Consider the following 72089-nt stretch of genomic DNA (forward strand, 5'->3'; position numbering starts at 1 on the left):
ATACGTGTTGTTATGGTGCCCCAGACATGCGCAATAATTGCTTTTTAATTGACAATTGCACAAGCACGAACGCTCAACCTTGAACAACATAGGTGGGTGCGGCGGATGAGGTCGGCCGTTTCAAGTACCCGATGCCGTTAAGAGTGGACAAACTGACAACTGTACAGGCAAACAGACAGACAGACCAAGGTTTTCACGTCGAAGGGCCCCTAGGAAGACTTTCGTCGTTAAAAGACTATCGTCTTTAAAAAATGAATTCTGCCGTGGGAAGCGGCGCTTAGCCGGCAAAAGCGTCGGCTCAATCTCAACACTACGCCGTAGCCACCCTTGGAGCGAATACGAGTTGGAGCCGCCTCCGTAGCGGGCTTTTTCTACTGACAGTATCTAATAACAATGGTGGTAGGCCATCAAACGCGTTCTTCCAAGGTCGAAGGTTGCATCGGCTGCATATTCGATAGAGGCTGTTGTGCTGCAAGACCATGTGCTCAGGTGCACGGTATAGAACCCCAGGTGGTCTAAATTTCTTGAGCCCCCCACTACGGCGTCTTTCATAAGGTGGTTTTGACGTTAAACCCCACATATCATTCAATCAATCAATCCCACATTTAGCATCATTTTATAAAATGTCGCTCAAAAATAATTATAACACGGTCACCTTTTCTCCGCATGCAAATCACAACTTCTTTGATTAATAGATACGTGGGGTTCAACTTCTAAAAACCACCGTATGATCATGCGAAACGCCGTAGTGGAGAGCTGTGGAAAATTTGACCACCTGGGGTTCTTTAACGTGCACTTCGCATAACTTCGATTCCCAAGGTAGGTTGTATCTACCGAATTTTTAAACGTGGTGTAGTGCTTCACACTCTCAACAATGGCAACAGGCGGCGCTGACCGACGCTCTCACGTCACTGACGCTTTCGTGCGCCACCGTGGCTCGGTGATAGACCATATCAGACACGTTCTTGGAAGGTCGCAGTTTCGAATCCTGCCGCTTGCAAGGTATCATTTCATGCACTTTTATTTCTTCATAATCACAATACTATCGCTTGCAATAACATCCCCTATATTTATCTTGTAATCATTGTCCATTTGTTCTCAATGGCCTTGTGTCTAACACAAAAAAAGAAGGCCTAAGAATTTACACTCCTTTCCTTCTTTTTATGTGTCATTCGCCTTCTCCCATCCCGGATGCACTATACGTTCGCATCTTGCGAGGGCAATTTCTGGGCATTCCCAAATAATAATACACCTTATGTTCATTAATGGAAGGTGTGCTACCTTTATTCACAGATAAAGCGAACGAACGGCGCACTTGCAAGCCAGCACATCTACGGTGTACTTGCACGAAAATGAGGGATTCCGCCACCATCATGTTCGGTGCAACTCGTGCTTTTCTGACATTGTATAGCAACTATTGATTAACCTTCGTTAGGCCAATAACAACAGGTGCCCATCTACGCTTGGTGCATGCAAATGCGCTGCAGCCGAAAGCAGCATCCTCAAGTTTTTATTCGGATACAACTAGAGTGTGCACATCTTCCGACAGCGTGCCTGAATATAATATTTGCGTAAATATTAATCACTGCGACACTCATGGCTTGCCCGAGCGTAGGGCCCTCAGGCCGTTGCCGCCTCATTTGCATACACTTTGATCTATCTGGCATCGCGCCCACCGGCTGCTTGAAACACAGTGATATTATATACATACGTACCAACAGGAAATAGAGAGGTATCACCATCGGTTTTTTCTATGACTATGATTCCACAAAACTCGGCTAGGTTCTTCTAGCTACCATTTTTATCGACCACTAAAATACACCTCTGTTCTGTTATTTCAGCGTCCCCATAAAGCCCACATAAAACAGACTGTCTAGGTGGTCGAATAAAGTGTCGTTTTGCGTAACGAGTTTTTGTGCCCGTTTTGTTCTTTGCGTGCCATTTAGGTGTCAACTTTTGAGCAATATTTCTCTAGTCTTGCGTTCGTGGAGATACGTGTAGAGACTTGCTGAGAATGGTCATTGCGGAGAACGGTCATTGCTGAGAACGGCCGTGAACAGAAAACGTGTACATGGATCGGAAAGAGCAAGGAAGTGCATCTTACGTAAACCAACTCTTGGAGGTGTAAATATAACTACATGCATCGTGAAGCCTTCGACACAGTGACCTGTATTCGCCCAGACTGGCGTGCAAAAAATAAGGTTTTATAATATGGTGGCGGGCGTCAGTAGCACGATCATACATGTTGGTTCCAGGTCATCATAATATATTTTAGTACAATTCTTAACCAAAGAGAATGAGCATCAATGGGATAATCTTGTACATCAATATTCGTCAAAAAATTGAGCAATAAATATTACGTGTAGCCTGATTATTTTGCCTCAAACGATGTACCGGTCCTTATCTAGCCTATAGCTCGTCAAAGACTGCGTGCTACGTAAGGTCGGGTGGGAAGGAAACTGTTACACAATTGATTACATGGCAACCAACTTTCTCGTCTAATGGCACTCCCATGGTTTCGCTCATCTTGGGGAGGGCGCAAAAGGAAAAGGAAGAAGGGCAAAAAGTAGATGCACGCTGGTGCTGCTGAGAACAAAAACCTTTATTTTAGTCACCATCCATGCTTACTGACATAGCTATATTCACGTGACCACTTGCAGAATACAAAAAAAAAACGAATAACACCATCGACAATATGGAAGGTCTCCAAACTTTCTAAGATGACATTGAAGGCTCATAAACAGTGGGTAACACGGCAAGCCTTAGCGCGTGCGCAGGTAGGCATAGTCCTGTTTACTCCTAGAGAGTGACAATTTGCTAACACAATGAGCTTTCATTACTAATCTGGTTATTTCAGGCTTACTCATGCGCACTATAACAGCATGATAAAAACTGCGTTGGTACTTGAGTTTATGGCAGTATAGCGCCGAAAACTCGTCAGAGAGCGATTAGCCAGGTGTTTGCTATAATCTTTGAGCCTATCAATGAGCCAGCGGCTGGTCTAACTCCTGTAAAAGCAGACGCAAGACAAAGGCAATTGGTATGCGACGCATGATTTGAAAGAAACAAATGACCTATTGTGATTCTTCGAGCATATAAGACTGCCTTTCTTATAGCGATTCCTTTTTTAGACAAGTTATTCAGTTTATATAGGGTGGTAAACAGAAGATGGGTGCTTTATTTCCTTGAAATTTTTTTCCGATTATGAGAGACGTGGCGAATGTAAGGAACCCATGCAACAAAATCTTTCCCAGAGGAGCACTCACACGAATCGACATGGATTTTTGTGGAGACATACACAACTTACGCGAGATGACAACGGTAAATGTAGCCTATAACGTACTTGAAATCACTTTTAAAGTGCACGCCGAACGACTGAGCAAGATCGGGAGCCCGTCGTGACGCCCACATCAACGCAGGGACAAGATAAAGGAACCTACGTGACGAGATTCTGTTGGCTTCTTGCTGGCCTGCCTTTTGCGTTCGTGCTACGGGCGATTTCCTTTTCCCTGCCAGCGGCTTCGCGAGTACTGGTTGAGCTGACTGTCAGTGCTCTCACTCGAGGCTCCACGTCACAGTGTTGCGTGGTCACTTGGCCAGCTCTGTTTACTTTTCCGTCAGAACTGCTTTTTCCTAGCTCAGTTCCCTTTAAAACCGAAACCGAGACTAGGCAATCTAATAGCGTTTCTAAATAACCATCGCGCGAACAAGCTTTTCGGCCACGATGGGTGAGTCGAGCTAACTATTATCATGCGTTCATTGAGCTTAGCGGAGTAAGTCTAACGCTACAGCAACGACCAGATGGGTGGAGTAGCAGGCAGATTGTTGTCGTTACTCTTCCCTTCGTTCTTCTTTTTTTGAAGCCAATATCCAAGAAGCATGACATAACAACAAGCCCGCATCGCTATCCTTGTCCGTGGTTTTACATTCAAAGTAAAAGCATTGTTCAGCGAGGTTTAAGAATACTTTGTTTATTCGCTCATGCGTTGTATCTGTCCGTGATTGTACCTATATTTATATATATATATATATATATATATATTCTTACACGTGCTGTGTAAGAATTGGAACACAGCCACTTGCGTGCTATACCGATTAGTACATATAAAGTGATCTGGCTTGTTTTTGTTTGTTTTTTCACCTATACAGATAGCTCTTGCAGTTCAACGTGCGTAGGGCACTTGCACACGGTCGGCAGATTTCATTCACTTGCGTTAGTAATTTTGACACGCTCGAGACGGGTGTGGGTGAGAGAATGCCGTTTTATTCCGCAAGGCTATAGAATATATAGCCTCGAGCAAGGGGGCGTATCTTGTTGTGCTTAAGCGCGTGTGCATGGCTTTGCACGACGCTATCGCTACGTTATATGTTCCTTTTTTGTTTATTGAGCCAGTGCCCGCAGTTTATTACTGTTCTGGCTTTGGGTATCGAATCGGTTAACGACACTTTTGTTGGCTTCTCCGCAATGTTTGTTATGTAGCAGACCGAGAAGTCTCGGTGGCTGCTGGGACAGGTGGCACTGCATCTTGCCCAGTGGTTGTGCGAGATGGTCTGAGGTGTTCTCTTGTCCTCTGAAACTGTCGTCCATCTTCTCCTTTCAGTATGTAGGAGCGCGGGCTCTCACCTTTCTGAATGATTGTGGCGGGCGACCATAGTCCTGGAAGCACACTATATACAGTGACCATGGCTCCCAGTGTTAGCTCGGGTGGAGGCCTGGAACCTCTGTTGTAGTAGGTGTGTTGCTTGCGACGGATGCCATGCAGTCTTTGCTGGACGTCCTTTGGTTGCACCGTCCGAGGCTATATAAGTAGGTAGCCGGAACCGGTATGAGCGTCTCGTTCAGCTGACCCATGAGTCGCTGCGAAGGTGACTTCCAAACGTCATCTTGCAGTGTGTTCCGCCACTCAGGCAAGGCAGCACAGTAGTCAACAGGATCCAATGTGATACTTCTCTTGTAATTTTTTGGCCTCCTGCACTGCTCGCTCAGCAATGTCGTTAGAGCGAGGGTGGTATGGACGCGACCGAACGTTGTTTTTTCCTATCTGGCTGATAAAGTCTTGAAACTTGCTACTACTGAATAGTGGTTTACTGTCTGTGATGAGTTTGTTTGGGAAGCCATGCGTAACGAAGATATCTTCCAAGGCAGAGATAACTTTGCTCTCGGATGAAGACTGCACTACTTTGATTTCAAATAACAAGAAGTAAACGTCAACAACTACCAAATATTAAGTTCCTTGGTTGTAGCAGAGGTCTGCTTTAACGACTTCCCACGGTAAACTTGGCGATTCATGGCTGCACAATGACATTCTGGCATTTCTGGGTCTACGACGCTCGCACTATTTACAGAGTGGGGCAGTTTTTTTTTTCTATGTCACTATTCATGCCAGGCCAAGACAGGCAAATACGAGCACGTGCTTTCATTTTTTCTCCTCCCGCGTTTGTAGCATGCAGCAAAGATAGAAAGTCACCAGGCATTTTTTGAAAGATAACGAGCGTGATGCTGCAAAGCACGATGCCAATTTCCGTGGGTAGCTCGTCACGAATGTTCCAGTAGCTGCGCAACTCCGGAATGACGTCATGCTTACTGTCGGGCCAGTTTGCGCTTGTGCAGTCACGAAGCTGACGCATGGTCGGGTCTTGTTTCGTTTCTAGCGGAACCTGGTTCAAGCGTTTGTCTGGAATTGGAAGATAAGCAAATAAAATTACATGAAAGTGCTTATCGTATTCAAAATTAGATTTGGGGAAACGGCATAATGCGTCGGCTATAGAGAGCTCTTTTCCCGGTGCATATTTGACTCACGATATTTCTGCAGGTTGAGGCGCATGCGCTGAAGTCGAAGTGGGCATTGGCACAAAGGTTCCTGAAAGATCTCAAGTAGTTTGTGATCCGACTCCTCTGTGGCCTCAGACTACCCATGCAAGTAGTCTTGAGATCATGCACGGTTGCTAGCATTTCTTTTTCTATCTGCGCGTATGTCTGTTGAGTGTTCGATGGAGAGCGCGATGAGTATGCCAGTGGATGCCCATTTACATAATCACTGCACCGATCCCATTCTGGCTGGCATCCACCGAAAGCGTGACGGGCTTGTTCTTCTGGTAGTATGCGAAAAAGGGTGCATTTGTTAAAGCTTCATGAAGGGCTTCGAAACTAGCCTGGTGTCTGTTTTCCCAGTTCCATGTGGCGTCAATCTTCAGAAGTTCATAAAGAGGAGCTGTGGTTTCAGACACATTTGGAATTTCTTTCTTGCTTTGTGGGGTGGAACATGAAGTATGTCCTCCAGCTGCGCCTTATCGCGGCCGAGTCCTTCCCGAGTCAAAACATGACCGAGGTTCTCGACAGATTTCTAAAGAAAAAAAATGACATTTTGCGTGGTTCAACTTCAAGTTTGGCTCCCGGCACTGGTTTAGCACGTTTACAAGGTTGTGGTCCTGCTCTTCCTTTCACTTGCCCCAAAGGAGAATATTGTTCATTACAACAGCAGTTTCCTCGAGGCCTGCCAATATTCTGTTTATTGCTTGCTGGAAAATTTCTGGCGCTGGCGCTCGAACACATATAAAGCATGATTTAACCTCTCAGAAATCAATTCCACCTACGCTATTTAGGAAGACCCCACAAACGCATGGCTATACACACACGCACACAAAAACGTTCCTCTAAAATTAATGCCACTTCTTTTATTAAAAACATTTCCCCATTATTTGAAGTTTCATTGCAACACGAAATTGACATTTTTGTCGGGAGGTTGTTGCCAGCTAAAAAAATGGCTAGATTCTGCTCTCTGAAACGCTGGGAGCCACGCGAAAATGTTGTCCGGCAGTAGTGCGGAAACTCAATATTCTTTTTAGTGCTCCATATATTTATCTAGATCATATCGTAATTTGGTTGTGAAAGTGTTACGAGTTAAGAGAAAAATTATTTCATTTAACGCATCTCGAAAGAGCGAGATGCCACAAAAAGGCAGTGAAAAAGACAATTTTCTGCAAACGAATGTTATAGTTCCTCTCATTATACAGAGGATATTTGTTATTCAAAAAATACGTGCGTTGAAAATAAAATAGCCTAGAGATTGTTGCCTCAAAGAGACCTAGAAAATGTGCCACAACAAATTAAAAAAACATGAAAACTGATATTTACCCACAAGAATTTATTCTAACTGTCTTTGTCACCCCGAATCAAAATTTATATTTCTAATGTATTGTACATCCGCTCTTTTCTTGGCCAAACGCGCTGAGTGGATATGTGCATATAATATTTCGGTAATCAACATCATCAACCGTTGTTGCTGTGGTGAGGTTGCGCGGTGCCCCAAAAGCGTTCTCCAGAGGGGCGTTAAGAAAAATAAGTAATATTGCAACAAAAGTCTTTACAACAAGATAAGCCGCTCATAGAGCTCAAAGAAAGTCTCGCAGCGCTTAGCCTTTGGAAGTTGTGAAGAACCACAGCTCCAGACTTTCTTGAGATTTATTGGGCACCGTATAGTACATGACGCGTGTTCAAGACTCTGACAGGGGTCACAAAGCAAGTTTTAAGGCTTTTTTTTTTGCAAAAGCAACTATTCGCAATGTTTCACGTTTTTCTGCGTCTCGCGTCGCAAAAGGCTTCATTTTGCTACAATCTGCAGAGTAGGCTAATTTTTGCCATTATTATATTAAATTTGCAAACACTAAAGCAGCCGGAAAATAGCTATTTCTTGTACCACCTGCTTTGTATCCACATTTTATGGCACCCGGTTAAATACAGAAGTATTCACTGCTTGCGAATAAATATTTGGTTGGATTTAGTCCGTCTTCGTCAAGATTTGAAAGTACATGAACAGCAATTTTTTGCGTACGCTGAAAGCACCTGCAGTATGCAAAGAAATGCATCGCATTTAGAAGCTTATCTGGGGAAAGAAATAGAGCTGACAGGTAGGAGTTCGAATATCTTGAAACCACAGACTTAGTAAAATTTATCATAGAAACGGGTGTCAGTGGTCGAAGCTTCCACATTCCATGCGACAGCGTTCAATATGGTGACAAGACCAAAGCTGAGAGACGCCAAGTTGAGGCGGTAAGAATAAATTTTCAATTTAGATTGTTTTTTTTTCATTGTATCCTGACTTTCCCTGATTTATGTACCTGTCTTGAAATACCACTCAAGGAGATATAAAAAAAACTTGGAGGCGACACTAGCTGAAACAAGAAAAGGCTGCTCAGAACCAAGCACGGAAACAGTACAGGAAGCACACGCGAGATATGTGGGGTCTCTTGAGGGACCTGCCACAAATCTTAGTCGCTTCGCGCTCCTACCATTTATATCGGAGATCCAATTCAGCAGGCAGACAGCAACAACGCTGGTGTTCGAAACGAGACCGGGTTCCTCACAACCCAAGCTAAATTATGTCATCCATATTATGGCTTCTGTGAGTGAGTTAGGATTTTGAAAGTAATGAGATAGGGTTTATGGTCATACGTCAAGAACAAATGGGCAACAATTAGTCAAATGAGGTACTCCCATGTTTGTAGCCCGTTCACTTCGCTTGGGATTGTGTGGTTTTCAACAAGCATTTTTTGTTCTAGGCAGGGACTTGGTTGTTTTGTTTTCAAGGCGGCGCTAATGTAAATCATAGAATGCGCAAAACAAATTTATGGTTATGCGGGGGAAATAAGTGATATAGAGACGCCTGCACACAACTCAGCTTGTCATTCATTTTTGAACTGTGCGAACAAACAATTCGGCAAATACTGCTTCTTGTGAGGGTCTACTTTGAAAGAAAAACTGAAGCATTAGAAGCAGGATTGATGTTTTTGCTAAATTGCCTAGTAGTGCGCGTATCATAGGCTTGCCAGTCATTTGGAGTGCAGTCGCGTGAAAGGGCACCTCACAATGCGACTTAACACTGACACACACTTTAAAATAGGTTAGGCTTATCAAAACAACATGCACTCTACTGCACAATTATGTGCATGTCATAACTGTTAGTTGTCGGCATATTCGAGCAACAATCGTTGTAGCCTCAGGAGGCCTTGGTTATTTGGTGTAAAATCAGAACGTGAGCACGGTGAAAATAGAATAGGCGCTTACCCGAGGAGTGTTATGGCTCATTTACAATCTCTGACCAACGGCAGTTGGGTCACACTGTGTACCAAGCTATCGAGACGAATACGACAGCGCCTGAAGTTAGACTTAGACCGTAGATAGATAGATAGATAGATAGATAGATAGATAGATAGATAGATAGATAGATAGATAGATAGATAGATAGATAGATAGATAGATAGATAGATAGATAGAGAGATAGATAGATAGAGTGACAGACAGACAGACAGACAGACAGACGATTTTTTAAAAAAATATCTAAATATAAGCTTTCGTGAAAGATTTCTTTGGTCTGATTTCTTCCGCCCCGCAATATACAATTCTTTAAAAAGACTACTGGAACGGCGTGATTTTCTTACGGATTTATTTCAAGGCGATAGCATCAAAGAGCTCATTTCACAAAAATTTTGATGTTAGCGTCAATAGTTTGAGTAAAAATCCTCACTGTGCATGAATCAAAAATATAAATATAAAAAATCCATAACAAGTGTGTTTGGTCCGAGCCATAAATTGAGTTCAAGCCCTATGCTTGGCAAGCTAATGTCCTACCAACGAGCTACGCGATTGCTTGAGGCTGCATCGAAAACACAAAACGTTCGAATGTCACATAGAGAAAGGATTCGCCTTCACGCATGTGATATTGCGTTGCAGAAGCGTAAAGTCGCTCCAGGCGCCAAAACATCTCCATTTTGCAGTGAGAGGGTGTCTCATGGCCCACCAATTTGAAAGTGTGCAGACCTATTCAATGATTATCAGTGCCAAAAGTATCAACAGAAGAAGCAGCTGCGTAACTTCGCGTGTTGCGTCTCGGGTGTCCAGTAAGTCTTAAGCTGACTGGTAAAAAAAATAACAAGCAGTTGTTCTGTGTATGAATGGAACCGATGAGTGAAGATTCGTTTAAATGGGGTGCAAATGACTAGCGCCCGATCTTGCTGCTCGCATTCACGAAGGCAGTAGGGTGTGGAGCAGAGGGGAAGTGGGGGGGGGCAGCAGTGCGTCAGCAGAGGCAATAAATAGACCACTGGATGGACGACAGGATGAAACATGCAGGAAGGAAAACTGAGGAAAGGCCCTTCCAATGCGAGCTGCAGAGAGAAAAGTGTAGTGGAAGTCAAGTGCCTTTGCACCCTGGAGTTGTGGGACTTGGAGGGCACGCCGGCGTCTCATATCGTCTGCATCACCCCTCGTATGACTGAGTTGTTGATAGCCGGCTGGAATTCGGAATGCTTTCGTTTTTATACTGTTGCACTTCAAAGATGATTCAAAGTGTCAGAAGCGTACAGTGAGAGTTGGTCTTCACGGTTGCGAGTTTATTTTAAATCACTTGAGGTCGAAAGCAGTTGTTTTCGAAGCTCGTGACCACTTCTCCAAAAGTTATTGGCATCCTAACTTCGCTGTTGTCTTTCGGCTCTGCGATCGCCAGCCTTAGCAAACAAAGCCTCTTATTTAAAGACGAGAACAGCAGTGTCAATGGTTTAATGCGAGAGGTGGTGGTGAGCCATTTTTGTGTAGGACGGTCACAACCAGGAGCGTAGCCAGACATTTTTTTTTGGGGGGGGGGGGGGTTCAAACTGTCCCAACTGGGGGGGGGGGGAGGTACAGTCATTAGCTTTTCTCTGTGACGTAATTATCGGTGGTATTTTGAGAATATTGTGTACATGTATATCAAAGTCGTGAGACTCCCCCCTCCTCTACACCCAATCCCCATGCGTATATGCTTGTGAAGGGAGTAAGCAAAAGTAAAGTAATAACACTAAAATATAAAGTAAATGACCGGTACAGTGGTAGTTTCAAGCAACGGCCTCTCATGACACCAGTGAATGAACTAGTCTTCGAAAACGCATCACTGCAACGACGCGCCCAATCGGAGATGACATTGTTAATTGTTAATCTCTGTTAAGCGTAGATGGCGTGGTCCTCGTCGGGGTGAAAAGCATATCACTAGTCAAACGGTTCCGCTTACAACATGAAATGCGAATGACTGCATGTCACAGAATTGATTGTTACGTTTAGCTCCATATGTCATGTAGCCCTGACACAGTGATAACTTTTAGTCAACATTTTTTACTTTACTGCGCACATCCACGCACGCTTGCGATACGCAATAAGTATAAATTTTTGTAAATTCTGCTGCACGTTAGCCAAACAATTTCACACCCGTTATTTTGCAGACAGACTTCCTCGCAACCATGGTTGACATTACAGTTGCACTGTAACTTTCGATATCAATGAAGTACTGAAATCGCTGAAATTTTACTGTGCAATCTGCAAGGGCAAGGTAATCAATGTTGAGAAATCTACACTCAATCAAAATGCGCCTGAGACAGGCAATACTTACTCACATAAAATAAGTTGTCCGCTTTGTATTTGCACTCGGAAACCTAAATATGTGAAAAATTTTGTAATGTTCTCATTTCTTTTTAAATTTTGTAGCTTTCGTCGCTCTGCTCCCTGAAACGATAGCGTTGCATCAAGGTGTATTCCGTTGTTCCCAAGCATGCAGCCGTCATTTATTTTACGTGAACAGATTAAGAACCATACAGAGTGCTTCACTGCGCAGGACGAATATGCAATTGTCATGTATATACTGTTCCATCTAATTTGTGCATTCATGTTTGCAGCACTTACGCGGTCGCGAACAGGAGGAGCCTCGTACCACGCAAAATATCGAGCGATCGGTTCACTAGTGATGAAGGAAAGAACTCCGATCTTCGTCAAAGCATAGTGCACCATAATAAATTTCTCAGAACACGTGAACTCCAACAAGAATTGCCAGTGCACGCAACACAAGTTTATTTACCCTGTACAGTGCACCATCAGTAGCTGTCGGTTGTCGGTTTCAGGTAATCTGATGCGAAGCGCTGGTACTTCACTGCTCGCATGAACACCTTTGCTTTAATTCACGTTTTTTGTATGGCATCACAACGCAACATAGCCCAGCAGCCTTTTCAAAGGGCGATATCACAAACGCGAGACCTTATGCGCGCAGAGTAGGATATCGCGGCGCGTGCGACCTTACCGGCGCCTGAAGGGAAGCGGAGGAAATGTATAGCAGCAAATCTTTCCGTTAGGGGAAAAAGAAGAGCTAGTGTTTAAGGCGGTATATTACCAGCCGACATGTATCGTCAGTTAAGTTCTTGTTTCTCTCATTCAGTGTCACTGCCTGAACTTTGCTGAGCGCGTTGCGTCCTAGCAATGCGAAGTCACCCTATTGAAATACGCTGCAAACACGTATATTGCTGCGTAGTTTGTGTTCTGTGCCAATCAGTGCCCCTCTATGAGACTCGATAGCCGCGTAAGAGTACAATCTAGCCGCGTCAAAACGCCGTGGGTAAAGCTTGATGATTATTTCTCGAAAGGCGACGCTGCTCCCAATGCACACACAACTGGCGTGAAAGTTACAGCAGCTGAGAAAAAGGTTTCCAACTGTAGTTCTGCACTGTCTGAATACGACTCGTGTGCAAAGAAAACTCCTGAAAACCGATCGCAGCATGATGCCGTCACCAACACCACGACTCCTGGCAACATTGATCTTTACATGTTCAAAGCGTCAAGATACCAGAAGTTGCAGCACGACGAGTCTAGAAAACGTTTGCTAATGACGACATGTATGTAAATCAGGCACTCACTACGTACAGCATTACCTCAGTTAGTAAGGATAAACTGAAGTTCCTAGCTCACTGGTAAGAAATCTTTATTTGACTGCTGGTGTATTCCAAGTATGATGAGGGAGCAAGACATGTGTTTTTTTTGGAAAAGAAAGTTGAAGCAAGGGAACTCACCAAGTGTTTGCTGCAAGCATGGTCCCCTCTCTGTTCACACGTCGAAAGAAGGCGCTCGATCATTTCAGAAGCCAAAACAAGCGTGACTACCACAAGACCGCTGCTCTCTGTGCGACGAAATTTCTAGTAGCACTAAAAGTAAATTGCTGAAAAGGTGGATCATCACCGCAATCAAAAAAATGAATTAAACAAAAAAAAACAATACTCATCTTCATTATAGACACTTTGAGCTTCTGTGGGCGACAAGGGGATCATGAGAGACGAATATGAGAACCACAATATCAATATGAGACACGCCGTAGTGGGGCGTTCCGGAAGTTTTACCACTTTGGATCTCTAACGTGCACCTATATCAATGTGCATGGGCCTCGCGCATTTTCGTCAACATTAAAAATACGACAGGGATTTCATTCCACGACCTGCGGGTCAGCAATGTAGCACCATAACCACTCGACCATCATGGTGGCTAGTAAAAATGACGGTTAGAGTAAAGTGGTTATGGGCTACTTTTCACCGAGCTGTCAGAGCACAAGTTCAAGCTATCAAGATATATTGCTGAAAATCTCTAAAACACCGCGCCAGAGTGATTCCGTTGTCTCTCATTGCCTACATCTTGGTTTTCGGTGGCACCTCTCACTTGAAGACGTGGTTCGGGGATACAAAAGGTTCTAACGGCAACTCAACAAGCCAAGTGTTCATGTAATGATTCTCGTAAATTTTAGGTAACATATGTGGCATATAATATGAAATGTAACGCGCAGGATAATCTTCGTCTCAATTGAAGAAGATAACAAACAGTATTCTGTTGTGTCATGTGTCTGTTCTTTGCGTGAAATATCGCTTCCACACAGATTCTTTGATTTCATCTCAAAAAATTATGGCCAGTACGTATATTGTTCTTATTATTGCATAATAGTATATACACGTCCACCCATGTTTCTTCATTCTATGCGTTTCGTGTTGTGTGTTATGTTACTAGTTGCAGAAATCGCTTGGTGTGCCCTAGCTTCCAGTCATGCTGATGCAAAGGGAAGAACCAATGAAGCAAATCAATACAAGTATTTGTAATTATTTGCATAGTTTTTCAGGTTTATGTTCTTTAATCTTGCGCTGTTTACCATTCTGCTGAACAATAAAACTCGTGATCACTAGAACTTCCCAGCCTTCATTTCTCATTATGATGCTTTAGGTTTGTGACCATCATCTTTTTTTTACATCATGGGTATTTAGTAGGCTTTCTAAGGTTGTGATTGGCCTGCACGTTTACCTGTGTTCCACCTTCTTACTAGACAACACTTCAGAGGGACTATTGCAGTCCGGGCATAAGAAAATGGGTATTAATATATTGTACACTTGCATACAACTATATTTCGCTGGATAAACCGAATATTCTGTCGCGCGCGCGCGCTTGTGTGTGCCTTCGTGCGTGCGTCTGTGCGCATGGGGGGGGTTGTTCACGTGTGTGTGTGTATGTGAGTTTAGATGGTACCAGAACGTGCGAAGGTTCAATCGAAATGTAAGTCTCTGATTTAGGTGTATATTGGTAAACGTTCGAAGAGTCACAATGTAAAATATGCTTGAACGTGGCCTATCAGACCTTGAAACTGTGTATGGTTTTTACAATTAAAACAAACCTCTGCCTAGAGAAAATGTTTTGTAGCGATCGACTTCGGCGAGGTCTCTTTCGGTGGGTACAGGTATGACCACTGGTGCAGCATTAATCTCGTACATAAAATGCTCGCGGCCCAGATTCCTGCCTACTATTTTCACAGAGTGTACTAATATCTTACAGACAAACAGATGTATGACGGACGTATTGATATCGCTTTTTCTGTGGTGAAATGCGAATCAGTCCGGCTCGAGTTTGACCGTGGCTTCCTTCTATGTAACAGAAGAGCTATCATTGGATCTATTTATCGGTCCCCATCATCATCTTACGGTAACTTGTGTGTTGAACAGCATGACAATCTAAGTTCGTTTACCTCTAGAAATTACACTGTGATCATTTTAGGAATTAAACATTGACATTACAAACGCTAACGATACCTTTTGCTTTCAATACTCATACTATGGCATGTGGCATGGTTTAGAATGTCTCCTGGATTCGCCAACACGATCTATTTCTCCCAGCTGCAACACGCTTATTGACCATATACCCAGTAACGTAATATTTGTGTAGAAGGTCGATGTGGACAATTTCAATCTGCCAGACCATTATACAACATTTCTACAATTAATTAAACAAGCTAAAAGCACAACTAAAACGGCTCATAGGTGTGCTTTAGATTCAGCAAAGTTCGTTGATATGGTATCGTGCTCCAGCGAGGAGGATTTAACACAATATCCTTGCGTCAACAAAGCGTTCAATGCCTTGACCGAAAAACTTACAGGTTTTATAAATTCGTGGATGTCTGCATTCATCATATCATAATGGTTCTAAGCCCCTAGAAACCCGTGGATTAAGAGAGGACTGCTGTGTAGCATAAAAAAAGACAGTTTTTACAAAAACGTTGGCTGAGGCCATTGAACTTGTCTCTTCGGGCCCGGTTTTAAGTGTATTCACAAACCCTTAGTGTCCTACTTAAAAAAGCGAAACGAACCTATTATGAAAATAAAGTGCTTGAGAAGGGGGATGACTGCTGAAAAAACTGGAACAATGAATCTTCGTTTATTTTCAATTTAAAAAAGAGTTTTTTACATCTAGAGCAGCCAGACACACACCAAACAGTATTTTAGAACAGCACCAGCACTATAACTAACGCCATTGCTATACCAATTCACTTAACGAATCATTTCGTAAATACTTTGTATCGAATTTCACCATCTTGCCTTCATTGCCTCGCTTGTCTAACTTATATTGAAACCCACAGCACCTGGAAGTTCTACGCACTAAAAAAAGTTTCAAGACAACAGCATGTGGCCTAGATTCAATTCATCCTTCCACTATCAAACTTGTTGCCCATGATTTTTCATCTGTGCTTTCAGATCTTATAAACAACGTATTTCGTTGTGTCGTTTTTCCTACTATTCGCAAACAAGAAAACGTAACACCTATAATTAAATAGGGAGACCAAAAAGTTTTCACTAATTATCGTCCAATAACAATTCCCCTACTCTTTAGTAAGGTTATTGAGAAGCTCATTGTTAATCGCCTTACAAACTAACCAACGAAATTCACATTTTTGTCACCTAAGCAGTTTGGTTTTCTTGCTGAGCTGTCGAACTAATTACACTAATAAAAATAACTGATAGCTTAAAACAGTTTATCGATAAAGGTCTATGGGCTGGGGTGGTATTTATTGACTTAACTGAAGCGTTTGACACCATTACCTACTCTACCTAATTGCTAAACTTGAATTCATGGGAATTAGTGAGCCTACTCTAGCACTTCTACGAAGTTACCTTGATAACAGAACCCAAGTTGTGAACTGCTGTGGTGTGTTCTCTTCTCCAGTGACAAAACTAGGGAGTTGCACTAGGCTCAATTTCAGGATATGTGTTATTTCTCATCTACAATAATGACTTACCACCATCGCTTACTTTTTTCTGATTTCATCATTTGCGCTGATGGTACAACAATATTTTCCAGTGACAAGGATCTCACCAATATGCTACAAAAGTGAGCACAGATGTCAGGAATCTTGTTTCACGGTGCAATGACAAATAATTCAAAATTAACCGTATTCAAAAACTTCCATAATATTTCCCTCATGTCGAAACAACGTGACGATATATCCAGAAATACACATAGATAACAGCGCCGTTATACCATCAGTGTTAGTTACTTTTCTAGGTGTAACAATAGATCCTCACCTCAAGTTTAACTTTCATAAAAACTATGTCATCAAGAAGACTGCTTATGGCATCCGCATACTCATTTGCCCAAAACATCGTTTTCAGCAATGCGTTCTCAAATCACTTTACTCTGCATTTATTCACAGTCGCCTTAATTACTGCATTTTATCCGGAGCCAACACGTACACCACTCATCTGGCATCCACAATTCACCTTCAGAAAAGAGCGACCCTTATCATCACTCATAAGTCACATACTGCATCAACAGCACCTCTCTTTAGCACTATCAAAATTCTATACATCAACTCCACTTTTAAAGTCAAACTTGGTGTTTTATCATTCAGACGCAGAACAGGTGACATTCACACTGGCATACTTTTCCTGACACATGTTCACAATAATAATAACACACCGTTTTCTGAAGATAGCAACATTCTGTTTCAAACATAAACAATACCTATGGTAAAATGACAGCATTGTTTACTGTAATTTCATCCTGGAATTCACTTCCACCAACAATTAAATCAAACCCTTCATTTCACTCTTTCCGGCTTAAATTCAAACAATTTTTACTAACCACACACATCACCTGATCGTATGTGTGCATTAATATATGTATTAGTAAAAATATATTTAGATTATTGTGTGTATCCTCGCTATGTATATACATCCCTTGATAAATATTTAAGTAAGTCCTAGTTTGTTATACTGAAATAGTTTCTTACGGTTTCTTAGTTGTCAATCTTTTTTTACGTTATTTTTACTTGTTCTAACAGGAAGTCCCCCTGACAGTTTTCACTTTTGGACCGGCTTCTGTATTGTACGCATTTTTTTCATTGAAAAAGTGTCAAAGTTTTGGAAAACACTGCGACACGTTTTTTTTTTTCGCATGCAGACAGTATTCACTGGAAAAGTACCCAGGAATTACTTGTGATAGTTGCACTGCTTAGTTTTTAAATCATATTAGTGTGAAGAAACAAAAAAAAGGGTTCGTAAGTGGCGTGGAGGGGCGGGGTTGCGCGAAAAAATTCGGAAGGGGGGTTTGAACTCCCTCAACACCCCCACGCCTTCGCCACGCCACTGGTCACAACTGTCGGAAAACAGCAAGTAGCCGACTGTTCTCAATAGAGCTTTCCGACACAAGAATTAGACTTGCCTGACACAGAAGGAGATTTATTGTTTGAATTGTCGCTTCCTGTTAACGTTTTGCACTCGGTACCTCATCTTTTTTCAAGTTATTTTTTATATGTTCACAGTCAGCCGAGCCGCACGCTCCTGCGGATGATACTCGTGCGCGTGTATTGTGACACACATGGCAAAGAACGACTCGGAGGTGCTTCATCTGGTTAAAGAGCAAGACAAAGTAAATAACATTTCACTGTTAAATCATGTTCTATACCCTAAACTTGCCGTATTTTCAGAAGAAAACAACCTGCCATGGTGATTATCTGGCCGATTCGCACCGTTGTTCTCTTGCATTTAGTGGATTAAACAGGTGCAAAGCAGCAAGTTTATTGCAGATTCAACACATGAGCCGTAATGTGGCTGCAAATAGCACAGAGGCACTCCTCAAGCGAGTATCGCAGCACGTTTGCTCATAATCAGCACAAAAGTTCGCTTTTCTGGCTCGTCTCTCAGATGGCAGCAGTGCTGCCGCCCGACGCGTCCGAGATCGGCTCGCGCAAATCGCCTTCCTCTTGCTGGCGGCACCCGTTTGGCATGCGCCCTCTACTCTCCCCTACTTCCGGCTTCACAAAATATGACGTAATGACCCCACTTCAGTTGATTCCCTTCTCCAAAGAGTCGATATACAAACTTTATTGGAGAAGCACCCAATATGGCCCATGCATTAAGACCTATAACCACTCGTTTGCCACCGTGATGGAACGACACACAGCTTCCTGATGATGTACGCACCCACCACTGCATAACCCCTGGAAATTTTTTTCTGTTTTGTGGATCACTGTTGCATCGCAGTAAGATACTGTCACGTAAAAACGAATTGTTCTCTCACGGCAACAAGAAACACGAACGACGAGGTGCAAGCGAACTGGAAGAATCGGCCGCATGCCGATCAGACTTCGCTCCTAAGTAGTCATGGTGTAGCGAGCTCTTAAGAACTGTACCTTCAATAGCCATTCTAGGATAGCTTGAAATAGGGAACGTTACGTGTACCGTCGTTCATTTTCTAATGGTGTCGTTGAGGCATATAGCTCATATGAGGTATGCAGAGCAGAGGTTCGGGCTTGGATATGGGCAGAAGCCAGAGTGCTGAAGTAAAGAGTCTCTTCACTCTACTCACGACTCTTCCTTCTCGCTGCCACCGAGCACTCAGGTAATCGAGGGGCACTCATTCCGAACTTAAACCATCATCCCTCCTTGGCTAGTGTAGGAGACAGTATTGGGGGTAGAAAAATAACTGGCTTGCGCCGAGGACCTAAGCAGGATAGCAATGCAAAGGGCGAAGCGCACAATGCCCTCTTATGCTATCACGATCTACTCTTGAAGGCGAAGCGCCAACGTCTTCCGGGCTCGTTGTTTCTTTTTCGCAACAGTTTCGAGCACTGACATAGTTCAGTGGTGGAAGTCCTGCTCGCGAGGCTGACCAAATGTGCTCTGTTCTCCCGAAAATAAAGCAGTTTATTTAGGGAGATCTTTCTTACTTTTTGACTCAGAGAGAGTGATAATTTTGCTCACAAAAGCCCCGATGCCAAAGCCTGCGAAACAAGGTCTTTAACAATCTCGCCTTGAAGTGAATGCAATACCTAACCAAGGATATAGTTGCCACTACGTCACAGAGTACGCGATTACTGTTTCATGAACTTAACTGTTTGTAAGTATCAAGCCTAAATTTTCTTCCTAGCTTGTAAGCGCAATGATCTGCTTCAGGAATCTTCCAAGGGCAGCTTCTAGTTATTATTGCCGTTGTTTATGTCATACTAAAATTAAAAAACACAAAGCAAGAGAGCAGCAAACAATTCAACCTCTACAGCGGATAGTTGTGAAAACGTTCAAAAATTAGTTTTTGTTGTGTTATTTAAAAAATTATTTGCGCATGCGGTAATGTCCCAACACATCTTGCTAGCGCTAAAGTTAGGATGGCTCAATGAAAAAAAAACTCAAACCACGACATAGTGTAGGCTCATACCGAGAGCTCCAAAAAAAGCAAAAAAGTAACAAAGTGCTGCATCTATTTTTTTAGCACAGCGAGAGACATAAGGAACATTACCAAAACAGTCCCGTTGCGACGCCTCTCCTTGTTTGCTAAGTATACTCTAGGTTACGTAATATAGGTAACTGCTTCTAATGCGGCGCGGGATTTGCATTGGAAATTTGCGTTCTAGTCTGCTCTCCAAATAAAGGTGCGAAAGCTAGAAGCGCGCTTGTTGTTGCGTCATAGTCACTATACGGAACGCGCATCGACCGAGTATGTACGTATTAAGGGCGACTGCATCTCGGCACGTACTCGTACGTGGGTTGTTCCTGTGCGTCACTATAGTGCCGAGAGGTTGACACGAATATATCTGAATGTACAGTTATGGCGGTTATTTTATCCCATTCTCACTAGAGGCATTACATATTCCAACAGTACTCGTACCACTTACCTGCTTTATAAAACTCCACCACAAATACTTGTTCGCGACGTGACTACATCACCAGGAGAGAGGCAAATAAGGCAAAGGAGAGGCACTCACATCAGCACCCCTTTCTTTGTCCTTTGTCTCTGTCTGTTTTTCATTTCTGCTCATCCGTTTCGCACAAATCGTTCAACATGTTTAAAATCAGCCTTCGTGACGTCAGGTCCGTCGAAGCTGAGTATCCTTTTATAAAACCATGGTAGCGCTCACCAAACCCTGGACGAAGTTATAAGGTGCGAAGCAGGAACGGCGCATACAGAACTATTGATCATTTGCTGTTGCTTAACGGGAATTGATATCGAACTGTACATATCGCACTAGCCTTGCGCTTACATGAATATTCACCACAGTCGGGATCAAACTTGCGACTTTCCGATCACGGTAAGTACTCTGCCATCGAAGTGATCGGAAGTGTCATTTCACAGCACATGTTGTACCTTGAAGGGCATTCAGAAAAGCTTGTGTGGGGTTAAGTTGGAACACAACACAGGAAAAGGCTGCTCTTCAAAGTTGAGGACGAAAAACTTGACTGACACAAGGAAAGCGCATCTAACAACTGTAGTTTATTGAAACAAATAGCAAAAAAGGGGAGTGGAGTAGCATACAAAGGAGGGGCTATTCGTTTCAATAAACTTCAGTTGTTAGATGCGTTTTTCTTGTGTCAATTGAGTTTTTCATCCTCAACTTTGAAGCGCAGCCTTTTCCTGCTTGAAATAGTCACGAACATCGAAAGGCATATTTACTGGGAGTAAGCTTTGACCAACGTACAAGTTCTAAACGTTTTGGTCAGTGTTTTCGAGGAAACATTTAGGTGGTCCCGAAACGCTGAGGCTTGAATGGTCTAAAGCCCGATATGTTGAAATATAGAAAACAAACAGTCCATTCATCGCGCACGTTTGGCTTCGATGCTCTAAGTAGTGATGCATAGTTGAAAAAAAGCTTTAACGCATGTGGCTCCCGAAAATTTATACGCCCCAATTCGTCTACTTCAATACGTGTTTTATGGTGGTAGTAAAACAAACATGATCTCTCAAATTTTAAAACGAGTGCTGTGTTATTCTTGTGTGTTTGTACATGGGGCCCACTTATTTATATAGCCATGTTGCTGAAGTTTGTTTAACGCTGTAGACAAAGACACTTTCTAAATCATTTCTTACTGTTAAGCCCACTTTCCTTTTGGTGGCTCTCACAATTACCGCAAATCGGTAAAACATAACTCTCTTACCGACCAGCTGCATTTATATGCAAACGCAGCTTTGGGAGATGATTCTAACTCCGACCAAAAGTTTTTGAAAAAACCCGAAGTTTCGGAACTGATGTGGTTCATTCCTCAGGCGAGACTGCAGGACTATATAGCAGCGGCGTCTTCGAAGCACTCGCGGGGTGGGTAATGACCCCATTTCTCTCTCTCTCTCGTTTTCCCGTGGAGCACAGTCAATGTGTATACACTTGGGGAAGGGCTCCGAAAGAACGGTTGATGTTTTGGGCTGTTCGCTGTATATTCCATGCTGTATATGCCACGAGCATTCATATACCAACCAGATAGGGTCTTGTAGAGTGTTTACACTCAAACACAGTTTTGCACGACAACACAAACTTCGTTTCACAGTCGTATTTTGCCAACATCATAGAGCTCCGCTATCCATCGCTGACCCTAATGTGCTTAAATACCTGAAACAGAAAGCTTCACGTTTACGACGACGTGTTGACTAGGCAGGAGGGAAACAGGCTTTCACGTAACTCTCTGCCATATGGAATGAAAAAAAAGTGAATGGTGCTGAAACAAAGCTACGTTGGCAATTCCATAATGTTGACGCTGAAGTTACCGACTAGTAAAAACAACAGAAAGAGGGCCAACACTAGCATAAATGGTTGGACGGTACTTGTAACCGTACATGGAGCGCTCATATCTGAAATATGCAACGCCTGTGTTTCAGCCTGACGGGAAGCTACATGGACGCAGCTTCCCGCTTTAGAAGCTTTGCTCCTGTTGTGTTCCAAGCACCCCTGTGTCACGAGCGTAGGAACCCGCGAAGGACCGGTTGCTGAAAATGCTTCCAGATGTTAACTCCTCCCCCTTTCCCCGCTCGGCGAAAACGAGCCACCGTCGTTTCCCTCGGCAGTTCGGCCGCCGCCTCCATACGAATAGGAATAAACTTGTTTTTAACCGTTCGAGGCTGTCTGAGCTTTTGGACTACCGCGACCAACGCGTACTTCTATGGGCCGACGACAACACCGGACATAACAGTGGCGACGAGGAAGTGGATTTGGACCAACGCTACGCAACGATATTGACAAGCTACAAGCTCTGGCTAACGCACGGGCTCCCAAATCGGCTGCCCGAATTCAACGGCTCATCATGGTCATCGTGGTTTGGACGCCTGCAATTTCACTTCGAGGCTAACAACATCACTCATGCAGCAATGAAGAGGGCCAACCTGCTAACGCTGTGTGGGGAGCCGACATACAACACAGTCTGTGCCCTGATTCAGCCACGGACTCCAGCAGCCGTTGACTACGACGACATCGTAGCAGCGCTACAAGAGCACTATAACCCAAGGCCATCGGAGGTCTACTGTCGAGCCCGCTTCCAACGGCGAGACCAACTGGAAGGCGAAAAAGTGGCCGAATACGTAGCGGCTCTCAAAAAGCTCGCTGCTGACTGCAATTTCGGGACGTTGACGACGACAGCTGCAGCTACTGCGCAGGAGGGAGGATTGACTGCCACACCTGCTAACACCACTATGCTCCCCTTGGACGTTATGTTGCGTGACCGTTTTGTGTGCGGACTGCGTGACACAGGCCTACAGCAACGCCTGTTCGCGGAGACGGGTCTCACCTTCACCAAAGCCTACGACATCGCCCAACGAGCGGAGAGCGCCGGTCACCAGCAGAGGGATATTCGACGGAACGTCGAGCCGGTGCATCACACCAGTCAGCAGTCAGGTCATTCCACGTCTAAGGCGAAATCAAGCAGAAAGACACAGCGCTGTTGGCGATGCGACGACATGCACGATCCCCAGGTATGTCGATACAAGACAGCGACCTGCAATTTTTGCCAAAAAGTGGGACACATTGAAAAGACATGCATTTCGAAGCGTGAACAGCTCGGACCGAAGACTTCAGTGCAACGGAACAACAATGTCGACGCACAGGAGGGCCAGACGCAAGATACAAGCCGAACAGCACTAACATCATCGGCACTATAAGACTTAAACGCCGTTACAGTTCACGATTGTCAGCCTTGCCAGTGCAACCCCTGAAGCCCGCCAAGAGCTCCTATTCCTGAATGGGAAAGATCAGACACGCCTTGGCACACCCTGCACATTGATTTTGCTGGACCTATCGAAGGGTGTTCGTTCCTGGTGGTTGTAGACGCATACACCAAGTGGCTGGAGGTAAAACAAATGGCTACAACGACATTGGCAGCAGTTATCGACACTCTGCGGTCGTTGTTTGCAACGTTTGGCCTACCGCACAAGGTGGTCTCGGACAACGGCACTCCGTTTGTGTCCACGGAGATTCTCAAGTTTTACAGCGACAACGGCGTCTCGTCTGTTACATCAGCTCCTTACCACCCGGCTACGAACGGACAAGCCGAGCGCTACGTGGCTGAGCTAAAGCACGCCCTTACTAAAGACCAGACTGGGACAATGCAACGCCGCATCGCGCTCTTTCTCTTCAGACAGCACAACACTGTTCAAAGCACTACTGATCAAACGCCAGCGAAATTGATGTTCGGACGAGAAATGAGAACCCAGCTAACAGCAATTGTCCCGGAGCCCTCAGCGAAAGCGCCGTCGGAGGAAGAAAAGCTCCCGCATAGCAGGAGAATGGAAAGTGGACAGCGCATATACGCCCGCCAGTTCCACAGAAAGCCCGGCTGGGTTGAAGCGACGGCACTCAAACGCATAGGTTTGCGGTCGTGGCTCGTCGACATTGGTATAAGGGCCACACGCCGCTACCTTAATCAGCTACGCTGTTTAGGTAATTTGCCAAGGGAACCTTTCATTCAAGCAGCCACCTCGACTAAAGCTTCGTTCCACTTAGCCTGGCATCTCGCACCAGATGAATCAGCGCCGCCGCCTGTCCCTCCGCCCGCTGGCCCTGAACACAAGAGAAACGACACCCAGCGAGCGGAGGCTTCTCTTCCTAGTGCGTCCAGAGCGTCCACGCGCCCACGGCGGCCCCCAGATCGCTTCCAAGCGACAAGCTAAGGAGGGAGGAGATGTTGTGTTCCAAGCACCCCTGTGTCACGAGCCTCGGAACCCGCGAAGGACCGGTTGCTGAAACTGCTTCCAGATGTTGACTCCTCCCCTTTCCCCGCTCGGCGAAAACGAGCCACCGTCGTTTCCCCCGGCAGTTCGGCCGCCGCCTCCATACGAATAGGAATAAACTTGTTTTTAACCGTTCGAGGCTGTCTGAGCTTTTGGACCTCCGCGACCAACGCGTACGTCTATGGGCCGACGACGACACCGAACATAACAGTTCCTAAAAAAGTTCATTTCTCTGTCATAGAAATCTGTAAAACAGAAAGTAAAACATGCCATAAGAAAAGTGGTTTTAATGTTTACTGCACACTGATATAAAAGAGCTTCCGAAATGGTGTATTGGTGTTTGAAGGCTATAACACCGGTTAACGTGGATGCATCTCCGTTGACGTTAAGTCATCCATCTCGATCACTCACGTTCATCAATATAAGTCAAACATACTCTCATGGAAATAGTGATTGGCTGCTAGGGGTAATGGAGATCGACAGCACTTCACTCTGTCTCCATACAACGTCAGCGAAAATTGCCAATGACTGATATCTCGAGCGCCTTCAACATCAGAAAACGCCTTCGCCAAAGAGAGCACCCTCTGCTGACTCCGCTTGAGGTTTTGGAGGCCAAACTTTTGTTTTCACTTGCTTTTATTTTTAGGCATAAATATGACGTGCATGGCCTGGTAATAGGCACAGTAGCTCGGCTCAACCCAATTATCGCTTAAGCTGATGTACCTTCAAGCGCACGGGTAATAATTCTCTATATTCTCAGCGGGGTAACCAGCATCATTAGGTTACTTTGTGCTCCACACTGATCTTGTATCATACGGACTTTCAATAAATGAACACTTCAGAACAATGACGTGGCGAGATGCCTGTCGGGGCGTTACAACTTCTGCAAGAACGTTGGGTGCATAGTGATTGATATGCGATACTATTTTAGAATATTAAAATATACGAATTCTGTCACCCTACATGTATACCCCTTTTCCCAGGCGGGAAAAAACAACGCTATGGTTGGCTGCGCGCGGGAGTACGTAGGCTAAGGGCACAGCCTTGTCAGTGTACTTTTGAGGGGTCCGCGCAGCCCAAAGAGGACTATGGCGGCACCCAGGAAGACGTTTTTGAAAACGTCTATAACAACTGTGCATGTGCGGGTGTGCCCCCCCCCCACCTCCGAAACAAAACAACTTTTGCGTGTTGGCAGTGCCACGCTTTTAGTTAGCGTCGCATATGTGGGGCCGTGCTGCATACGGAGGGCGCCTAACCAAATAGCTTTCCACAGTATCCATGTCTGTATCCGTGTCGTGCGCTCTTCGCTTTCAATGCGCTGCGCACGTGCATAGTTTCAAATCGCGCACATGGCGTGGCCCCCGACAATGCCGGCTCGTGGGGTGCAGGCCCACCTGCCCGCCTCGTGCTTACCCGCGCTCAATAACCAGCGCTCACTCTCGCCTGGTGCATCATGTGTTCTGCCACCGCTTCACGCTTCATTGGCAGCGGGGCAGCGTGGAAGATGCATGCTCGCGCCCAAATGCCAAAATGCGAAGTGAAATTCTTAGATTGTCCATGGAAAAAATTTGTTATAACAAGGCTGTCTTCCGCTGATACTTTGTTACAGAGAGGTCACAAATGCATGTGCTTTTATGGAGGAATGGCAGGGAATAGAAAAACTTCATTATATTGAGGAATTCGTTATATGGAGCTTCATTATAAGCAGGTTTAACTCTAGTTGCAGTGGTAGTAGTAGTAATAGTAGTAGTATTAGTATTATTATTATAATATTAATAATAATAATACTAATAATATCTATATTATTATTATTATTATTATTGTTATTATTATTATTATTATTATTATTATTATTATTATTAGCTGGGCCATGTTCATTACTACATTCATGAGCTGGATGATTTCATGTGGTTGTCCACTTATTCCGTGTGATGTGATTCCATGTGATTGTTTGCAGGTCTGTATGTGATATTGCCAAGCGCACATTTCTACCCAACGTGACCTGCACTACAGCACACTCACTGGCATTCCGGGCAGTCAGCTTTCTGTAAGCTTCTTTTGTTGACCTCTGCTCTTGACCATGTGCAAGGTGACCGTTACGAACATTTTGGTACTGCCATTGAGTTACCAATCTGCCCAGCGTTCATATAACAGTGATCACAAGAACAAAGAAAACTTTCCTCGCCATCACCTAGCATCAGGGCAGCAAATGCATTTCTTATCTTTATTTTTCTCGCAGCTCTCATGTCAGCTGTGGCGCTTTCATGGCCGAAACATAAGTTTCTTAAATTCATTATGATAGTGGCTTATGGTGTTTAAAACGAAGATAACCTAGTATTTTCTCGTCTGTACTCCTTAGTTTCCTGTTTATGTGTGATGCAGTGTTTTATTTATTTTTAACATTTGAAGATTAGCTATTATATATATGTAGTCAAAGAGACCCTTCGTGAGCGGTCACAACGTGGTTTATTTAGACGTTTCGGCCTAGAGTCTGGCCTTCATCAGGATTGAGCCTGATGAAGCTCACTGTGGTAAGCCTGATCGCTGCATCCGTATCGAGTGTGTGGTAGCCAAATCTTTGGAATGTTTCATGTTTATCAGAAACAAAAAAAATGAATAACAGTGATGTGTGACCCTAAAAATCTGCTCTGAACCGACTTGCATAGCTCAGTGGTGGAAGTGCTGTGCCAATTGCGCCATTCTGCACCAATCTGAGCTGCAGCGCACTAACATCAATTTCCGCGATGGTTATTTATTGGAAATGTAACACACCTGATCTAGCCGATTATCATCAACGACCGAGCAACACTGAGCGTTGACTACACAAACCACGCAGTCGCATCCATATTCAGTGTAGTTTGATGACGTAATTTTGTTTCTTTGTAGGGCTTGCTAGTGCTCGTCTTATTGCTGTTACGACTGTTGTTTTCCTGCAAAAGTGGTGGCACCAACGTCGGTAACTATGAATTATCTAGTAATGCAGTGAAAGCTCGATGGTTTGTACCTGCCGGGAAGGCGGCATAATTATGCACTAAACGGCATTGCACGATTATAAGTACAAATACGAATCTCCTAGCCTGTGGCATTGCCACCAATAAACAGGTACGGTACCATAGCAGATCTTGCCCAAAGTATCCACTAGAAAGTCTTTTCTTCCTGTTTGCCAAAGTGCGGAAAAGATACTGAGGCTAGCACTCTTGAATAGCCGTTTTATAGCGTGCAGAGGCGACACTAAGGAGCATTTCAGAACTATTACAATGCCTCGGATATGCAGTGACTGAGATGGTGACAGAACACACACTTTCGGTTTCCCGCGATACATTTGTGCGCTTCTCTACTGCGATCTGGTACTAATCGACAACTGGCAGTTTTATAGAAGCATGGAGCAGCTGTCTGGACTCTTACCATCTCCTGGTTAGTTGCGTGCAGCATGGCGTCTATGCTGCCCACGCTGTTGCTGTACCATGCGTGCGGATTCCCCGTGGGGACATAGGTGTTTAATCTGTCCGGTATTCCGGTAATGCAAAAGCGTGGTGTAATACTGAATGGTGCGTCCCGTAGCTGTCATGATGTCAAGTGGTGCCATCTATGGAGTATAGAAGAGAACTTACAAACACGTAATCTACGACCTTCAAGATTTCAGGAGCGCTCTCACTAAGCCTACAGCATTGGTTGTTTGGGTAAGTATTTCGAAAACAGTGCTGAATCGGCACAAATGTTCTACAGTTCAAGCTTAAGGACATGTATCTCAAGCAAATTCCGTTAGCAGTTTTCAAATGTAACATCAATTAAATATTTAGCTGCTAATTGAAGTTCAGCATTTACTGTACAGATACTAACGATCAAAAACAAAGATGCATTAAAAATTATACAACACTAAAAGAAATCTGATGGCAGCTTTTCAGGCATTATACATTCAACTTTATAACGGAAAAAACAGTAGAGTTGTAGCTATCCCACATATTGATGAATTGCTTCACTAAACAAGCATGGTGAGTGAAAGCCTGTTTAGAGGAAATTCAAGAAAAAAATTAAATCTCACTTTGAGCCACATTTAATGAAATAATTGAAATATTTTTATTAGATTATTAGTAGCCACCAGGGATAATAACATGCATGCCTCCTGCTGCAGCATGCGTCATTCAGCAGCATGTCTTAAAAGAGTATTTTTGATAGACTTTCTCTCAACATATAGTTTGTCTAGGTGATATAAGTTGCTTTTGGGGCTGAAATACCAATCCAGAATGTAAGAAACTTAGTCATCAGTTGTGGAAATATCTGTATGGTTATAAAAATAGTATCATCGGAAAATTGATTTCTACACGATTTTTTTTCTGCAAGACCACTGTGTCCCCTTAACAAAAGTACATTAGGCTTTATGTGAACTAGGTTAGAAATATGGAATTACTATCATACAACCAATGTACGTTTTAAGCAGATGCATATTAACGAAGGTAACGTGCGGCGATGGCGTAGTGGTTAGAGCATCTGCCTCGCATGCAAGAGGTCCGTGGCTCAAATCCCGGTGCCACGCAGTTCCCAACCGAACTTTAAAAAAAATCCGTGAGTTGATGAAACTGCATTAAGAGGCCTGGGGTGTGGCCTCACCGGTAACCACCGCCGGGAACGCACTCACTCACCAGAGAAGGATTGGCCACCCTGGTGCAGCATCTGGCCACTACCTCCCACATGCATACGCCAAATAACTCACGGCCCTCAGTCCCCAGCAGCTGCGAAGCAACTGACCACGGCGGCGGTCAGATCTGCAACGCAGCAGAGGGTGCTAAGAATCTCTGGATCGGGACAGGCCGCCATTGGAACCTGAACTTGGCAACATTTAACGCTAGAACCTTATTTAGTGAGGGAAGTCTAGCTGTACTATTCGAGGAGCTAGAGGGTGTTAAATGGGATATAATAGGGATCAGTGAGGTTAGGAGGACAGATAAGGCCTATACTGTGCTACAGAATAGGCACGTCCTTTGCTATCGGGGCTTGGCAGACAGAACAGAACTGTGAGTGGGGTTCCTAATTCACAGAAACATAGCTGGAAACATAGAGGAATACTATAGCAATAATGAAAGGGTGGTAGGTGTTGTAATTAAACTGAATAAAAGATACAAGGTGAGATAGTACAGGCTTACGCGCCTACATCCAGCCATGATGACACTTCAGTTGAAAGCTTCTATGAAGACGTGGAATCGGCAATGAGTAAGGTAAAAACACAGTATACTATAGTGATGGGCGACTTAAATGCAAAGGTAGGGAAGAAGCAGGCTGGAGACCAGGCAGTAGAAGATTATGGCATCGGCAAAGAAACGCCAGAGGAGAGCTACTAGTAGAATTCGCAGAACGCAATAATTTGCGGATTTTGAATACCTTCTACCGAAAACGAGGAAACCGCAAGTGGACATGGAGGAGCCCTAATGGCGAAAATAAGAACGAAATAGACTTTATAATGACTGCACACCCAGGAATCGTGCAGGATGTGGAAGTGGTTGGCAAGGTATGATGCAGTGATCATACAATGATACGGTTTTGAATTCGTCTAGACTTGAAGAAGGAACGACAGAATCTGATACGCAAGAAGCCAATCAATGAGCTAGCACTGAGAGGGAAAGTACAGGAATTCAGGGTATCGCTGCAGAACAGGTACTCGGCTCTTAGTGAGGAAACCAACCTTAGCGTAGATACAATGAATGATAATCTGACGAGTATCATTACGGAGTGTGCAGTGGAATTTGGAGGCAGGGTAGTTAGACAGGACACTGGCAAGCTTTCCCAGGAAAGGAAGAACCTAATTAGGAAGCGTCAAATCATGAAAGTGTCAAGTACAACAGACAAAATAGAACTGGCTGAGCTTTCGAAGTCGATTAATAGACGTAAAGTATGCGATGTAAGAAGGTATAACATGCAGAGAATTGAACACGCTCTGAAAAACACAGGAAGCGTCAAAGCAGTAAAGAGGAAACTTGGGATAGGCAAAAGTCGGATGTATGCACTAAGGGACAAAGAAGGCAAAATAACTACCAATATGGATAGGATAGTTAAAGTAGCGGAGGAGTTTTACAGAGATCTGTACAGTAGCCGAGGCAGCCACGATCTTAATACAAGAACTAGCAGTAACCCAGATGACACCCCTCCAGTAATGATAGAAGAAGTCAGAAAAGCTTTGGAGAGCATGCAAAGAGGCAAAGCTGCTGGTGAGGATCAGGTAACATCCTACCTGCTGAAAGATGTAGGACAGATTGTGTTAGAAAAACTAGCGACCCTGTTTACGAGGTGTCTCCTGACGGGAAGGGTACCAGAGTCTTGGAAGAACGACGCTAACATCATCTTAATACATAAAAACGTAGGTGACAAGGACTTGAAGAATTACAGGCCGATCAGCTTGCTCTCTGTAGTATACACGCTATTTACAAAGGTAATTGCTAACAGAGTAAAGAAAACATTAGAATTCAGTCAACCAAAAAAACAAGCAGGATTTCGAACAGGCTACTCAATTGACCACATTCATACTATCAATCAGGTAATAGAGAAATGCTCAGAGTATAACCAACCACTATACATAGCCTTGATAGATTACGAGAAGGCGTTTGATTCAGTAGAAATATCCGCCGTCTTGCAGACACTGCGGAATCAGGGCGTAGACGAAATATATATAAACATTCTTGAAGAAATCTACAGGGGATCAACTGCTACCATAGTGCTTCATAAAAAAAGCAACAGAATACCAATCAAGAAGAGTGTAAGACAGGGGGACACAATCTCCCTAATGCTATTTACCGCGTGCTTACAGGAGGTTTTCAGAAGCCTAGAATTGGAACAGTAAGGAATAAGAGTTAATGGAGAGTACCTTAGTAACCTGCACTTCGCCGATGACATGCTTTGCTGAGTAACTCAGGGGACGAATAGCAACTCATGATTACGGCGTTAGACAAGGAGAGCAGAAAGGTGGGTCTTAAAATTAATCTGCAGAAAACGAAAGTAATGTACAACAACCTCGGAAAGGAGCAGTGCTTCGAGATAGGTAATTGTGCACTTGAAGTTGAAAAAGACTATGTTTACTTAGGGCAGGTAATAACCGCAGAGCCTAACGACGAGATTGAAGTAACTAGAAATAAGAATGGGGTGGAGCACATTCGGCAAGCACTCTCAATTTATGACAGGTAGATTGCCACTATCCCTCAAGAGGAAAGTATATAACAGCTGTATCTTGCCGGTACTTAGCTACGGAGCAGAAACCTGGAGACTTACAAAGAGGGTTCAGCTTAAATTGAGGACGACGCAGCGAGCAATGGAAAGAAAAATGGTAGGTGTAACCTTAAGAGACAAGAAGAGAGCAGAGTGGATTAGGGGACAAACGGGGGTTAAGGATATCATAGTTGAAATAAAGAAGAAGAAATGGACATGGGCCGGGCCTGTAGCGCGTAGACAGGATAACCGCTGGTCATTAAGGGTAACTAACTGGATTCCCAGAGAAGGGAAGCGGGTTAGGGGGAGACAGAAGGTTAGATGGGCAGATGAGATTAAGAAGTTTGCGGGTATAAATTGGCAGCAGCAAGCACAGGACCAGGTTAACTGGCGGAACATGGGAGAGGTCTTTGTCCTGCAGTGGACGTAGTCAGGCTGATGATGATGCTGATGCTGATGATGATGATAACAACTGTTCCTCACTGCTCCAGGAACACAATATATTAGGTGGTGAGAAACCGCCTTCGATGAGTCCTACAATAGTGCGCAACGCATGTTGTACAGTAACTCTCTTCCAAGAGACGAAAGCAAAACCGCGCTGTTACTGTTGTAATGCAGCTTAGATGTGCGAACGACCGTAACAATTTCAGAACATCCTATCTGGTCAATGAAATTGTGAAAAAAATAATAATGAACATGAAGGAACCCCGATGTTAACCCTAGACTCTAGCACGAGTCTAGTCAGTAGAAGAAGCTGTATAGGCGTCTTCACAATAAGCACACCTAAAAGCAATCAAATTTTGTAACTTTTTGAAAGCCATAAAAAAAGAAAGATCAAGAAAGAAAAAAAACAGGCAGGCATATCTGAACGTGGAAATGATTTCTACATACCAACAACTTCCTGTACACAGCTGTAATTTTTTCGACGGCGGAGGGTAATAAACGAGCTGCAAGTAAGGAACAGCGGCTTCAAAGTCGAGAAACAAGTACGATAGACAACAGTTTGTAAACAATGAAAAGATTCTGTACTCACCACAAAATTTCGTCTTCGCGCTTTAGTCGACCGCATGTTCGAGTAGCGTAAAGAAGCCGTGAATGAAACAAAAAAAACTAAAATATTACAAAAAAGTTTTTATTGTGTTCCCAAAAGCTGTCAGCCCTTGATTATCATGCTAGAGAGCGAGTCATAATATTTGCGTGCTTTTCCAACAGAAATACTCTGCCAATTATATGTGATGTCGGCTGCTTGCGACCCGTTGTCTCCCCTCAATCAAAACATCATTGATTTTCAACAGAACGAACATGCTCAGTACCTCTGACAGACTCCTATTTTTTAGCTAGACTGCATCACTTGATGCGAAGGGCCGTGCGTTCGAACGAAAAAATGTGACTGCAACTGCTGCCGCAGATATGCCTGCCATACATATGCGTAGCTTCGCACAAACTAGTGGGTTGCGAGGCTTGAAATGGCGTCACCCAATGTAAGTAATGAGGCGACTACCATGAAAAGTATTTCTCCAGTTAGCGGGTATGGTAAATTTTCACTAAAGCAGCAATAGCAATCACTAGTCAATTATCACAGTTTACATGATGCTGTGTAAGCATGACCAAGGGACAAGTTTAGCTAAGTTACTTTTGGTTGTTATTATGTAAAAGAACAATAGAAAAGTTACGAAGGAGTCGCCAAAGGAGCTTCTACACAATTTGAGTAACTTCTAATTTATTATCTCACTTGATCAAACGTGCAACATTTATTGATAAATAATAGCATGTTTCAATGATAACTGCACCATAGAAGCTCTTCTGTGTTGAAATTCGGGAAAGGAAGGCAGGTTGAACAGCTACTCTAGGTGCTAACAAAACTAAAATTTAAACTGCGTGCCTGAAAACGTTTGACTGATATCTCATAAAATATTCTTCCTGATGCATTCGTCAGGGTTTTGTAATTTGATGCAATAACTTTTTCGAAATGATATGTGAATGATGAAGAACATTTTCAATAAAGAGCTAACTAAATCAAAATGCTTGAAAATACGAAAATTGTATTGGTATTTCACTTTCGGTTTTCGCTATTGGACAACATATTATCGTCCTCAAGTGGTATAAAACTGCACAAGTATTGTTATGTGGTCAAAATGAGAAAGGTGCATTTTTCACAAAGACAAACACATCACATTTATTATAAGCCACAACACAAAAAAAGTGAAAATGACGTCTGAGATAATGACCCTAAAAATAAGGCATACTTTTTTAATTTTTTCTAATATATGTATATATATATATATATATATATATATATATATTATTGTCCGGACTAGACAATGTCACGCGAACAACACACGATCTCTTGTTTTTACAATGGATTGTGTACACGAGGCTTATGAGTGTTCTCCTCCACGTTAGGGGCATCTCACGGACCAGAAACGAGAAGGTCGAATGAATATTGCCATTTGCAACATAACAGCTTTCCGCCAATGCCGGAAGCTGCAAAACATCACGCGGTCCGAAAGGTCGTTTCGTAGAAGCCGCAGTCGCATTTACTGCACAGAAACTATGCTTTATCTCAGGGTCGCATAGGTTTTGTGTCCGTAGCCTCGCGTCAAGACTCACTGGAGCATGGCGCTTTCACACTATACGTGATGCACTACAGACGTAGTCCACACTGCAGTGATGCAGGAGTATGGTCCGCCAGAACTCACGCCTTACGAAAGCTGTGATAGAATTATTCCGTTTGAGAGAGCATGAGGCGATGCGCTTGCTTGAGCAGTGGTGTTGTTATGGAGAAAAATGATTTAAATGTCTTGAAAAAAAAACATGTAACATGAATATGCAAAAACAAAGCAGTTTTGTGATCCGATAGACTAGCTGGGGGACTGGTGGCTGCACTTTTCGTCGCATCGTGTGTGGTCCTACTGAGTGGCGGGGAAATCAGCGCAGTGACCGTGGTTTCATACCCTTGGTTGTTCCATTGACCATTGTGCTTCTTCTATGATGGTGTTTGTGTTCTGAATGAGCCCATATAATTCGAGGTGGTTAAGCAGGAGCTTCATTTCATTGTCGCGAACGACAGGCCTCGAGACCCTTGACACCGTCTCCTAATTCGCAGAAAATATTTTCTTCGGGACAAGTAAAGTCAGCTTCGTTAAAGACACACACCGACTACTGCTGTTGAATTGCCGTACACTTCCGCGCACTTCTTGTAGAAACTTGATTTTAGCGCATTTACAATGACGACATAATGACAATGCTTGCGCAGTTATCAGAATGTTTTTGTCGTAAAAGACCACTCGGAAAATACTAAAGGACGTCGAGCCTGGTGGGTGCACTTCACACGAGCATAAGCGAGTTAAGTATTCAAAAATCGTATTTTGTCCCCTCCCTTCACGAGCTAACACGCGAGTGCACTTTGAATCGAGAAATATTCACAATGGTTGTGGCACAACCTATCAGCCTTCAGTTCGCTTCGATGACATAGCGGCCGCAAAGCCCCTCTTCGCGCCTGATAAAAAAACAAAACATATGCTTAACACCAACTTTTCTCACGCATTATATGAACGCTCTTTCACTTTATGGGAAGCCATGCGCGCAGGGTTCACTACAAAAGTTGGTTTTCTCCTTTTTCTCACGCACATAGGTCTTTAGAAAGTGCAGTGCTTTGGTATTGCAGATTTTACTAAAGCAGTTAACTTTTTGTTGTTGCTCTAGTTTTACAAAGTGTATACCTGCAGAGCTGCTGCGTGGTTGATATAGGCTGTGGCACATAGCCCCCCCCCCTCCCCCCAAGGCAGATGGAAGAGCCAACACCAACATGCGCGTCCTCATTCGGCTTGCTGGATACATCAGAAGAGTAGAGAGAAAGTGTGTGACAATTTATTAAACGGCAGATAGGTTAGCGCGAGCTTGGGCACTCTACCCTGCACTTCACACAAGAGATAAGAACAGAGGAAAAAGGAGGAATGAATGGTTATGAGGAGGACAGGAAGACGTGGTGCATATGTACAACAGCCGCTTGGCGCAGTACCCTAAGCAGAACAGGAGGTCATGAAATAAGCAACCGGCTCCTAACCAAAAGTTGCAGTCATATAATTGGCTGGGTTCGCATCAATGCGATGTCACTCTGCCCGTGCTACACGGCGAAATTCACAGCTTTTAATAAACACGTTTTCCATTGACCCGATTAAGAATATGATTTACGAGAAGATGGAAGTTATCTGAGGGTGCAGCAACAGCGCCTCCACTCATACTTTCGCATGAGCCGAGCAAGATACTAGATACGAGCAAGATACTACATCTAGGGCCATGAAGAAAAAAACACATTTGTAAACTATTACCATGGCCGTGATGTTCCCAATGTTACGTTGCAGGCTATCGCTATAGGAGCAGTGAATACGACCCCCTGCTGCTGACATCTTTGGGAAAAGCTCCTCAGGGCGTAGGCTAGCCTCTCTCCGTATCGTAGCTACACGCTAGTACTCGGAGTGCTCACTAGATGGTGCTGCAGCGCTCGCTTCTACCAACACCTCGTTCGCATGGTAACGACTTGAGAGTCGCGGGAGCTTGCAGTCAGACTGCTCACATAGATGTCGCTACAGTGCTCGCTTTCATCACATGCTCGTTCGCGCGGCAGCAACTCGAGAGTGGTGGAAGCGAATTTACGGACAAAGGGCTCAACCGATACCTGGCGTTCATGCGGTGCGTGCCCAACACGGTAAAATACTGGCAAGAACGCCCCAAGGAGCGCTTTGCTTTGATTCGCCGGATGGTGAAACCGAACGCGTTCCTCCCGCTATCTGTCGTAGACATACATTGGGAAATTCTTCTTGAATCCATTGGAGTAAGATTCATGATGTATCGATGTACATCCGGTGCTTCGCTCAATCATCATCATTCATTCTGTGGATGTGGTGTGATGTTTTAATTCAGGCTTCGTTTCACTAATATCGAAATAACAAGAAAAGTGCATTAACTTGATCATTCGTCTTATGCTTTTAAGAGGTCATCGTCATCGTTATCAGCTGCATGAGAATGACAGCGCCCTCTGCCGGGAAGGTATTTCAAGTCAACCCGCTTTGCTGTGATTGTTGCGTCCATGTCATACCCGCACACGTAATTGCATCTGCCCTCCGATCATTCATTGTTCGTCTCGCATGTTGGCCGTCGATTAGGAGCCAATCTGTTAGGATACTTGTAATAACTAGTGGTTCTCACGATTGCGGACTACATCTGCAAATCAAGCCCATATATATTTATTAGGCCGTTCTTGAAACCCGTTTATTCACACACCCACTTTGTTTTCTGGCTTTCTTTCTTGAGATAACACCTATCATTTTAATGAAGGGGTGTCAACCTCGCATTTGCCACTGTTGCGTAAATTCGTCTCGTAAGGGTCGGGACTGAGAAAAAAAAAAGAAGCAGTGTTAGGGTGGGGGAGGTGGAATTCATGAGACGCCTCGCGAAAATGAAATTTCGAACCGCTCACTCCTGTCAACCTCACCAGTATACTTACTAAGACAATGAAACGAAAAATACTGGATGGAGAAAATCATTTGCGGGCTCCGGGTTTGAAACCTAAGTTTATCGCCTAGACAGTCAGCATACTTATTGTGGAACTTACACCTTAGTTCAGCAGAACTTGTATGTGCACACAATTCTGCCTGCGAGGTTCACTTCAAATTTAGCAATACATCATAACTCTTCCTCTTCCCTTTCGGGGACACACAACGCGTCAGTTGGCACAGCCTCCGCCTCGTCATCAGCTAGCCCGGCATGACTCGGCTGCACCCTGCACTACGTCTTGGATAACACACAACGCCACTGTAGCGTCACCCATGGCCTAATCTCCAGCCATGTCTACAAAAGCAGGCTGCCACGCGTGGAAGAAGATATTTGCTCCGCTACCTCTGACGATATAATCCGTGCTCGATGCCTCTGCTACTTGAATAAATAGTTGTTATGTCTTTATGCTGGGATTTGTCGTTTCGTCGGCTCGGTAGCCCACACGTTGAAAACCCTTATCACCATTAACAAATTGGCCTTTCAGTGCCTGGCTTTTGACCACTTTTATAATGTACGACAATATTACAATGGTGAACCATTCATTTCAACAAAATGCATAAGTACTGATACTAGGCTACGGCTTATCAGAAACCAAACGTACAAGCCAAGCCAGTAAAACACACAGTACAATACTACAGGCAATCACAGGCATCCGTCCTCGATAAACTGATCTATGGTTTAAGGGGTTGGCTTATTATATTCTTTATTGTAGTTACTGCACTTATCGCTATTGCTTGCGTAAGTTTCATAATTTATACACGGCTTGTAGTGAACCAATGGCAAAAGACGAGAATCATTGACCCATTAGACAGTGTTCCAATACACTTAGACGTGACTTCCATTCACTAATAACACGTCATACAGTTTTGCCAGATATCATCACCATCATGCTCACTACACCTACATAGCCCAGTGCAAAGCAAAGCCGTCTTCCAGGTACCACTAATCAAGCTGGTCTCATGTTTTCTGTTGCCACGTTATACCTGCGAACTTCTCTATCTCACTTGCCCAACTGACATTGCGTCTGCCCCTAAAATGATTATTTTCTTTTTAATCCAGTCGGTCATACCTAATGGCTACTCGTTTTCCTGCTCACGCGCCACGTTCCCAGCCAATGCCCACTTTTTCTTCTTAATTTTAACTGTGATAGCCTTAACTCCGGTTTGTTATCTGACCCACTGTGGTCTATTTTTGTCTCATAATGTGACCCCTTTCATTTTCCATTCCATCGCTTGCTGCTTCGTCCACAATATAACCAGAATCTTCTTTGAAAGTCATCAGGTTTCTTATATGTAGGTAAGTACTGGTAAGGTGCAGCTGTTATATAACTACCTCTTGAGGAAAAGCGGCAGACTGCCATTCAGGATTTGAGAATGCTTGCCGAATGAGATCAACCTCACCCTTATTCTTCTAGTTATTTCACTTTTATGGCTCCGTTCTAAGGTTACTACCTGTCCCAAGTAGACACATTCCTTCACACTTCCACTGTCTCACCACTTAACGCAAAGCAGGCTCTGCCGAGACTGCTGCAAGTTATAGTTTTGTCCGTTGTTGCAGATCCCCGCTCTGAGGACCCGTTGTTGCGGACCGGGGTCTGCCCGGTCTTTTGTGGTAGCGTGGTGAAGCTTCGGGTTGAGGAAACGAACGCTGACAAAATGGGGATACGAAAAACAAACAGGTTTATGGCACTATTTACACTTATTTACAGCATAGAAAGGTTAGAAGTTCAAAAACCACGAAAGTGGTGGTTGAACCGTTACATGGTTCAGAGCGACGTCCAGCACTCTGCGGCGTCGTTATAAGCCCTGTCGGGCTCCTCCTTCTTGAGTGGAACACCAATCCCACACACACAACCGGTGAGGGGTACGAGCATGCACGGCCCACGTGAACATCCAGTATATAGTCGTGATCACTGCACTGCAAGGTGGCGCCAGAGGGGCTCTTCCTCGTCGTGTGTGTGCCGCTGGTCAAGGGGTCCGAAGCTCCTGACAACAGACAACAAACGGCCCGCCGATCTGTCCGCTCAATTAGCAGGGCAATTTGTGGCGGCAGCCGCGGTTTCTTCCAAGGAAGATGCTCTCTTTGTTGTCCTCTCTGGAACGGCTTACCGCGTCGTGGCGACACGACGTCTCATCCTCCGGCTAGCAGGGACAATACCTGGCGGGCATAGCAAGCCGGCCAGTCAGCTACTTGTTTGAGGATTAAAAGAGCGCCGCTCCCCCGTCAGCTCTGGACGCTGGTTCCGAGAGAACTGGGATTCCAGGCGTGGGAACGCTGCACGGCTACGCTTCTCAGCGACAGCATGGCGCCTACTGACGACGGTTATAACACCGTATTAGAATGAGTTCAAAGAAAAACGGTTGTAATTCATGTCCTGATTTTTTATCAGTGCAAAGTCATAGGCAAATCAGGGGCTGCAAATGCGAAGCACATCTTAGAGACTTGGGTGACTTTGGCCGTATCTATCTATCTATCTATCTATCTATCTATCTATCTATCTATCTATCTATCTATCTATCTATCTATCTATCTATCTATCTATCTATCTATCTATCTATCTGTCTATCTATCTATCTATCTATCTATCTATCTATCTATCTATCTATCTATCTATCTATCTATCTATGTAGCTAGCTAGCTACCTACGACTTTTAGCTCTCCTGGCCATTGAGATAACGGTATCAATACCAAACTGTGTGTGGCGTAACATGACTATACGAACAACATAGTTGACTAGTCGAGACAAGAAAATTATGACATATATGCAATGAATTTAATGATTCAGATTTCATAACCCTGCAGCTTTTGCGGTGGTTTCGCTCACATGGCATGTTGCAAAACTTGTATGGTATAGCATGATTCCATGGCGAGCACAAGCGACAAACCCTAAGAAGAAAATCATGACATTCGTGTCATGTAACAACATCACTACATGCCATGATTGCCATGCACCAGTCATATATTTCGTCACCCCAAATTTGGTATATGTAGAGCTAGCAAAATGGCCACGAGCGCATCTTGAAAGACCCAATATACTCCCATGTAGCGTTGACGCACGCGCACGCTGGGTACAGCGGCGCTACGTTAGGAAAACGCGAGCACTCTATAATCTGACCCCAGGCGCTACAAGCGTCCATCGACGCAGCCCGACGGCACCCTGCGCGAAATGCGACATGCTGTATTTCGCACTGATGCGTTACCCACAACACTCCGTCTCCCTTTCTTTGTGACGAAAGGACGCCGGACGCGCTGAAACACCCATGCGTCAAAGCAACGGAGCACGGCGCGTGGCTGCGAGTATATGGCAGGACCGGCGCCTGGCGTGTCAACGCTGGCGTGACGCTACTAAATGAACGCCGGCAAGCACGTGCACCGCGTCACGTCGAAATCTATTGGCGCCTTGACTGTGGCATGTAGCCATGTTCTCACATGACACCCATCTTATGGTTATCATGTTTGCACCAGTTACATACCTTTGTCATATATTGGCACCACGTAATACCAAATTTGGCATATATGAAGCTAGTGAAACAGCCGTGTGCGCATTATGAGTATGGCATGTAGTAATGCTGGTACATTACATGCTAGTCTTGATTATCATGTTTGGATGTGTCATTTAACTTCGCCATCTATTGATTTCAAGCAATGTCAACTTGATATATGTGAAGCTAGCAAAACCGCCGCGAGCGCACCATGAGCGTAGCCTGTACACATGTTGTTGCATGACACGCATCTCATGTTTTTCATGTTTGCACCAGTATCATACCTTCGTCATCCATTCACGTCCCATAATGCTAAATTTGGTATAAGTGAAGCTAGCGAAACCGCCAACAGCGCATCATGAGCGTGGCAGGCAGTCATGTTGTTACATGAAACGCATCTCATTATTATCATGTTTGCACCAGACACGTACCTTCGTCATCCATTCTCGTACTGTTATGCAAAACTTGGTATATGTGAAACTAGCAAAACGGCCGCGAGCACATCATGAGCGTGGCATGTAGTCATGTTGTTACATGACACACATATCATGATTTTCATGTTAATGTATGTCGCTTGTGTTCGCCATGCAATTATGCCATACCATACCAGTTTCGCATCATGCCATGTGAACGAAACCACCGCAAGAGCTGCAAAACAATGAGTTGTAAATCATGAGATTCATGACAAACATATCATGATTCTCATGTTATGTCTAGTGAAACATGTTCTTCGTACGGTCATGTTATGCCATGCAAAGTTTGGTATCAATAACATTATTCAAGCGGCTAGAAGAGCTTAAAGTCGTAGGCGGATAGATTGATAGATAGGTAGATACGCTCAAAGGCGTCAAAGTTCGCTAAGAATTGCTTCGCACTTAAAAATCCAGAACTGATAATTGACTCAGCAAGGCAATTTTATTGTGTCACATAGGAATTCGCATAGGGCTCGGCAAATGTTCCTGTCACTGAATTCTAATAAATCAGCTCAAAGGACAAAATATTCGGAGTGCTAAGGGAATTTTCTAGTTTTTAAACATTCTTTATTTTATTTTTAAACGGCTTTTGTTCTAATAAATTAGTGTGTATTATCAGCTTCGTTACATCTAAAGCACAAAGGGCATGGTACCAGACCAGACTTGTATATGTAGAAATTAAAGGGTGGTAAACGGTAACGTATTTGTGTTACGGATACTTCCCATTTACGCATGGAATGCTACTTATGATTCCGTTCGAATCGTAGCTCTGAAAATCGGGATTCGGTATCGTAATCTCTGATTCGATCTCAGAAGCGGAACGTTTTCTGAACCTCGCTGCTGTTACATAGGCTGTTAGAGGCATCACTTGCACCATCGGAAGATCAAGGGGTGCTCGAGCAAGTGAGTCGGCCACCTCATTTATATGTATACCACAGTAACCTGCAACACATATCAATCGCACTAGAAGAATGTTTGTTGATATCAATGATGCAAATGTATGAAGTACTGCTGATGCAGTACTAAACCATCTCATAAGTATACTGCGGTGACTCTATTATGCCATCTTATTAATAAGTATACGATGGTGACCGGAAACTCATAACGATCGAAGTAGACGAATGTTTGCTGGGATCAATGATGTAAATGTATCTAGTGCTGCTGATGCCAACGACGATGATAAAAATGAACGCACGGTTAACAAGTCAGTCACTTTGACAGCTGTCCAATAAATCGCAGGGAGTGTTCGAAGAGCTAGCATAACAGCCATTATTTCCGCTTCAGATATGGGTGTAAATCCTGGAGGCGTAATGAAAGGGACCAGGATAATGTGAGAGAAGTTACACCCACACCTGCTTCCTCGTCTTTCATATATGCATGCGTTGTAATTACAATATTAGAAACTATTTGAGACAGTTGTTCTTCTAATGAGCCAAACAAATACTTAGAGAGCAAACGTTTAGCATTCATTGGGAAGATATCATCAAGTGCTATTCGTACATAGCCTATTGGTTTTTCTGATGGTATGGTCTGAAATATGTTATCATTTAAAGCTTCTAGAAGTGTTTGAACAAACAGCACTCCAGGTTTACATACACAGGTCAAATTCTCATTGAAAAAAATACCAGGCATGGCAAAGAATACGAGCTCCTGCCTTCGTCAGAGGGATTAAGAAATTTTAAATGTATCTTCAGTGTTAAAATACGGAACCTGCAAGCAAGATATGGTATTCAAAATTCTTCAAACAGAACAATGTTAGCTGTGAATTTAGGCACACATAAGCAACTTCGAAGAGCTTTCCGCTCTAAGAGAATCAATGGGTTCGTTTTGTATGCTGGTCAACCAAAGATTGGAACTCATCCAATTTCAAGAATTGGGCGAAAATGCGTGCCGTATATTATGATCAGCGTATCTCTGAAAAGACGGAATGGAGCTAGCTAAGTCTACCTATCATACCAACAGCGCGTGTAGCCTTAATCCTATTATATAGGTTATTACGCCAACTCAGTTTTTTGTTCAAACACAGATATTTATAACACTAAACTTGTGCAATATTTCTTGATGGTACTGAAAAAAAATATTACTGGAAGTTTAATGAAAAAAAACTATCAAAACACTTTCATAACATTCAAATTAATATGAATATTCTAAAAGAAATTTTCCAATGGTGTCATGTATAACTGTAAAGTTGAGTGTTGTGAATGAATTTTGTAGTCAGATGCAAAAAACGCAGTGTCGTGTGCATATTCGTATACTTGTACCTTATGGCAGAGTGGTATTTAACTTCAAAAAATGTTAAAAAAAAACTGGCGATAGAACATAGCCCTGTTTCTAATGCGTATTTCAAACAGTAAGATCGGGAAACCTTTTCAAACTTGCTATGCACCCACCTTACGTGGGCTTAAGGAAATGACGCAGTAGCGTGTGTGCCTTTTGTAGTGAAGTAGCAGTTTGCAACCACGGAGCTAATATGAAAATCACATATTCTTACGCCTTTTGGCAATGGACGCCTAAGCACGCACCATTACTGCAATGTTTCATGTTCCAGTGCGAAAAATGTATACAGGATGCATATGTTTGTGAAGATTTAAAGCTGCTTTCACTTCAATTCCAAGCAGAGGAAGTTTTAAAGACAATAGTATTTCTTGGGGACCTTCGACGGAAAAATTCTGGTCTGTCTGTCTGTCTGTCTGTCTGTCTGTACATTTGTCCGTTTGTTTGCCATAGTGATACCTCAAACGCCACTAATTAGCCAACCCCATTCGCAGCGCTCAGCAATATTGCTCAAGCTTTAGCGTTCATAGTTGTGCGATTGTCAATTATTAAGCAATCATTGCGCATATCAGAGGCGCCATAACAACACTTCGAAGTTTTGTATGTATGCCTTTATACTAGAAGAGGCACACAGGTAACTCGAAGGAATGTAGCGTTCATCGCACTGCGCTGACAGTGCAACGCGATGCTTACAAAGGTGTCTCCAACTATTTGCTACGACGTCACGGAGGTGGCACCTGCCCGTCGCTTTGCGTTCTACATCTTATCACCTTCGAGACTGGCGCGCATCTTTATCCGCGGGCTGCGCGCCTTCGGTTTTGAAGATAACTGCCAGATGGCGCTGGTGTCTAATGTGCCTCGATGCGCTCGTTCGCCTCCGCTACACGCTTGAGGCACTCTCTTTTTCCCTTATTTCACAAGCAGACGCGTGGCCGTGTGGTAGAACGTCCAGTTTTGATGCAAACAAAGTTGAATTGATCCCCACTGGTACCAAATAAACCTTGTTTCAATGCCCCACTCATCTCTAGGATTGATTATCAATTATTTATTTTATTTGCATTCTGGTGAATTTTTTGGGCACACAAGCGATGATTTCTCGCTCAAAACCAAGTATGCTAGCACCGACACCGGAATTTTGGTGAAACAACCTCTTTACGCTATCGTGTTAAAATTGGATAGCCATCACTGCATTCCCAACTGGCGCTTCCCGAACATTATGGTCTATTTGAAAAGCATACGTGATACATGAGTGGCTTTGTGGTGAATGCTTAGTCAACACGCAGAATGCTGGCCTTCGACTCCTGCAACAACTTTTTTTTTTACGTTAGCCTGGTCAGCCAAGTTGATTTCAGCTTTTCCTTAACACTCACGCATTAAAATTACGCATTTGTGTTTTCGCCGTTCCTGGGTAGTTGAAGTGTCAATCACCTCTGGCGCATCCCCGCTTACCATTGGCACACACCATCCAGCGGGTTTGTGCCAGTGCATGGCGGAAAGTGTTTGACGAGGCACGCGACCGGAATGTGACAATCGGGAGGTTTGGAATAGCGCACAGCACGCCCTTGTGGTAAGTTCTTGAGGTGTGGTTGCTGCTACTGCGCATGCGTCGTAACGCGAGCCACCGTTCACGTTCGTGGCCCGCCCGCAGAAATTCTGAAATAGCGCGTGGCGATCGCAGCCTGAGAGCCCCCGAGGCCTGCTAAGTGGTGTGTGTAGCTTCGTCCATTTGGATTTGCGATCGGGGCAAATGTCCCTTGACTTTTTCCAAGGGGGAGCAAACGGTATTCCAAGACTCATATGGTTCCCGCAACTAAAGCAACGCGCGCAACGCCTGCGAACGTAATTCTCAACCTCCCTATTATATGTAACATGACCAGCGAGTCGTCCTTGTAAAACCATCCTTGCCTCCCATACTATTTTGGTTTACCCCAAGTTAAGGGGATGATAAGAAGAGCACCCAGACGTAGCATAGATACGTAGATAGATACTAGAACGCAGAACTTAGTCTGTGTGCCTACGTGTGTCTGGGTCTGTCTTTCTGATTCGGTTACCTGACCCGATATATTATATGGCGAAAGTGTGATAAGATTAGTTTGCCGTTCCGGCGCCCGGGGGCGTCGATGTTGCAAGGAAATAAATACGGCGCACATGACCAGCCAGTTAGTGTGGAACTCGCCAACGTACGTGTGTGTGATTCGGTCCAGCGACCGGCATGGCCCAGGACTATCCGGTTATCACAAGTGGCGACGAGGGTGGCACTGACAAACCGGACGGTCACAGCACAATCACACGTCGTCATGCCTGTCGTCGGGAAGCTGGATGCGTTCGACCCCAGTACATAGGAGTGGGCGGAATACCGTGAGCGGGCCGAGCTTTACTTCATCGCGAACGACATCCCGAGCGACAAGCCGACAGCCGTATTTTTGACATGCTGCGGTCCAGAGACTTATTCTCTGCTACGAGGCCTCCTAGCACCAAGCAGGCCTGCCCAAGCAGGACTGACCAAAATTTTTACCACACTTGGCAAGCACTACGCCCCTCGCGTATCAGAAGTACTGGCAAATTTCAAGTTTTTCTCAAGACATGGAAAAGAGGGGGATACCATAAGTGACTACATTGCCCCGTTGAAGAAATTAGCTGAAGACTGTAATTTCGCAATATTTCGAGAGCACATGTTGCGCGACCAGATAGTCAGCGGAATCAATGACGTAACCATGCAAACACGGCTGCTGGAAACGACGTGTTTAACCTTCGAAACTGCAAAGAACACCGTCGTAGCTATGGAGGCTGCGCGAAAAGATTCACGCACATTGAGCTGTCAGCAAGCACAGCTACTATTTCACGAAGCTCCGGAGCAAGCGAACGTTGTCACCTCGGGGAAAAATGATAGCTCTTGCTTCCGTTGCGGGGGAGGTCATTCTGCGCGTCGCTGTAAGCACGGCAGCACGATCTGTCACAACTGCCGCCAAAATGCGCACCTTGCAAGAGTTTGCAGAGTTCAGCCGGGAAGTAGAAATTTCGACCGGAGCCAGTCTAGTCGCGTGAAAAACCTGGGCGACCTGCCTGTCTCTGCTGAAGAGCCCGAAGTTTTCGACTTGTGGACGCTTCACACAGCTAGTTCGGAGCCAATGCGCATAGCAGTTGAAGTTAATGGCATAATGCTTGATATTGCCACATGGTTTGCTTGGGTGAGATCGAAGAGTGAGAGAAGACAAAGACGATCTCTCTGAGCCGCTGCTTGAGTAGTCGACTAAACAAGCCCATTTTTATCACGTTTGTCGAGAGTAACGTAACAAGACTGGTGGAGTCGCTGGGTACAACGTCTCGCAATTCACCCGATGCCCAAGACCCCGTCCAGCAGCCGGAACACAAGCCCTGCATCCGTGGACACTCCTGTTCATAGAGTAAGCCGCCGCCAACGAGGCCTACCGCCTGAGACACCAACCACTGACGCAGCGACTATGACTTCGACACAAGATCCCATGCAAGCTCCGACACCTTCCACGCCGATCTACTGCACCGTCCAGAACCCGCTCATGCCTAGCCCCTTTCACGGAGAGCAGCATGAAGATGTTGACGACTGGCTGGGTGAGTTCGAACGTGTCGCAGCGATCAATTACTGGGATGATGCCGCGAAGCTCCGGAACGTGTACACGTGCCTAAAAGACGGTGCCAAGACGTGGTTTTTGAACAGGAATGATGTTCTGACATCTTGGCGCGAGTTCCAGCGTCGCCTCCTGAAGACCTACAGGAGTCCCGACCGCCGCGAACGGGCGGAGCGTGCACTACAATCACGCATCCAGATGCCCAACGAGACCGTCTCGATGTACGTCGAGGACATGACACGGCTTTTCAAGCGAGCGGATCCTGCTATGGCAGAAGAAAAAAAGTTGCGCCACCTCATGCGTGGTGTGAAGGAACAATTTTTTGCTGGTTTGGTGCGTAGTCCCCCCAAAAGTGTTGCTGAGTTCCTTACTGAAGCGGCAACAATGGAGCGAGTACTGCACCAACGGTCTGCCCAGTTTGACCGTCAAGTGAATGCTGCCTCAACTCCGGAAATTTTCGCCACCCCTGGGAGCAAGAGCCCCGAATGGATTCGCGAGATCATTCGATCTGTCGTCCGGGAAGAAATGGAAAAGATGTACGGGACAAGGCAAATCGATGTTGGTTCTATCACCAGTGTCATCCGCGACGAGGTCCTGCAGGTGCTGCACGCCCATCGTTTTCCGCCCTCGTCGGTTGATCCGGAAACGGCTCCTGTGTCTACTGACAGGCGCCGTCGTACGTACGCAGAAGCCTTGCGATCTGCCACTCCTCTTTCGGGTCAAGGAGTCCCGATCCAGCCAGTGCCGCACGTCCCGATCCAGACAATGCCATACGTCCCGATCCAGACAATGATGCCGTCAGTCGCGATTCAGTCAGCGCACGCTGATTTGGACATCGATAGTCGCCGTACACCGACGCGCAAGTCTGATCTCTGGCGTACGCCAGACAGACGACCCTTCTGCTATCATTGCGGTGAGGCTGGTCACATTTACCGCGAATGCCCGTACCGGCAACTTGGACTGCGCGGATTTTCCGTCAATTCCCCTCGTCCCCGAATTGGTCAAAGGCCAAAAGATATCGAAGAGTATCTCGCGCAACAGCGTGCACCCTTTACACGACGGCAATCGCGATCACCATCTCCGAGGAGACCCGCAGCCACTGGGCCACGTTTCGGGGTGACGGCACGGGAACGCTCCCCGAGCCCTCGTCGGGAAAACTGAAGGCAGCGGCCTTCGGGGGCAAGGTCGCTGGGACTCAAAGTGCGGAAGACCTCCCATCGATGCTTGCACGCAACGCCGAAGGCATTTCGTCAGAGAATAATCGCAGTGCCGAAGAAACGCCGACATCCGCATCTCAACCTAGTGACCGCGTGTCACTCGACATACCTGTGCTGGTTGACGGTCTTCAGGTCAGTGCATTGGTAGACACTGGTGCAGACTATTCGATCATCAGCGGGAGGCTAGCGAAAGATCTCAGGAAAGTGATCACGCCGTGGAATGGAACGCGAGTTCAAACAGCTGGAGGACACGTTGTAACACCACTGGGTCGCTGTACCGCAAGAGTGAAAATTCGTGCGTCAACGTTTGTGCTCAGCTGCCTCGTTCTTCCCGACTGTTCGCGTCAGCTGATTATCGGCATGGACTTCCTTCGGGAATACGGTGCCATCATAAATCTCCGTGAGCGCATCGTGACCTTCTCGACTCGAAACGCAACAGATCGAGACGCTGACAACTGCCGTAGACTTGCGCTGCGTGTTGCTGACGACAGTGTGACGCTGCCACCTCGAGCAACTGTTCCCATCGAAGTCACTTGTGAAGACTTCCAAGACGGCGACGTGGTGGCTGAAAGCAACTTATCACTTCTGCTGCTCCAAGGTGTATGCGCCGCCCGAAGTGTTGTGCGCGTCCGTGACGGACAGTCAACGATACTAGCTACGAACTTCAATTACGAGCACCGGCATCTTTTCCGTGGAACCACCCAGCTTATGGAGAACCTGTTGCCGACGTCACGGAGTGCTTCGCGTCCGAGGAAACGCATGAGGATGAGGAATTTCTAGACCACATCGACATTAATTCGACGCTGTCAGACGAGAGAAAGGCTGCACTTCACGACCTTTTAAGGGAGTTTAGATCTTGCTTCGCCTCTTCTTCTAAAGTCCGTCAAACACACCTCCCGAAGCATCGAATTATTACCAACGATGACGTCCGCCCCATCCGGCAGCAGCCTTATCGCGTTTCTGCCAAAGAACGCGAGGCTATTCAGACACAAGTAAAAGAGATGCTCGATGACGGGATTATTCAACCATCCAGCAGCGCTTGGTCCTCGCCAGTCGTTCTAGTAAAGAAAAAAGACAGAACGCTGCGATTCTGTATTGACTACAGGAAGCTTAATAGCGTCACAAAAAAGGACGTCTACCCGCTTCCACGGGTCGACGACTCCCTCGACAGGTTACGACGTGCGAAGTATTTTTCGTCGATCGATCTAAAGAGTGGCTATTGGCAAATCGAAGTGGATGAACGAGACCGAGAAAAAACCGCGTTTGTGACTCCAGACGGACTTTACGAATTCCGAGTTCTTCCCTTCGGCCTCTGTTCTGCACCAGCCACTTTTCAGAGGATGATGGACACAGTTCTCGCTGGCTTGAAGTGGCAAAGCTGCCTTGTCTACCTCGATGATGTGGTCATCTTTTCCGAGAGCTTTGAAGAACATCTGAAGCGTCTGAGAAAGGTTCTGGAAGCCATTCGCACAGCTGAACTCACGCTGAAACCCCAAAAATGCCATTTCGGCTATGAAGAGCTGAAATTTCTGGGACATGTCATTAGTGCAGATGGAGTGCGACCTGATCCAGACAAAACTGCTGCTGTCGCCGCCTTCCCTGTCCCATCAGATAAAAGAGCAGTACGCCGTTTCCTCGGCTTGTGCGCGTATTATCGCCGATTTATCGCCAACTTCTCTAAGATAGCTGAACCTCTTACGCGACTCACCCGAGATGACGTACCCTTTACTTGGGGCGCAGAACAAGATACAGCGTTCACAGAGTTACGACAGAGAATGCAAACAGCCCCTGTTCTTGCCCATTTTGATGAGGACGCTGCTACAGAAATTCATACAGATGCCAGCAACGTCGGACTTGGCGCTGTCCTTGTACAACGACACGGCGGCGTTGAGCATGTGATAGCTTACGCCAGTCGTACTCTTTCTCGAGCTGAGACCAACAATTCTACGTCAGAAAAAGAATGCCTCGCAGTCGTGTGGGCAACGACCAAATTTCGGCCTTACCTCTACGGTCGTCCCTTCAAAGTGGTGACTGACCACCACTCGCTCTGCTGGCTGGCAAATCTCAGAGATCCATCCGGCCGTCTCGCACGGTGGAGTTTGCGTTTGCAGGAGTTTGATATTACGATTGTGTACAGGTCAGGGCGCAAACACGAAGACGCCGACGCGCTTTCTCGAGCACCTGTGGGGAACGCTGTCAGGGGCTCCGAAGATGAAGATGCCTTTCTCGGAGCAGTTAGTGACTCCGAATTTATGTCAAAGCAGCGGGCAGACGATGAATTACGCCCAGTCATTGATTCCCTGGAAAGCCGCAACTCTCAGGTCCCTCAACACATTGCTCGCGAACTGTCCTCTTTTTGTCTAAGAAGAGGCATTCTTTACAAGAAAAACGCCCGTGGTAGCGACAAAGCCTTCCTACTCGTTGTTCGGCTTTTCATCAAACAACGGCTTATCATCCGCAATCGAATGGACTGACAGAGAGGCTTAACAAGACCATAGCGGACATGCTGTCAATGTACGTGGACGTACAACATAAAACCTGGGACGAGATTCTTCCATACATCACGTTTGCTTATAATACGGCAACGCAAGAAACAACGCGATTTCCGCCTTTCGACTTGTTTACGGACGCAACGTGCGAACCATGCTCGATGCTATGCTTCCGTGCGACCAAAGCAATGAACTTGCTCAAGATGCTGAGCAATACACTCAATACGCCGAAGAAGCTCGTCAGCTAGCTCGCATAAACACCAGTCACCAACAAGATGCAGACGCACGACGTTACAACCTCCGCCATCGAAATGTCACCTACCACCCTGGGGACCGAGTGTGGGTGTGGATCCCTGTCCGGCGACCAGGCTTATCCGAAAAACTCCTAAGCCGTTATTTTGGACCGTGCAAGGTTCTTAGACGAATCACAGATCTTACCTACGAGGTATTTCCGGACGGCGCAGCGTCTTCTCGTCGACAGCTTCGGCCCGAAACCGTACATGTCGTTCGGCTGAAGCCCTACTTCACACAGTAGCCCTTGTGGTTTCACGTGCTACGACATGCCGTGACATTGCGTTGCTGCTGCTGTTTGTGTTCTCCTGTGTTTTTATGCCTTTTCTTTTTGCACTTGGCGGAAGCGTTGGCGAAACTTCCTCATTTGCGCTGCGAGTAGTGGCACTCTCCCTCTTTTGGTTCTCTATATCTGCGTGTGTATACCTTCATTTTTTTTTATTTACGAGCATCGAGTCGATGCTTTCAAAGGGGGGGGACTATTGCCACATGGTTTGCTTGGGTGAGATCGAAGAGTGAGAGAAGACAAAGACGATCTCTCTGAGCCGCTGCTTGAGTAGTCGACTAAACGAGCCCATTTTTATCAAGTTTGTCGAGAGTAACGTGACAATATGGAGTTGGACACCGGCGGTAGTGTGTCGACCATTGATGATGGCAAGTTTGTCGAGCTTTTTCCGTCGGTGCCGTTGGAGCCATCGAGTGTGCAGCTGAGAAGTTTTTTCGGCGACATGAAACGCGTCCAGGGAAAGCTGGAAGCAATGGTCAAACTTGGCGACAAGGAGCGCCAGCTACCACTATTTGTCGTGAAAGGGGCGTGTCCTACGCTGTTTGGACGAAGCTGGATGAAGGCCTTCAAGCTAGGCATCGCTCAGACGAAGGGAGTCAACGTCGTGAAGTCTACGGAAGACCTGGTCAGCCAATATCACGAAGTTTTTTCGGAGCAGCTTGGCACGTTTCACGGCGTTACAGCGTCTATATCCGTACAAAAGGGTGCGAAGCCACGTTTTGTCAAGGCGCGTCCGATACCATTTGCTTGGCGCGATAGGGTTTCTGAAGAACTACAGAGGATGCAACAAGAAGGCGTTATCAAACCGGTGAAAACTTCTCAGTGGGCCGCGCCCATCGTTCCTGTATTGAAGCGCGACGGCCGGGTTTGGGTCTGCGGCGATTTTAAGACTACCATAAACCCGGTGACATTCGTCGAGTCCTACCCTATTCCTAGAATTGAGGAACTTTTTGCGCGACTTACAGGGGGCAAGAAGTTCACAAAGCTTGACTCGCAAGATGCCTACCAGCAGGTTCCACTCGACGAGGAGTGCCAAGAGCTAGTCACCGTTAACACTCCGAAGGGGTTATACCAATTCACAAGGCTGCCGTTCATAGTTTCATCAGCTCCGGCTATATTTTAGCGAGAGATGCAAAATCTGTTGCACGACCTTTACCATGTCGTAGTGTACTTTGATGATATTCTGCTCACAGGAACCAGTGACAAAGAGCATTGGGAAAATTTGGGCCGAGTGTTGGATCGCCTGAAGACCGCAGGACTGCGACTGAAGTTATCCAAATGCGAATTCATGAAACCAGAAGTCCAGTACTTGGGCCATATCATTAGTGCGGCTGGGCTGCGTCCAAACCCGGCTAAGACTGAAGCAGTGCTGGAAGCCCCCGCACCCCGAGCGGTCAAGGAACTTTAGAGTTACCTCGGTTGGTTAATTTTTACAGAAGGCTTTTGCCGAACCTTTCTGCTGTATTACAGCCACTCAATAGTTTGTTGGCGTCGGAGACACCATGGCGCTGAAAAAATGATGAAAAGCAGGCATTTCGGAGAAGCAATGAGCTATTGGCCTCTGCTGCTATATTGGCACACTTTGACCCAGGAAAGCCAACTGTGCTTGTCACAGATGCATCTCCCTTCGGAATTGGAGCAGTACTGGCGCAACGACAATCATCTGGAGAAGAGCGCCCCATTGGGTTTGCCTCCCGCAGCCAGGCAACCGCGGAGAAAAACTACAGCCAAATAGATAACGCGACATTGAGCCTTGTATTTGGCGTTACAAAGTTCAGGCAGTACTTATGGGGCCGGCAATTGGAAGCCATCACAGATCACAAACCGCTGCTCGGCCTGCTCGCAGCAGACAAACCAGTTCCCGAATCCTCTTCTCCGAGAGTGCTAAGGTGGGCCTTGCTGTTGTCGCGGTACAGTTACGACCTGAAGTATAGGCCGGGTTCACAAATTGCACATGCCGATGGGTTAAGCCGGCTACCTCTGCCAACTGCCGAATTTGTTGTTGACTGCCCTGCCGAAGTGTTAATGCTGGAAGGAGTATACCCAGGGGTGCTGTCGTCAAATGCTGTTGTGGCAGCCACCTCCAGGGACCCAGTGCTGTCACAAGTAAGAGCAGCGTTGAGGTCAGGCTGCCAGATAAACCTAGGTTCAGAAGGAAGAACCTACGAGACGCGCTTTCATGAGATGAGCGTGCAAGGGAACTGTCTATTGTGGGGCAACAAATTCATTGTTCCGAAATCTATGCAAAAGGAAGTCCTCCAGCTGCTGCATGAGAGCCATCCAGGACTGTCCAAAATGAAGGCAGTTGCGCGTAGCCATGTGTGGTGGCCTAGCCTGGATAACAATATAGCGATGACCATTCAAAGGTGCCGTATTTGCCAGGAGCATCAAAGACTGTCACGACCAGTGCCTGTCATGTCCTGGCCGTTCCCGGAGGAACCGTGGTCACGGCTGCATGTGGACTATGCCGGTCCTTACAGGAACACCTATTTTTTTATCGCAGTCGATGCGTTTTCGAAGTGGATTGAAGTGTTCCCGGTCTCTACACCCACGGCTGCAGCAACTATTTCGTGCATGCGCATTATGTTCGCAAACCAAGGCCTTCCAGATGTGGTCTTGTTGGATAATGGGCCACCATTTACCAGTGAGCTTTACTCTACATTCCTCAAAAAAAACGGGGTGAGGCGAATGCTGGTGCCGCCGTATCATCCAGCGTCAAACGGTGCTGCAGAGCGGGCCGTGCAGACTGTCAAAAACAAGTTGCGGAAGGCTGGCCCTGGAGATATTCGCACTCAAATTGCCCGCATGCGCCTGACATACAGGTCACCGCCTCACAAGGTCACGGGTTGCTGCCCGTCGGAGCTGTTGTTGGGGCGGAAGCTGAGGATTGCGTTGGACCTGCTACACTCAGACCTCAGGACCAAGGTGCTACAGAAGCAACTTAAGCAGAAAATCAGATGCGACCAAGGAACAAGCTCCAGGGCTTTGGGCCACCCGGGTGACCAGGTGTTCGCAAGAAACTTCCGTCCAGGACCTGCGTGGCTCCCTGCAGTCATCACCGAAGAACACATTTCGTCGATGGATGTTCTACTGGAAGACGGACGACGGTTAACTCGACATCTGCATCACATCCGCCAGGCCCCTGAGGAACTGAATGCAGACCACCAAAAGTCAGGCGCCCAGTATCTCCAAGCTTGGACGGTCTTGCTCCAAGCTTGGACGTGGGTCAGACGCAGCTAACTGGTCTTGCTCCAGGCTTGGACGTAGGTCAGAGGCAGCTATCTCCGGATCGTCTTCACGACACAGAGTCTAGGCAAGATCCCAGGGAAGACGTGGCGAGGGAACCGGAACTTGCGGTCACAGCACCCAGTACTCCTGTTCTGCGTCGAAGTACCAGAATTCGACGACCAGTATCGCGCTACGCACCTTAAACAATGATTTGCAACCATTAATAAAGGGGGAGGGATGTGATAAGATTAGTTTACCGTTCCGGCGCCCGGGGGCGTCGATATTGCAAGGAAATAAATACGGCGCACATGACCAGCCAGTCAGTGTGGAACCCGCCAACGTACGTGTGTGAGATTCGGTCCAGCGACCGGCATGGCCCAGGACTATCCGGTTATCACACTTGAACCGCTTCGAAAGTGACCAGCCAATTTAATCTCGTATTTGGTTTCACACATGCTAATATTGTCAATAAAAAACAAATAATACGCATATATCAGCACTGCATCAGTACAGCGTCAATCAGTAGTGTGTGACTTTATTTCTGAAATACATATGCACCTAAATATACATATATATGGGAATATACATATATATGGAACACCCTTCGTCGATTAGTGACAACCTTAAGCAAGTCGCCAGCAAAAACAGAGGGTGACATCACCGCGTACCTAGAGTTGCTAACCAGGCACGTTGCCGAACATATGCGCTACTCTGCTCCCGTAGGAAGCATATACAGTTACTCTGGTGCTGCCACCTACCAGTGACCATATGTTCTAGTGAAACTTAGTTTTTTCAATCACTGCTACTTGCCCCCATATCTCACGCAGCGCCTACTCGATGATTTTCTCGCGCAGAACGTCAAATAAATGTTTTATTCTCTCTCTCAAAAGAAAAAGTATATCATCTTTAGTTGACATACGCCTACAAATTACACAGATAGGCCGCCAATTTTTATGACCGGTTGTGTCACGTTACCTTAAGCAAACTTCGGTTCCGATGTCTTCTGTATCCAAAATTACCGAAGAAATTGAACAAGGAACAGTGACTTCGTAATAGTTTCATTTTTGAAATCAGACAGAATGTTTTGTTTCAATATATCGCAATAGTCTGGGCAACGATTTGTTGGATCCTAAATGCCACGGTGAGTTCTACGAAGAGCTGAACAGAAGCTGAAACAAACATTATGATATCATAAGAAGCAATAGTGGCTCAAAGGAATGCCATATTTTAAGAGTTACGACCGGGGAAGTAAAGAAAGCTCTAGACGGGATGCAAAGAGGAAAATCAGCTTATATGAGGAGCGATGGTATCACTACCAAAATTCCTATCGCACAACACGACTGCATGAACAGAATAATTGACTGCTAATAACGTGAAAATCATGAAATGTGTGTAATTTCATGGTCTTAATGTTCTTGCGGTGGTTTTGTTCACTTGACATGTAGCACAACTGGTATGCTATGACATGACTCCATGGCAAAGACAAGCGACAGACCCTAAAGTGGAAATAGTGACATGCATGTTCTGTAAGTTATGATTACATCTACGCTCATGGTGCACTCGTGGTCGTTTCGCTAACTTTAAATTTCGCTAATTTAGTATTGCGGGAGCTGAATGATGACGAACGTATGTGTCTGGTTCAAACACGATAATTACGAGATGCGTGTCATGAAACAACATGACTTCATGCCACACTCATCATGCGGCCACGAACTTTTTGCTAGCTTCCCTTATACCACAGTTGGTGTTATGTGACGTCAATGTACGACTATGGTAAATGACAGGCGCATACATGAGATTCATAAGATGCGTGTCATGCAACAACATTACTACATGCCACTCTCATGATGCACTCACGGCCTTTCGCTAGCTTCTCATATACCCAGTCCCGTATTACGTGACACGAATGAACAACGGAGTTAGATGACACGTCCAAACTCGATAATCATGACATGCGTGTCGTGTAACAGGATGACCACATAGCAACTAATGATGCGCTCACTAACTTCAGGCTAGCTTCACATATAACAAATTAATATTACGGAACGTGAATTGACAACGAAAGTAAATGACAGGTTCAGATATGATAATCATGACGTGCGCGTCATATAACAATATGACTACGTGCCACATTCATGATGCGCTCGCGGTCGTTTAGCTAGCTTGGCAAACTGAAAATTTCGCCTTGCGGGACGTAAATGGATGACAAAGGTATGTGACTATTGCAAGCTTGATAATCGGGAGATGCGTGTCATGTAAGACGTGACTACATGCAACGCTCATAGTGCGCTCGAGGTCGTTTCAGGCGCTTCACACAAACAAATTTTAGTGTTACGTGACGTCAATTGATGACGAAGGCATATGACTAGTGCAAACATGATAGTCATGACGTGCATTTTATGTGAGAACTTGACAACATGCCACGCTGATGATGCGATGCACTCACGGCCGTTTCGCAGCGAATTTCATACCGGTGGTTTTCGGCTATGCTATGTAATCCTATGGTTTAACATTTTTTAATGCAATTTGTATTGTGTGATGGAAGTAATACTGATCATTCGCATGATCACGATGACATGCGGAAAGGCAGGGCGGGCCCCGCAGTGAAATTCTCGGCAAACATTAGTTTTTTTTACACACACCGACATCTGTTTAACAAACAAAAGCCGGGGCGGCAGCTAAACCGACATCGAAAAAACAATGAGACTGGTTTCATACCAGATATTTTCTTCCAAGCACATTACACACTGCATACATCAACACTCCGTTGTCGATGTATTTTCTCCTCCCTGAATCAGGGTCAGCCCAAAGTCCGACCTTTGTCCACTTTTTGTGATATAGTCCTCGAGCACAAAACTCCCCTTTTCTTTTACTCTCTGCTTTGAATACCTTCTGTCTCGTCTAAGGCCACCATGTGGGTTCAGTTCTTTACGATGCTCCACCAATGAAGCTAAAGAAAACTTTCTTTTGCCAGTGGTGTGTCTCCCTTTTTACGTCCTCACACTTTGCTACCCTCATCCTGCAGGAAATCCACCACAAAAGCAAGCAGTCGTTACGTCAAGGAACAGCTGAGATATACCGCCGCAGATCCCACATACCTGTTCTACACAGCCGGTCGCCTGTCCTGAGTTTGTATGAGGAAAGGCGTCACCACTTCTCCAAAATTACTGTCAAGCACACTTTCTGTCGAGAGAGGGGTCCCGACTGGGACCACTTGATTGTCAGTCAGGCTCTCCGTGAAAACCCTTCCGCCACACAGGCGCTTTTCCGGTATGAAGAGTGGTGAACAAAATCTTGCACGGTTTGGCGACAAAGGCGAGTGCACGGGCCAATCGTTTAATGGCCTGTATCAGAAAGAGCATTTCATAATGTTTCCATTTTGTCAGGCACCGGCTATCGACCAGCCATCGTTCGCCAGCCCCGAGCATAACTACTGCCAAACTTCTACACCTATATTGTGTAACGCCAAGAAGGGTCACACACGCCCACTTATCCGGTTTATTTCAACACGAAAGTCTTTTACGTCGGGGTCCACTACAGCTCCGTTTACTTACTTCCATCATGGACGTGACGGTGCAGAATGTGAAATTATACATCGCGATGAAATAAACCAGAAGAAAAGCATCTGCAAAAAGGACTCTAACCAGCAACCTGCAACTGGAAACTCAAACCAATAACGTGGCGCTAACGACTACGCCACAGAACGTAGGTTGTGTGCGACGCTAACGCTGAGCCATATATACACCATACACCGTTTGGCAGTCCTCAGAGCTTTCTAACTTTAGTGCATTTTTGATATCAGTGACAGGATAGCGTGACAGGTTCAAGTTGGGCATGCTCGCAAGGTCCATGAAGTGCCCCCTCCACTGAGTGTAGTCTTTCCTGCGCGCGCTCTTATCAGACTCAAACTTCGACAGAGGGCGAAGGTCACTTCACACGCTGCGACGGCCGCCTTTAGAAAAGCAGTGTCCTGCTAACACACGACGCTAGAACAATTGCGACAGTTGTTTGCGCTTGTCCTGTGTGCACTTGTGTGCTCATTTCGTGCGTCTTGCTATTTGAACAGCGTGCTTCAGGATACGAGCTGTTTCAGTTGTTGGTCCGGGTTCGTTCTTTGTATGCCAGTTTCTTGCATGCTTTCTGCTTGAGGTGTTTGAAAGTTTCGAGCTGCTTGCCGTTCCTAACGTGACTGTAACTTGTTGCTGTTGCTAAAACAATGCACAATAAACGCTCGACTACCTTTCTAAAGACACGTTTCACTTTCGTGGTATACCGCTTTTTATATACAAAGGGATCACCACGGTTTTTTTTGGTACATAAAGGCGGCTCTTGCAGCCCAGCATGTATCGTGCGCTTGCGCGTTCTCGGCAGATGTCGTTTGCTTCCGATACTAATAGATACTGCTACATCCCACGGTAAGTGTTCGGCCATACTGTTGGGAAAAATAAAGATTGCAAGAATGTCCACGCAATAGAGCACATGAAGAGACAAAAAGTAGGGACAAAGTTTCCAATACACACAGCACGAATTCGTTTACCGGTGTAGCCCGGGGAGAAGGGAAAAGAAATTTTCGTCTGCTGTCAATTTTTTTTCAATTTTACAGGTCTATATTGGACGCACAGATGCATGCGCACGCACAAAGACACATGAAGCATGTTAGAATCAGTCCGAAAAAAAATTGCACCTACGCTATTGAACAAGACCCCCCCCCCCCCCCCGCTTTGCACAGAATAAAACAAGTTCCTCTGAGATCCAATGCTAGTTTTTCAATAAAAGTTTTCCCGATTGTTTGAAGAGTTGTTGCAAGACAAAATCAGCAGTTTTTGACGGGAGGTTGTTGGCAGCTAAAAAAAAAGGCTAGATTCTGCTCTCTGAAGTGCTGGGAGCCGAGCGGGAATGTAGTCCGACAGTAGTGCGGAAACACATTATGTATAATATTGATGTGTACCTCTTTTATATCATAGCACTATTTAGTTGTGAATGTGCTACCAGTTAAGGGCAAATTAATTTTAACTGGGGCGTCTCAAAAGAGCGAAATGCCACAAAAAGGTATTGAATCAGGGAAATTTTCAGCGAAAGAATAATTTATAGAAAAACATAGTATAGAAATTATAGTTTTGTTCAATAAGATACGAGCGTAAAAAGAAAATTAACCTAAATGTTGTTTGGATCAAAGGGACCTAAAAAATGAGCCAAGAATATTTAGGGAAAAATCTGAAAACTGACATTTACTCAAAAGAGTTTACTCTGGTTGTCGCTGTCACTCCCAATCAAAATTTAATTTCTAAATTATTGCATATCCACCCATGTCTCTGCCAATTGCTCCAGTGGGTAGGTGTCTATAATATCACAAGTATCATCATTATCATCATACGTTGTTGCTATTGGGAGGTTACATGGTGTCCCGATAAATATTATAGAGGGGGCGTTAAGAAAAAGAAATAAAATTGCAACAAAGTACCTCACAACAAGAAAAGCAGCTCATGGAGGTCAAGGAAAATCTCGCAGTGTTTGATTTTTAGGATGTTGTAGACAACCACAGCTCCAACTTCTCGTGAGATTTACTTGGCACCGTATGGTAAATGGCGAGTGCTCAAGACTCCGCCAGTCGCACAAAGTGAGTTCCAGGTCTTTTGCCTGCAAAAGGTACTATTCACACTTTTTTATGTTTTTCTCGCCTCGCTTCATTTTGCGAGGCGAGAAAAACAAAACTTTGCACATTAAGCAAGTTTTTTTCATTACTGATTTACTTTTGCTAACGTTAGAACAGCTGGAAAATAGCTAATTTCGTGTACCACGTGTTTTGTATCCATATTTTATGGCACCCAAATAAATTCAGAAGTATTCACGGCTTGTGAATCAAATTTCCGCTAGATCTAGTCCGTCTTAATCAAGAGTATTTTTTTAATTACACGAACAACCTTTGTTTGCGTACGCTGAAAGGGCCTGCAGTATGCAAAGAAATGCTTGGCATTTAGATCCTTCTGCGGGACGAGACGTTGAGCTGACATGTAGAAATGCAAATATCATGAAACCACATACTTAGTAAAATATTGATAATAGACACTGGTTTCAGTGTACGAAGCTTGCACATTTTACGCGACAGAGTTCAAGACGGTGAGAAGACTAAACCTGAAAGACGCCATGCTGATGCCATCAAAATATATTTTCAATATGGATCGGCATCTTATGCATCGTATCCTGACTTCCTCTGATTTATGTACCTGTCCTGGAATACTACTCAGAGAGACATAAAAAACATGAAGGCAAAACTGAAAGAAACCAGAAAAGGCTACTCAGTATCAAGCGCGGAAACGGTAGCAGGAAGCATACGCGAGGTATGTGGGGTCTCAGGAGTGACCTGCCACATATCTCAGTCCGTTCGTGCTCCTAGCGTTTATATCGGAGGGCGAATGCAGCAGGCAAGCAGCAACGACGCTGGTGTTTGAAATGAGGCCGGATTCCTGACAAACCAACGTAAATTATGGCATCTGTATTATGGCGGATGTGAGTGGGTTAAACTTTTCATTGTAATTAGATAGGGTTTATGATCACGTGTCAAGAACGAATGGGCCACGTTTAGTTATTTGCGGCGCTTCTATGCATGTTCTTAGCCCGTTCACTACGCTTAGGAATGCGCAGTTTTCAACAAGCATTTTTTGTTCTAGGAAGGCACTTGGTTGTTTTGTTCTCAGAACGGCGCTAAGATAAATCATTGGATGCACAAAAGAAAATGGTGGTTGTAAGGGGGGAAAAGAGTGATATAGAAACGCCTACGCACAACTACTCAGCTCGTTATTCACATTTTAACGGTGCGAACTGAAAATTCCGGCAAATTCCTCCTATTCTGATAATATACTTCTAGAGAAAATGTCAACCATTACGGGTAGATTTGATGTTTTTGCTATATTTCCTAGTAATACGAGTATCATAGGCTTGCGAGCCATATGGAGTGCAGTCGCTTGTAAAGGGCACCGTTCGACGTAGGGCTGACCAACATTTCATTCTGGTTTAGGCTTATCAAAACAAAATGCAGTCATAAGTTGCATGACAGATGTATTATTTGTCGGCATATTCGAGCAACGCTTGGTTGTAGCCGGAGAAGGCCTTGTTTATTTTGTGTAAAAGCATATCGCGAGCACGGCGACAGTAAAGTAGGGACTTTTTAGAAGTGTTTTCACTCATTTCCCAACTCTGACTCGCGGCAGTATTGTCACCCTCTATTAGGAGGCTATGAAAACGAATACGAGAGAGCCCAAACTTAGCCTGCTGATAGATAGATAGGTAGATAGATAGATAGACAGACAGACAGACAGATAGATAGATAGATAGATAGATAGATAGATAGATAGATAGATAGATAGATAGATAGATAGATAGATAGATAGATAGATAGATAGATAGATAAATTGTGCTCCTAGAAGGACTCGCGATAAATGAAAAAAAAAAAGGTTTGTCCAACTTAATGCTCGGTTCCTCTGATGCCGTAATTGTCTGTCTTGCGGCTGCTTAAACACGCACAGGCGTGTTTCGCCCTCCTTGCTCCGCGACTGAACCTCGCTTGAAATGTTCATTTTTTTATGTGAACCATTTCTTAGTGAGTTTCGGCGACCTTTAGCATATCTATCCAGCTATTTAGCCGCTTACGTTTGGGTGCTCTCTTGGTCTCCCCCTCAACTTGACCTGAACTAAAATTAGCCTGCGAGGAAAAGAGGGTTTCACGAATATGACGTGCTGACCTTCCAACCACGTCAGAAAACGCTGCTCAGCCCGTGAAATTGCGATGCGCAGTGACTGATCAGTTGAGTACGAGGGTGTCTGTATTGGTTACTCGAGTAGATTGCAATTGTCCTCCTCATAACAGGTAAATGGTACTGAACGACCTAACGGAGTGTGATGTTAAGGTGAACTGTGTAAGACAGGACACTACAGCGAAGCAATACTGATGATGGAGCCAGAGTATTTGTATCAAAGTTCTAGTGGTAGTGCTAACGCCACGTAGCGCGCAATGAAGAAACAGAATGGCCTGGCTAGAGAGCCGCGAATGACTAACGCTGGGTTGCTTGTTGAGCAGGGTGGTTCCAATGTCGCGCTCTCGCTGCAGAAGGTACTATGGAGAACAGCGAGGGGCTTGGTCGATTCAATGTAAATCCTCCTGCAGGAAAACAAAATGAGATGAGCCACTGGCCCATGTGCAGCGTCAGGTGAAAGAGGATGGCGCGTCAAAGTGGCTGACGGACAGTTACTCTATCATAGGGAGTAAGTAATTAGACTGGGAACAGCGCTTCCAGTGAGTAGTTGAAAAGTCGTGTGGAAGCAAAGTGTTTGCGCATGACAACTCTCGCGGTGACAACTTCTCAGAAACGAAAAAAAGAAAGCACGTTAAAAAGTGGCTAGTATTGGGGTTCATCGGTGAAGCAAGTTCTTTCTAAGTTTTGTGTATTTTTCATCCAAAGGAAAAGTCGTCCAAACAGGACCTTCACGTGCGTGACCCAAGTGCGAAGTGGAGCCATAAGCTTTTTGGAGAATCCTGCTACCAGATTTTGTGATGTTATTTTGTTTTGAGTTATTGATCTTAAGTATTCGCAGAATTTTTTTTTACGTGATCACTGCAACAAGGAGATATTCTAGTAACTAGTTCTGTGAGGTTTTGTTTTGTGTTTAAGAACTGCGTGTTACCGACAGGTGGTTACGTTGTGTCCCCAGTTGCCAGCACCAGATCCCAGCAAATCGTTTTGTTTTGCTATGAACGCATCAAAAACGACAATTGGAGCATGCCTCTCCAAAACGATAGGTGAACATGAATGACTGGTCACCTCTCTCAATAGCAGGCTGAGCCAGTCGCAACGAAGGGTGTCCACGGTTGAATGAAAGCCGAATGCGACACTAAGATTGTTCGTAATAAATGCGCACTAAACAAGCCTGCTGATGCTTCTTCGCGTGTCGAATAATCATCGGGCTGTATGGTTGTAACGATTTAGTAGCAATATCATGTTTTGGCTGTGTCGCAGGTTTGCGTTGTTGTTGTTGTTGTTGTTGTTGTTGTTGTTGTTGTTGTTGTTGTTGTTGTTGTTGTTGTTGTTGTTGTTGTTGTTGTTGTTGTTGTTGTTGTTGTTGTTGTTGTTGTTGTTGTTGTTGTTGTTGTTGTTGTTGTTGTTGAGCCACTGAAGTATTTTCCGTGAAAGGAATGACCGTGCAGGAGTTTGCGTCGCACGTTCTGGTGGGTGCTGTGCGTGATGTTAATTTATTCGAAGAGACTATATTTTCTGCTTGCTGGTAAAAGATTCTCTTTATCGTATCGAGCACTTTTATTGTTGTTTATGTTCTGGAGTTTGCAATACGAACATGTTCCAAAATCATAGCACTATTTTTAGGTGTATCAGATGAGTCTGTAGCTATAGGTTCGTGGATGAAATAATTTGGGTAGCGTATAAAAGTTGGGTTCATTAAAAACATATTCTTGGAGCTTGATGCGATCCTTTTAAACTAAGATATACATAGTGCTTGGCCTGTCGCTCCCTTCCAGTGTGTTATGCAAATCCTGCAGGGTGCATGGAGTAGGATTCACGTGTTGTAACAATGATACTGTGGTGTGTTGAGTTTAGGAGAATATGACGCAGGACTGTGCATGGTACGCGTGCTCTGTCTGAGGCTATTGTGAACCTATTAAACCGATTATTTCATACAGAGTTGCTCTTCATTGTTGCGCATTGCGAGATTGTTTTTGTTTTTCGGGGGACAATTTTGAGTAATATATACATAAGTTTCTGTGTATATTTTGCAGTAGGACTCCAAAGTTCTCACTTTGATATTGAGGTGAAAATCAGTTAACTAATGTGCGCGCACCGAGAGTGAGCTACTTATTTTGAGTGATTTTTTTTGTGGCACCGCGTGACTGAACGCCGAGTGTCCACTAACACTCCCGAGGGTAAGGAGTTATAATAAGGTATGCCCACCGGAGGCTTGGCCTTGGACTCAGGCAGACGCCTGCGTGCTGCAATAAGGCGTCTCTATATTGGACTACGGCTCTTCACGCAGCCACCGAGCACTCGAATCATGGAGGGGCACTCCTTCCAAACCTCAAGCACCTTCCCTTCACAGCTAGTGTAGAAGCAGGCCGAGGATAGGAAAAGAAACCGGCATGCACTGAGAACCGAAGCAGGATAGCATTTCAGAGGGCGAGGTGCGCGAGACGCGATTACTCCATCACGATCTGCTCTTGAAGGCCAAGCTCAAGCGTCTTGCGGTGCATTATTTTTTTATATATAGTTTGAAGAACTGACATAGCCCAGTAGCAAAAGCTCTGCTCGCCAGGCTGACCAACTGAGCTTCGAACTAAAGCACTTTATTTATTTAAATCTTCGTTGATTTTCCACTAGACACAACGCTAACTCTTCGCTTACAACGGCACTGATGCCAAAGGCTGTCAAACAAGATCTTTAAGAACCTCGCCTTGAAGTGAATGCGATACGTAAACAAGGGTAGAGTTGCCGCTAAGTCACAGACTGTGCGTTCTCTGTTTCATGAGCATAACCGTTATGTAAGCATCAAGCTTTCATTTTCTTCCTGGCTCGTGAGCGAACGGCCGGCTTCACAAAGCTTCCGAGGGAAGCTTCTAGTTGATATCACCATCTTTCCCTCCATAAAATCAAAACACACACAGCAGAAAAGCATCAAATAATTCAACCTCTACAGCGGATACTTATGCTAGTTGGAAACTCAGTTTTAGTTTATGCCATAAGAACATTGCTTGCGCAAGCAATAATGCAGCAACACACCTTCATGGCGCTGAACATTTGACGGCTGCGTAAAAAAACACTCACACAATGATATAGGCACATATCCGCAGCTCAAGGCTGTCCTAAAAAGACTGTTTCTTACAAGCAAAAAAATAACAAAGTGCTGCATCTATTTTTCAGTACAGCGACAGATAAAAGGGACATTACCTAAACAGCCCCGTTACGTCGCCTCTCCATGTTTGCTAAGTATACGGTAGGTTGTGTATTATAGCTAGCTGCTTGTATTGCGTCGCGCGCTTTGCATTGCACATTTGCGTTCTAGTCTGCTCTCCAAATGAAGGTGCGCAAGCTAGAAGCTCAGATGTTGTTGCGTCATAGTCACTATACGTCACGCGCACTGAGCGAGTATGTACGTATTAAGGGCTACTGCATGTCTGCACGTACTCGTACGTGAATTGTTCTCGTGCGTCACCATAGTGCCGAGAAGTTGGCACGAATATATCTGGGTGTACGTATTTACCGGTTACTTTATCCCACTCTCGATAGAGGCATTACATATTGCAACAGCATTCATGCCGCTTAACTGCTTTATAAAACTTCGCAACAAATATTTCTTCGCGACGTGACTACATGACTAGGACAGAGCAAAAAGGTAATCTAGAGGCACACATATCAATGCTCCTTACTTTATCATTTGCCTCTGTCCTTCTTTGCATTTGTGCTCATTGCTGTCGCGCAAATCCTTGAAATGTTCAAGCACACCCAATACGCCCAAATGTCAGTTCATTCTGAAACGTTTCACATTGCCCTATTTAAAGCAAATGGAGCCAGCTGTTTAATGAGCCGTAGTTACGTTAGGTTAGTCAAAGCTGAGAAGTATTTTATAGAGGAACAATGAGCCAAGGTAGTGCTCACCAAAGCCTGCATGTAGGTATTATGTGCGCAGCAGGGATGGTGTATACCGAGCTGTCGATCACTCGCTGTTGTTTAATGAGCAATTATCTCCACCTTTACACATTCCTCTAGCATTGTGCTTACGTCAATATCTACCACAGCTGAGATAAAACTTGCGGATTTCCAATTACTGTAGTTACTTTACCGCTGAAGTGATCCAAAGTGGCATTTTACAGCACAGGCTGTACTTTGCCATCCAGCGGCGAACTTCCAAAGGCATATTTACAAGGAGCAAACTTTGACGAACGTACAAGTTCCAAACGTTTGTGTCAATCTTTTCAAGGAAACCAGCAAGTGGTCCAGAACAATCGACGCTTCAATGATCCAAAGCCCGATTTCTCGAAATATAGAAAACAGTGTAGTCATACCGAAGGTTTGACTTCGATGCTCTAAATAGCGTTGCATTATTAAAAAAAAAGATTTTCTAATGCATGTGGCCCCTGAAACTTTATGCCCCCGTTTCATCTATTTCAGTATGTGTTCTAAAATGGTTGTAAAATAAATTTGATCACACAAATTGTATAACAACCGTTGTATTATTCTTGTGTATCCATACAGGAGGCGCATGTATTTACATAGCCATGTTGCTGAAGTTTGTGAACGCTGTGGGTAAAAGCATTTTCTAAATCATTTGCTTACTGTTAAGTCCACTTTCATTCCGGTGGTTTTCGCAATTATCACTGGTCGGTAAAATATGACTGTTTTACCTACCAGTGGTGTTTATATGCAAAAGCTGTTTTGAACAACAACACAAACTCCGTTTCACAGTATCCTCTTGCCAACCTGATATAGCTTCACCATTCGTCACTGACTGTAATGAGCTTAGAAAATCTGAAAGAGAAACCTTCACGCTTACGACGACGTGTTGACTGGACAGGAGTGAAACTGGCAATAACGTTACTGCCTAAAAAATAAGTAAATGGTGATACTGGAGCGAAGAGACGTTGTCAATTCCATAGTGTCGACGCTGAAGTCACCAACTAGTATAAACGACGCACAGCTGGCAAACACAAGGATGAACGGTTGGACGGGCACATGCACGAATTAACGTAAGGATGGACGGATTGAGGCACAGACACTCGGATGGGCAGATGAACGGACGGACAGATCGACGGATGGTCACACGGATGGACAGATACACGAACGGTGAGACACGTGGTTGAAAGGACAGAGTACAGTGTTTTAATTTATATGCATGCTATATGAGCGCTCCATGTACACTATTTGAAACCGTACATGTAGCGCTTATATCTGAGATAGGTAACGCATGTGTTTCAGCCTGACGGGAAGCTACATTGACGCAGCTTCCCGTTTTAGGTGCTTTGTTCCTAAAAAATAGGTTCATTCATCCATCAAAGAAATCTGTAAAACACGAAAGTAAAACATGCTCTAACAAAACTGGTTTTAGTGTTTACCGGACATTGATATAAAAGATCTTCAGCAAATGGCCTATTGGTGGTTTAAGGCTATAACATTGGTTAACGTGGATGCATCCCCGTTGACGCTAAGTCATCCATCTCCATCCCGATGACTCACGTCCATTATTATAGATCCAACATACCTTCGTGGTTATAGTGATAGGCGGCTAGGTGTCTTGGCGTGCGACAGCACTTGACTCCGTCGCCGTACAACGTCAGCGATAATTGCCAATCGCTAATATCTAGAGTGTCCTCAGTATCAGAGAACGCCTTCGTCGAGGTGAGTGCTGTCTACTGACACCGCTTGAGGTTGTGGTGGCATTTTGTTTTCGCTTCCTTTTATTGTTATGCATAAGTACGATGTGAATGGCCTGATAATTTGTGCGGTAGCTTGGCTCAACGCAATTATCGCTCGCACTGATGTGGCTTCAAACGCATTGGTGAGAATTCCCTTTCTTCTCATTGAGGTAACCAGAATCATAAGTTTAGTTTGTGCTCCAGACTGATCTTGTACTATACGGACATTCAATAAATGAACACTGCAGGAAAATGACGTGGCGAGATGCCTGTCAGGACGTTAACTCTTCCGCAAAGCAGGTGTTTGTATGGTGATTAATATGCGATATGAATTCAGAGTGATAAATAACTACAATTATATCACCTTACGTGTATCACAACTGTTCCTCACTGCTCCAGGAAGATAATTTGAGGTGGCAAAGAACCGTCTTCAACGAGTCCTACAATAGTGTGCGACGTTGTCATATAGTTATTTTCTTCCAAGCGATGAAACAAAAACCACGTTGTTACTGTTGTATTGCAGCTTTGATGTGCGAATGGCAGTAAGAATGTCAGAGCCTCCCATCTGGTTGACTAAATTATCAAAAAGTAATAATGAAGACGAATGAACCCCGATGCTGATCCTAAATTCTAGCACGAGCCTCGCTGGTATAAGCGTCTTCACACTCTGTCCGCCGAAAAGCAATCAAATTTTGCAACTTTTTAAAAACCAATAAAAAGTAGAAAGAAAAAGGAAAAACAAACGGGCAGGCTTATAAACATGGAAATGATTTATATATACCAGCACCTCCCTGTAAACAACTGTAATTTCTTTCACAGCTTAGAGTAATAATCTAGCAGCGAAGAATAAACGGTTTCTTCAAAGTCGATAAAAATTAACATAGACAACAGTTTGTGAGCAAGGAAAGGATTCTGTCCTTACCACTGAATTGAAGCTTCGCTCTCAAGCTGACCGTGAATGAAACAAAAAACAAAAAAAATTGAGTAAAAAGTTTTGTTGTGTTCACGGAAGGTATCAGTCTTTGATTAGCGTGGTAAGCAACGAATAAACATGTTTGTGTGTTTTCGCAACCGAAATACTGTGCATAAATTATGTGGCGTGGATCATTTGCGACCCGTAACGCCCTCCGCCCTCTAAAAGCATCATCAATCCTCAACAGATCCAACATCCTCAGCACCTCTGAAAGACTCGGTTTTGTTAGCTGGACGGCATCACTTGATGCGAAGTGCAGTGCGTCAGAATGAAAAAGCCGACAGCAACTGCTGCCGTACAGACGTGCCATACAGACGTGTAGCTTCGCACAAACCAGTGGGTTGCGAGACCTGAGACGGCGTCACCCGATATAGGTAATGTGGCGACTCCCATGAAGAAGAAAGGTGTATATTCTCGGTTAATAAAGTATGGTAAACTTTAACGAAAGTGCCAATAGCGATGGCTAGTCAATTTTCACAGTTTATAAGATGCTGTGTAAGCAAGACCAAGGGACAAGTCTCGCTAAGTTACTTTTGGTTGTTAATAAGTGTTAGAACAATAAAAAAGTTACAAAGGAGATGCGCCAAAGAAGCTTCTACATAATTTGATTATCTTCTAATTTATTGTGTCACTTGAAACAACGTGCAACATCTATTGATAAATAGTAGCAAGTTTCAATGACAACTGAACCACAGGAGCTCTTCTGTGTTGAAACTCGGGAAAGGAAGACAGGTTGAACAGCTATTCCGGGCGCTAACAAAACTCAATTTTAAACTGCGTGCTTGAAAAGGTATCACTGACATCTTATCAAATAATCTGCTCAGTGCATTCGCCAGGGTTTTGTCAATTGACGCAATGCTTTTTTCGAAATGATATGCGAATAATGAAGAACTTATTCAATAAAGAGCTACCTATTATCAAAATGCTCAAGAAGAGAAAAAATGTATTTATTTTTTGCTTTCGGATTTTGCTATTGGACAACATATTGTCGTGCTCAAGCGGTATAAAACTGTATGTGTATTGTTATGTAGTCAAAATGAGAAAGGCGCATTTTTCACCAAGACAAACACATCACATTTAACATAAACCACAACACAAAAAAGTGAAAATGACGCCTCAGATCTTGGCCCTAAACAAAGAAGATACGGCATATTTCATTTTAAATTTTTTCCCAGTATATATATATTGCCCCGGGCTAAACAACGCGATGTCACGCGCACAACACATGCTCTCTTTTGTTTCTACAGTGGAGTGTGAACAAGAGGCTTATGAGTGTCCTATTCCACGCTAGGGGCATCTCACGGACCAGAAACGAGAAAGTCGAATGAATATTTTCATTTGCAATATAACAGAATTCCACCATTGCCAGAAGCTGCAAAACATAACGCGGTCCAAAAGGTCGTTTCGTAGAAGCCGCAGTGGCATTTACTGCACAGAAACTATGCTTTATCTCAGGGTCGCATAGGTTTTGTGTCCGTAGCCTCACGTCAAGACTCACTGGAGCATGGCACACTCACACTATACCTGATGTACTCCAGACGTAGTCCACACTGCAGTGATGCAGGAGTATGGTCCGCCAGAATTCACGCCTTACGAAAGCTGTGATAGAATTATTCCGTTTGAGAGAGGCTATGGCGATGCGCTTACTTGAGCAGTGGTGCTGTGATGGAGAAAAATAACTTGAATGCCTTGAAAAAGACATGTAACATGAGTATGCAAAAAGAAAGCAGTTTCGCGATCCGAAGAAACTAGCTCGGAAACTGGTGGCTGCACTTTTCGTCGCATCATGTGTGGTCGTACTGAGTGGCGGGGAAATTAGCGCAGTGACTGTGCTTCCCTCGCCTGGTTGTCCTATTGACCATTGTCCTTCTTTTCTGATGGCGTTTGTGTTCTAGATGAGCACATATGAATTGAGGTTGTTCATCAGGGTCTTGAATTCATTGTCCATAATGGCAGGCCTCGAGACCATTGACACCATCTTTTAATTCGCTGACAGTATTTTCTTCGGGACAAGTAAAGTCGGCTTCTTCAAACACACACACCGACTACTACACGTCGAGAACTGAACAGCACGTGATAAGAAACGTATGTGCACGTACACGGACAGTTGGTTTCGTTCTCAGTGTTGACAGCGGTTCTTCCTCTTCTTTACTTTCTTTCTTTTCTTTCTTTTTCTTTTTTTCTCCCCTCCCATTTTTTTAATTCCCTCTCACTCTCGCAAACAAGTTTCAAGGCGAGAGGGACGCGGCAGCAACGAAGTTTGGAAATTCATGTCAGTATAACTCATCCCCTGATGAAGGGAGGACCCCTCCCGAAACTGTTGGGAAATAAATATATTTATCCTTGTTGACAACGCTCCCGTTGTGCCATATCCCATACCTTCACAAAGACTAACTGGCCCATTGAGTTATTACTCCCACTATATATATATATATATATATATATATATATATATATATATATATATATATATATATATATATATATATATATATATATATCGCCACATTCCATACCACACATTTTACCTTAAGACCTCACGATGTCCGCCGTCTCCCGTCTGTCCGTAACACCATGTAACCTTCAACTTTAAGCAAGAGAGGGCGTTGGTGGTAACTGTTTTGCATGCAACCTTCAACTTATAAACAACAGAGGGAACTGTGGTTAATTGTACATGTGATGGCGCTGCTGTCAACGCTATATTTATATAACCACGTTCCACACCACAAATTATCTTCTCTCATATGGACGAATACGAACGCCAGAAAGCGCGACGTGTTGAGTACCAGCGTCGCCGTCGACGGGAAGCTACCGAGGAGACAAAAGAGAAGGAAGTGGATACAAAGCGGTGACGGCGACAGCAAAGTTCTACACCACAGACTAGGGCTAAGGAAGCAAAGGCTAAGCGGCAGAAACACCAAGCTGACGCGCAGTTGAGACAACTTGAAGCGGATGCAAGGCGGCACTACCGACAAGAAAATTCTACACCAGAGACGATAGCTAATGTAGCTGTGATCATGAAGTCAAAGCGTAACCCGGAACTCG

This window comes from Rhipicephalus microplus, chromosome 6 (assembly GCF_043290135.1).
Source record: "Rhipicephalus microplus isolate Deutch F79 chromosome 6, USDA_Rmic, whole genome shotgun sequence".
Lineage (NCBI taxonomy): Eukaryota > Metazoa > Arthropoda > Arachnida > Ixodida > Ixodidae > Rhipicephalus > Rhipicephalus microplus.